The sequence below is a fragment of the Zalophus californianus genome, chromosome 6, assembly GCF_009762305.2.
Source record: "Zalophus californianus isolate mZalCal1 chromosome 6, mZalCal1.pri.v2, whole genome shotgun sequence".
Lineage (NCBI taxonomy): Eukaryota > Metazoa > Chordata > Mammalia > Carnivora > Otariidae > Zalophus > Zalophus californianus.
In genome coordinates, this window is record NC_045600.1 from 86,824,234 (window position 1) to 86,896,322 (window position 72,089).

Here is a 72,089-nt window from a genome sequence, read left to right on the forward strand (position 1 = left end):
TGGAAGTCCAGGAAACTCTAATCTTCACCTCACTCCTTCATGCCCTCACTAGAACCAGTGTCTAAGGGAAATACCCCTGTAATAATTCATGCTGTCAGCAGGATTCCTCTGGGAAGGAAGTACAGGAAGATAACAGAGGATGGGGTCAGATCTGCAATCCTAGGAAAGTCAAGGGAACAGAGGTGGTCTGTCTTGCTCTAGGGTTGGCCTTGTATTCATGGGGTCTCTGAAAATTTCCATTAAAGAAAAAATCCAGGGCGCCTGGGTGGCTCAGTTGGTCAAGCATCTGCCTTCGGCTCAGGTCATGACCCCAGGGTCCTGGGACTGAGCCCCACATCCGGCTCCCTGCTCAGCGGGGAGCCTGCTTCTCCTGCCTGCCACTCTGCCTATCTGTGCTCTCTCTCTCTGTCAAATAAATAAATAAAATCTTAAAAAAAAATCCTACTTTCTTACCAAGACATAGCTCGATATATTTTGTAGAAAAACCAACTCCCACACACTTTTCCATGGCATTTTTTAACTGTTAAAGAGAACAGAAGTGTTAAAAACAAACCAACCAACCCCACAAACCAACATGCAGAAACTGGCAAGTAAAACATTGACAATAGGAGTCTGAAAGTCAAACCAGAATGAATTTTTGAAAAGTTCAGGAAAGGAGACATGGAAGCTATTTGGTAACTTAACAAAGTATCATCTTCATATTTATTGGGTAATAATGCAAAGGCCAGACTTTATAGTTCATGTTCTGTAAAAGTCACAGGAGAGCCTTAACCCAGAATGCTGCTTGAAAATGATGAGATCTTTGGAAATATTTCACTGAGGCTGGATTTTTAAACCTCCCAATTAATCTTAAACAGATGATTTATGTAGAGATGATATTTAGTCATAAAGCTTCATACTTCCTGCTTATGCTTAGGCTATTTCATAGCTTACAGCAATTATAATAGATCACAGTTGGAACTGAATTATAACTGGGCAACCCTCTCAGGTCCCCTCCCTCCTTGGGAGCTTTGTACTATCACTTTGCTATTGCTCAATAAACCCTGCTTTGCTGCCCACCAAAACAAAACAAAAAAGAATTAAAACCAAACATTATTCTAATATATTAAATAAAACTGAAAGTTTGGCATAAATAAGAGTTTGTAAGGATATTACCCCAACTTAGAATTTATTTTAGCATCTGATGTGGACCAAAAAAAAAAAGGACACAACATTTTAGATAGATCTAGTTAGGTAAGTAATCAAATAATATGTAACATCTCACTAGTATAACTTATCTAAAACTATACATCATTACCATTTTCAAAAATAGATGTATCTTTCCCTAAGTGACTGGAAAAATTTTAAAGAACATATTTTAAAAGCCCAATAACCAATTTTCATCTTTTCTTTTTCTAAAGATTTTATTTGAGAAAGAGCGACAGAGATAGAGTGAGCACAAGAAGGGAGGAGAGGGAAAAGCAGACCCCCTGCTGAGCAGGGAGCCCAATGGGGGGCTCGACCACAGGGCCCTGAGATCATGACCTGAGCCCAAGGAAGACACTTCACCGACTGAGCCACCCAGGAACCCCCCCATTTTCATCTTATGTAGCAGATAAAAGGTTATTTTTCACTTGTGAGCTCCCAGTTGGCACAAACTACATAAGAAACTTGACATACATACATTTTAATTTCCTTTATTTTTTTGTCATAACTTAAGTGAAAATTTAAAAATCAAGTAAATCTTTATATTGAAAAGTATTTTGATTCATTTTTTTAGAGAGAGAGAGAGCATGCACATATGCAGGGTGGGGGCAGATGGGAGAGAATCCCAAGCAGACTCCCTGCTGAGCATGGAGCCCCATGAGGGGCTCAATCTCACAACCCCTGAGCTCATGACCTGAGCTGATACCAAGAGTTGGACTCTTAACTGAGCCACTCAGGCGCCCCTTGAAAAATATTCTTAAATGATCCTGGTGTTCGGGGTAGAAAACTGCTTTGCTAGTGAACATTAGGTCATATGGCACATTTGAAATCTTGCCACTCTCTTCCTCTTTCTGCCCCAAACTCCGAGGAGGATATGGAAAATAAAAAAGACAAAGGGAGGGAGAGAAGCTTTGGTGGCTCAGGTGACCTTCAGATTGGCCAGTCTCAAACTTCCACAGGATCTGGACAAGTTTGCTGCACCCATATCTGCTCTTATAGCCTGAAAGGGTACAACAGTGTATACCAGGGGCAGGCAAACTTTTCCTATAAATGGTCAGAGAGCAAATATTTTTATGTGTCCTAACTCCTCTCTACTCTGCCACTGCGGCATGAAAGCAGCCAATCCATGATCAAAGGAGCATGGCTGTGTTTGACAAACACTTTACACTGAAATGTAAAGTTCAACTTAATTTTCATATCATATTTTTTTTAAAGATTTTATTTATTTATTTGAGAGAGAGAGAGAGAATGAGAGAGAGCACGAGAGGGAAGAGGGTCAGAGGGAAAAGCAGACTCCCTGCTGAGCAGGGAGCCCGATGTGGGACTCGATCCCGGGACTCCAGGATCATGACCTGAGCCAAAGGCAGTCACTTAACCAACTGAGCCACCCAGGCGCCCTTCATATCATATTCTTATTCTTGATTTTTTTTAACCATTAAAAAAATATAAACACCATTTTGAGCTCCTTGGGCCCCACAAATCAGGCTGTAGGCGACTTGGCCGGTGAAGCAGTGTATGCTGACCGACCCCTTGTCTACACTCCCGGAGGGTCAGCAGGTCATCATGCCCAGGCTTCACGAAGGCCCTCACCAATCTTACTTGAGCAGGAGCCTCGCTCTTCCCTTTCTGCTGCTGTTGCTGGGGCTGCAGGGATATTAAAAGTGACAGAAAAAGTTACAGATTCTTTTAATATCTTTTTTTTCCTTATCTGGAAGGTTTTTTTCAGGTTTATTTCTTAAACATCTAAGAGGGCATTACCATCTGAGTTGATAAAACTAATTAGGTTATGGGCGCCTGGGTGGCTCAGTTGGTTAAGCGACTGCCTTCGGCTCAGGTCATGATCCTGGAGTGCAGGAATCGAGTCCCACATCAGGCTCCCTGCTCGGCGGGGAGTCTGCTTCTCCCTCTGACCCTCTTCCCTCTCGTGCTATCTCTCATTCTCTCTCTCTCTAATAAATAAAATCCTAAAAAAAAAAACTAATTAGGTTATAATCCACTTTCTCATGCTTTTTAAGATTATTATGTTTTAAGGCCTACTGCCATTATTTAATCAATAAAAAAAAACCCCACAGATTTAAGGGGGGTTGTATATTTTCATTTTTTAACAAACCACACAGCAAAACAATACTTTAATAAATGTATAGGAAATTACAATTTGAAAATTGCAAATACAGTACATATACATACTATACTTTGATCTTAAATTACATGGGCAAGCCCCAGCTTCAAAATCTTCCTAAAATCAATCATATGCAAAATACCTGGTTTCTGAAAGGGCAAATGGAAATGTATATACAATTCTTAAAGGGGATATGGCTTACTTAATAACATATTTTTTTTAGAGAAGCAAAACCTTTCCAAATACACAGTATCTTCCAGGTGCAAAGCTGACATACTACTGGCCATTTCAGTTTTGCATTGCAGTTACTTCAGGATATACTTAATTACATTATTTTGACACTGTCAAAATAGATTTAATTGGGAAAGTCTCCATAAATCTTTTTCAGTCTTACCAAAAATCAGAAAATGTTCATTGGTCCTCACAATATGATTAGAAGAACAGCGTGGACCCTTTGTAAGAGAGAAATCAATGACAGGATGGCCTGCATGCACATACACAATTCCATACTGAGGAACTCCCCCATGACAATTTCTTCTAATTTGCAGGTTCCTACCAACATCACAAAAAATATCCGATTGGTAAGCTGTAAAATAAATCGGATGCCCTGTCTGGCAAGATGCACGTGACAGATCTGTAGTTAGAAATAAAACTTAAATCATTTGGAAGTCAGACTCGTCTCCCCTCGACACAGCATATAGAGCAAGGTGTCACTATTCATTTGTGACTAATACCCAACTGGCTCATGAGCTAAGCTTGGTTCCAAGACAAACTGAGCCAAATGAACTAATCTTATATCTATTAACACGTCCTATAACTTTAAATTTACTATATGTAAGGTAGAGTCAACAGCAAAATTGCCTAAAACTTTATTCTGTTAAAATTCTGTAAGAACACACGATTCATTATGGTGAATCAATTTATATAAATTCATAAAAAAAATTTAGGGGCACCTGGGGGGCTCAGTCGGTTAAGCAACTGACTCTTGATCTCAGGGTCGTGGGTTTAAGCTCAGCATGGAGCCTACTAAAAATAATAAAAAAGAAAAAAAAAGAAAAGAAATTTAGCTAATTGTGCTTGTTTCAGAAGTGAGTATCTTTTCTAAAGTAATGAGAGAGGTTGTTTGAGAAACAAAACCCAGAGTCTTACTAGAAACGATCTTCACTCATGGTTGTACAGTGTAGTCTATTGCTATCATACTTATTCTGTAAAGTTCAGTGTGCAGAGAAATTTGATCAGGAACGAGCAGCTGTTAAAAAAAAAAACCGTTCTTCCTCACCTAGAAATACATTTATAAGTGGTGATTTGCTTCTGAAAGATGGTTTTCCTCACATTAAAATGAACGGGAAGCTCATGTATCTAATCTCGCCTGTGTCTATTCTGGGAAAATTCTACCAAAGACAAACACTGTCAGTGAGGACACCTGAGTTCAAGAGACAGAACCAGAACACTTGAGACTTTTAAGAGCAGGAAACTTAACTTTAGAAAATGCAAATAAAGTACCAAAATCTGAAAAGAAAACAGTAAAATAAGAGATCCTGTGATTTGGCAAACAATACTGATGGGAGCTGCAAGCTGCGAAAATCTGGGCTCACATTACACAAGGCACAGCTAATGGAAAGTGTATGTGGGAATTCCATTTGCTTGTGGTTCTGCATTTCAAGGCCCTCTGAGAGAGGCCTTATTCAACTGTATTCCTCACATTAGATTTCTAAGGCAGCATGATCATTAATGAAAAATAGGTCTTTCCCTAAAATCAAAACGTTGCCCTCTGGCCAGAGTTGTGAAACACAGGTTTTACGTACACAAGTAACTCTGATTATTTGCAAATGTTAATTAAAATACATCACACTGAAGAAACTGCCTAGTTTTTATGCTGTGATCTGTTCTCCCAGTGCAAAATTAACCATGCCAGGTGTTTATCCACAATTCGCCACATCCTTGCACAGGATGGGGAACTCTTCCTGTGAGGGCTGGCTGAGGGGTGTAACTCGGGCTTGCAGCTCTGCAGGTGAGGGACAGACCCAAGGCTCCTTATCAGAGGCAGACCAGTCCCTGGTCCCCTGGTCGTATCTGCTAAATTCACACCCTCCGTTGTGGGTTTTGTCAAGTTACAAAAAGGGAAATCTATCAATTCTCAGTCTCACAGACCCAGTAAAGTACAAAATCTGTAATCCTTGCTACAAAAGACAAAGACAGGAAACTTCATGTGTACCTCACTTTAAATAGAACACAGTCATTAAGATTCACAGAAGTTTTCAGTGTTTCCGCATTTTACAAAAGGCTCCTTTTCAATCCTTGAATGGATTTTAGACTGTTTTATCAAGTAACTTTTCAAGGAATAGGTCAATATGAAAAGTAAGATATACCTATTTAAGATAAAGGGAAGTTTACAAGAAACAAGTTCCGTGGACATGGGAAACAACTACAAATATGGGGAAATCCATTAGCATATAATGGATATTCTTTTCCTTTCTCTTGCTAGGCACCCCAAAGTCCATAAATGCCCAGATGTCCACTGAAATGCTTCTCATTTATTCTTATTTGCCCTCCATATTTATGAGAATTTTGGTTGAAACAGTTTATACCACCCAAATTTTTGAAAAATTCAAATCATTATTTTAAATGGATCCACAGTAAGAATCCCCTAAGTTAATTTTCAGTTCAATTCAACAAATACATACTGGGTTTTATTCAATACCTTTAATCCTCATCAACCCTTTTTTGGGGGATACCATCAACTCATGATCATCTTTCAGGTAAATTCAGGTTTTATCTTCGGTTTACGTACAGTGAGGTACTTGGTAGAAAGATGAAATCTGTTTCCTATCCTTCTTTGATATTGTAAGTCATCTGCATGTTTACGTAGGCTTTCAATTCATAACCTGTCTGTCTGGTACACTGTACTCTACTCTTGAGTCTCTGAGGACCCCAAGAACCATAGCCGTTCTTGGTTAAGAAACTGTCCCTGTGAAAATGGACTCCTAAAGTGCATAAAGATAATCTCAAAACCAACAGTTGTAAAATGGAACATGAATATTCACAGCTGCCTCTTTAACACAACTGTTACCAATTAAGTTGCATTTGGTTTGGAAAGTTTCATGTTTAGCCTCTCCACACCACAGACTGAATGTCCATCCCTATTCCTGTGCTTTAAAAAACACAAACACTAGGTCAAAAACCCTCCACTTTTCTTTTTTCCAGAGTAATGTCTTCTCCCTATCTCTTTGGGCATTTCTGCTGTGGTATTATTGGAAAACCTCAAAATTATATCTTAGGGTTTCTGGAGTCCCTGGAGAATCCCTAACCCATATCATCAAACAGAAAATCTCTCTGGAGGAATGTGGTTAATCCACATGTGAAAGATGGGCATTATACACTGACCCTTAGTCCTCCAGAATTTTACACTGAAAGGGCCCAATCTAACTAACTGGTAAGGAGGCCGGAAGCAAGGTACCAAGCAAACTTCTAGTTCTTAAAAGGACAGAGGACCACTGTTTACATTTTGCAGTCTCCTCCTATTCTTAAGTAAAGATAATTCTATGAACAATAAAAGGGATTTCAGGAAGACTTAAATCTGACATTCCACACTCCATCCTTACTCCTATATTTCGTTTTACATTATATTGTAACTTGAGTTTAAGATGAACTTCTGCCCTTCAGAATAGTATTGAAAATATTTCCTAAATAAACCTAATGACAGTGATCACAATATGTAAAGATTTGGTTCTGATTAAGATTACAAATAACCCAAAATGTTAACTTTGAGATGCAAAACCCCGTAACATCTGGAAAAAACGGTTTATAAAGTATAACTATAATAATAACATTAAGTTATTTGTGAAATAAAACATTTCTGAAACGTGGGAATACATGCTTATTCCACTCTCTGGATAATGTCTAGTACTCTCTGAAATCTGCTGAGAAATAATTTCTGTAAAAAGAGAGCTGGGTGTCAAATTCCAGAAGCCGGATGTCAAGATTACATAATAAAAAAAAATTCAGTTTTCCAGCACTGGCTCGATAAAAAATGGTCTTTAAAAAGGATTTTTAAATGCAAATACTGAATTCTTGATGCTTCCTTTAAGACATGTACTCTGTCATAATTAATGCAGTGTGGTCTTGGATTGTCTTCTTTGAGGTATCCGTGGAGTCACATCTTACTCTGTGAATAGTGTTTTGGAAACACCTTCATCTGACAATCAGGGTGAAGTCTCATTTTACCATTAAACAGAAACTAGGGCTGTCTGGCTGGAGTGACTGTTCTGAGGGACTCTGCTTGATGTGGACACAGCTGGTAGGGAGTCCATTTCCTCAGGCAGATGTGCGCATTTACTGCCCTCAGTTCTGTGACTGCAGGATGAATAAAGCAGTAGTCCCCAAAACGTATCAAGTTAAGGACTGGAACTCTGACAACGTGCACAAGTTCTGTCCACTTCTTGCCTGTAACTCTGAAGCTGAACAGTACATTTATACATGCCAAATGTGTTCAATAATACATGCTTTGCTTTGGACTGTACTTCCTCCCATTTAGATGAACTTCCAGGAACTGCAATGTCAAGAAAATACCATTACTATTCATTGTACCCAGTTACAATGACACAGGGGAGTAACAATATACAGTGAACCTATTCTTATCCCTTTGATTTCTCCCCTCTTGAAGCTACTCTGTTAGAGAAGTACGTCAGTTTCCAAAGCCAGGATGGCTTCTCATTCCAATCCCTCCAGTCCACTCGCAGGTAGAGAAAGAATACTAGACATCAGTTACAAGTCTTTTGCCCGTTTTTTTTTTTAATAAACCCATACACATATTATTTTGATAAATAAAAAGCATCAATCTGTGAAATGACTTTAGGAAATAAAAACAGGCCTAGCTTTTCTTATGTAGAAGAAGCATGGTAAATATACTTCATGCCTTAATCTGAAGGCAAAAATCAATTTGTAATGTCTCATCTTAGGGGCGCCTGGGTGGCTCAGTCGGTTAAGCATCTGCCTTCGGCTCAGGCATGAGCCCGGGGTCCTGGGATTGAGCCCCACGTCAGGCTCCCTGCTCAGTGGGGAGTCTGCTTCTCCCTCTGTCCCTCCCTGCTGTGCTCGCTCACTCTCTCTCAGAAAGATCTCATCTTAGAGATCGAAAATTATTGCTCTGCTGTTACTGATCTGCAACTCACCTTTTGAAAAGCCTGACCCCTCCCTTAAAGCAAATCTTTCCAGCAGAAAAGTCTTCCTACTTAATTATAAGCACAGATGTTTAATTCTAAAGATAAAGTCCATCAACCCCAGCATTTACTATCAGCAACATACTTAGCTGTATGTGTACGATGGCAGTAGGTTTTCCTGAAGTAAGAGACCAGATATTTAAATCTTCCACGGAATATACATCTTCTATTTTCATCAAGGCATCTTTGATATAGTCTACGTTCAAGTGGCTTGGTACACCTATTAGTTCAGAATATATCATTTATAAGTAAAGTTTATTTTGGGGAAGAAAGCTATACATACCTGATAGAACTTTTTTTCCCCCCAAAGAAACCAAATGGTTTTATCAAATTCAGTTTAAATGGACACTTTAAAATATCTTAATACTTTACGATAAACCATGCACACATAAAGCAAGATATGTTTAAGAGATTAATAATTTTTAAAATGTTCACTCTCACTAAAAGAAATATCAAACCTGAATACTTCATTTAACAAATAAGCTAGGATACACAAAAAAAGAAAGGCAAAAAAAGGGGGGGGGGAACATCCAATGATGATGAACCTGCTGTTGAGAACTTACATACTTAGACATAATATCAGTAGGTAGGGATGTTGAAAATATAACAAAGTATCAAGTTAAATGGGAATTAAGGAATTAATAAACCACTAAACATAATTATATCAAGAATCAAAAGAGTTGTATTTTTGTCCCAGCTCCACAGTTTATTAACAGCATTACCTTAAGTAAGCAAGTTATGTTACCCCTCTGAAGCTCAATTTCCTCGTTGGTAAATGGGGATAATGTTCACCTTACCTACTTTTCTTAGCTATTATAAGGATCAAATGGGTAACAGAGGGGAGAGTACATCAATTCTTATATGTTATATACACATAAGTCGTGTAACTATAGCCTAATGAGCATCAGTAAAGAGAAAGACGTGACTCTTACTCTAGGGTGCCCCCCACCCACCAATCTGGTTAAGGGAGGTAATAAACCCACAACGGGGATATTATAGTGAGATCTTACCTTCTAGTATTATAACTATTGTGTCCCATATGATGCGAAATGTTGTAAAAGCCACAAGTAATGAAAATACATATGTACAGATGGGATCAGCAATCTTGTATTCTGGCTGAAAGGTGACAGAACAAAACTGTGTGATTAAATACAGACCAACACAGAACAGACTGTAAAGCAAAGCAAGCCATATTCTGCTCCTGTTCTTTAGCCTTCTATACCAGGACTGAAGAATACCTTTATTTTTGGATACTGCAATTGAGAAACATCTTCAGTCTTTCCTGGATTGTTAAAAAAAAAAAAAATTTTTTTTTTTTTTGCCTTTCCTTGTAAGACCTATTTCCAGAAGTTTAATCGTTTGTTCTATTGTTTTCCTCTATGCCTTCTCTAAATCTTTGACCCAGAACCATAGAATATCAGAGCTGGAAGGACTTTCAGCAGCCACATATCTGGTCTAAGCCTCTCATATAAAAGAGGAGGGACTTGCTCAGAATCAAAGCATTAATGGCACAGCTAAGACTAGAACCCAAATCTCTGGATTTCTAGTCCAGCGTACATTCTGGTACCTAGCAGGTCAGTGACATGGCTTAAAATTGAGTTCTCTAGTGAAGGCAGTCTGGAAGCCCGCTACAGACAAGCTACTCTGAAATGACACTATCATGTTTAGTGCTAGCAAAAGAGCTATACTGATGGCTCAATGAAGCCTACCTAAATGCAAAATGAGTAAGGCTGACTTTGATATCCAGTATACTGATAAAAGACAATTACCTTAATATTTTTAATATTGAAATTAAATATATTTTAAAATAGAAAAACCAGCAATCCTATTACCTTGAATCTTATGATGTATGCAGCTATTAGTACACCAACACTCTGTACCAAGTCCCCCACGGCATGTACAAATGCAGCTCTCACTGCCAGGCTGTCCTGCCCGTGGTCATGTCGACAGCCAGAACCTGTGGTAGGAGAATTTGAAGGCAGGGAGTGGGAATGGGAGTGGTGACCAGACTGGTTCAACAGAAACCCCATTCTGTCAAAAAAAGAAAAGAAAACATTATTATTCTTCCTAGTATTGTTGATAAAAATATTTGTTACAAATCAGACATTAATGAGGCAACAGGGAGCTCATTCATCTAATATATATATGAGCACCTATTATATATCAGGTACTGTTTGAGGTATTGGGGTCAAAACAGTGAATAAGACAGACATATCCCTATCCCCATGGAGCTTATGTTCTAGTAGAGAAGGGAGAGAAGTAAACAAATAAATACATACTATACTGCCAGGCAATGCAAATGGTTTGAAGAGATGTAAAGCACCGCGAGGGGATGGAGAGTGCTGGGGCAGTGTAGTCTGTCAGAGAAGGCCTGAGACTCCTCCTGGGCAGAGACCCGGATCAAGTCAGGAAGCAGCATGTGGTGAAAGGGTGTGCTAGGTAGCAGGAGTACCAGGGCAAAGGCCCTTAGATGAAAATGTGCTCTACGTGTTTCAAAAAAGCAGGACAGTTGTTGTGGTGAGACTAAAGTGAGCAAGAAGGGGCGCCTGGGTGGCTCAGTCGGTTAAGCGACTGCCTTCGGCTCAGGTCATGATCCCAGGGTCCTGGGATGGAGCCCCACATCGGGCTCCCTGCTCAGCAGGGAGCCTGCTTCTCCCTCTGCCTGCTGTTCCCCCTGCTGGTGTTCGCTCTCTCTGACAAATAAATAAATAAAATCTTTAAATAAATAAATAAATAAATAAATAGAGCAAGAATGCTAAGGTATGAGTTAGAGAGGCACACAGGATCTTATTAAAAAGGCTATGGTATGGGGCGCCTGGGTGGCTCAGTCGTTAAGCGTCTGCCTTCGGCTCAGGTCATGATCCCAGGCTCCTGGGATCGAGCCCCGCATTGGGCTCCCTGCTCCGCGGGAAGCCTGCTTCTCCCTCTGCCACTCCCCCTGCTTGTGTTCCCTCTCTCACTGTGTCTCTCTCTGTCAAATAAATAAATAAAATCTTTAAAAAAAAAAAAGGCTATGGTAAAGACTTTGATTTTATTTTAAGTGGGAATAGAAGCCAGTAGGGTAGGGATTGGCAAACCATGGTCTGTAAACCATATGTGACCGACTGCCTGTTTTTGTAAATAAAGTTTTATTGGGACACAGCTGTGCTCATCTGTTTACATACTAAATGTGGCTGCTTTTGTTCTCTAACTGCAGAGTTGAGCAGCTGTGACAGAAACTGCCAGGCTCTCAAAGCCTAAAAGTTATTATCTGGCCCTTTACAGAAAAGTTTTCTGACTGCTGGTCCAAATAAGTATATAACCTAAAAATGTCATAGCTTTCAGGGAAAGTTTGTTTAAAAAAAATCTTGTTAGGGCGCCTGGGTGGCTCAGATGGGTAAGCGTCTGCCTTCGGCTCAAGTCATGATCCCAGGGTCCTGGGATCGAGTCCCACATCAGGCTCCCTGCTCCTCGGGAGCCTGCTTCTCCCTCTGCCTCTCTCTCTCTCTGTCTCTGTCTCTCATGAATAAATAAATAAAAAAAAGTTTAAAAAAAAAATCTTGTTAATATATAAGTTAAAAAAAAACTTTGTCCCACTTAAATTCCAAATTATTTGTCAAATTTCAGTATAACTGAGCAAATGAGAAATTTATAATTCCATCAGTGTTTTATTAACATAAGAAAAATTAAGATACCATATAATTTTAAAATACATATAAATACCACTGCACATTACTGAATGCATGGTATAATAGTCTCTAAGTTCACAGAACTTAAAAATATTAATGTGAAAACAATATAGAGTATATGATACCATAATGGTATATACATGCCATTATAAAATTGTCCAAACCCATAGAATATAGAACACCAAGAGAATGAACCCGTATGTAAACTAGGGATGCTGTGTGGTAATGTGTTAATGCTGGTTCATCAACTGTAACAAACGTACCACTCTGATGGAAGATGTTCTCAATGGGAGAAGCTATGCATATATGAAGGCAGTGGGTATATGGGAAATCTCTGCACCTTCTGCTCAATTTTGCTGTGAACCTATAACTATTCTAAAAAATAAAGCTGTTAAATTTTTTTTTTAAATAGAGCTTACATTACATTAACAGCAACTCCAACTGCTGCAGTGATGAGCATTATATCTCCATTTATTTCGTATTTCATATGGATAGTTCTTTGGACAGCTTCATATAGGAGGAATCCCATAAGTATATACACCAACAGCACACTAATCATAGCTGATAAAACCTCTGGAGGGAAAAATATAAACAACAAATATATCTGTAGCATGGCTATTATACTTCATACAAATTAAATATTGTACAATCTTTTATTTATATCTTTCCTCTGAAGAGATGAAAACACTGTATCATTTCTGTCATATTGTTTTCCTTATTTAACAAGTGTTTAGTAGTTTGCTCTGGATTCTCCACCAATTCATTCTCACCACTCCCCGCTTTCCCCTCATCTCTTTAGGGTCAAACTGTGTATACTTAACAGACCATATACATGGTAAAAATGAAAAACTGAAAAAAATTATTTGTAACATACATGATCACAGACTAATTTCCCAGTAGAAAAGTACACTTACAAATCAATAACAAAGTGAAGAATGCATAACAAAAATGGATAAAGGACACAACTACTAATACACAGAAAATTAACAGAAACAACCAATTCATCAAAATCAATCATAATACAAGAAATTCGAATAAGAATATGATTGTTTTTTATCCCTTACTAAATTGGTAAATATTAAAAAGTCCGATGATAGCCACAGTTAGCAAGGATATACTGGTGGAAGTATCAAGTGGAACTATCTTTTTGGAGAGCAGTTAGTAAAATGAAGCAAAATTTTAAACACATGTATTCCTTGATTCTAGGAATCTATTCAATAGAACACATGATATACATGCAAAGATATACCTACAAGGTTTTTCACTGTAACTTCACTAGTATTAAAAAAATATCTGGAGAGAGCTTAAATGTACACCAATGAGGAACTTAATGGATAAAGTATGATATATACATATGTGGAGTACCATAAAGCCATTTATGTTAAAAAAAAAAAGAAAAAAATCAGGCAAATTGATAATCACAAGAAAGACAAGAAAGTGTTACATCTGGGAAGTGGGACTAGGAGCTTGGGAAACTTAGTTTTCATTTTATTCTTTTTGGTAATGTTTGAAATGTTTTAAGTTTTACCACAAACACATACTACTTTTAGGCTAAAGAAAATAAGGCATGCAAGTATTCATGAATGCACTTTGACCCAGAAATTCTTCTTCTTGGAATGATATACACATTCATGTTAACTGAGCTACACATATGCAAAATGAGGTGTGTTATGAAGTTATTCATCAAGCACTGTATATAATAGCAAACATCTGAAAACAATAAAAAAGTGATTAGTAAGGGCCCTATAACACGGAATACTATGCAGCTGTTAAAAAAAGGATATAGCTTTTTATGTTCTGATAAGGAGTAATCTCCAAGATACAATGTAATGTGAAAAAAGCAAAGTGTGGATGGTATGTTACTATTTGTGAGAAGAAAAAAGAGAATACATAAACAATATCTGTACATGCAATCTTTGAAAGGACATATAAGATACTTATAAAAAACTGGTTATGAAGAAAATGGGTGGCTGGGAGACAGAGACGACTGCACTATATATGCTTTTATATCATATGAACTTTTACCATGTGAGTATACAGTAGAGATAATCTTGTATCTTTTCAAGATAACACAATAGGGCAATGGGGAGTACTTACATTTTTAAATAACTAACATTATAATATAAAACTATTGACACTCAAAATAATAAAAGCAAGAAAATACTTTTAAAGAAAACTTTTCCTTTAGAGAAACCAGACACTAGACACTGATCTTGTTAAAGGTAAAACAATCTGGGAAACTGTTATCTGAGTCAAGTCATTGCTCAAAGGTTCCAGGCAGTTCAAATATACTGAACTTTGATACATTTTTATTCTGATGCATAAATTACAACAAAGGAAAGTTATCTAGCAGTTATAAGCTGTTTCCTGAACACATCTCAGTAATGTAGCTCAACTCCAATAAAATCCTGTGCATTAGCAGAACAAATGTTGGGATAACACAACATACAAAACCATGGTTTTTGTATTCAAAACATAAGACACTATTCAAAACCATGGTACGAAAACAAAACAAAACAAAACCATGGTACGACTATTTCTGACATACTAATCATCACACTTCAAAAGACACATGCGGCTGAAGAAGACCGAGAAAGACACTCTGAAATACACAAAGCTGTGAAGAGACTACCACATCAAGTGCAGACTCCCAGCAGCTTGAGGATAGGACCAGTTCCATTCCACATCACATTTTCTGTGACATTCAGCAGAGTGGTTGTCATGTAGCAAATATTTATGTATGGATTTGCTGAATGAGGTTAGTTAGGTTGAGCAAGGGAAGATGATAAAAGGCTATACAATTAAAGGTAAGCTAAATGTGAATAATAGGTTATTTACTAAATCCCCCAAAACAATAAGTAGATTGGTTAGAAGGGGAGAATTAAGCCAAATACAAGACAGAAAATGCATGGAATTTTCGTCTTAAATTATAACTGCTGATGGTAAAGTACACACATATTAAAAAAATATATTTTTAAACTGTAAATTTCATGTACTAGCGGTGCTTCATTTTACTCACAAAGTAAGAGAACTTTCTCTTTAAAATTGGTATTTAACAGGGGTGCCTGGGTGGCTCAGTCGTTAAGCGTCTGCCTTCGGCTCGGGTCATGATCCCAGGGTCCTGGGATCGAGCCCCACATCGGGCTCCCTGCTCAGCGGGAACCTGCTTCTCCCTCTCCCACTCCCCCCTGCTTGTGTTCCCTCTCTCACTGTATCTCTCTCTGTCAAATAAATAAATAAAATCTTAAAAAATAAATAAATAAAATTGGTATTTAACATATACCAATTCTGGGGTGACTGGCTGACTCAGACAGTAGAGCATGCAACTCTTGATCTGGGGGTTGTGAGTTCGAGCCCTACGTTGGGGGTAGAATTTACTTAAAAAATACCAATTCTTCTCAAACTCTTTCCCGCCACACACCCCGCCGAAAAAGAGAACTTTATCATGTAGTCAAGGTTGAAGCTACCAATTAGGCCATATAGTTTTTAAGATGACTTAATCAAATTGTTAATATAAAATTATAAAGCAATACTCTTTACTTCTAAAAATTCATAACTATACAAGTTAATGACAAAGTTGTGATTGCTTATGAAAATCTAAAACCAATAATTAAAAATTCTTTCAAAACCCCCTAATTATAATTAGGTTGATAATACAGTTTTCCTGGGATAGTCCTAATTTATGTCTGCTATCCTGGCAAAATTATTAAAAGTGCCCCACTTCACTCTCAAAAGTGTCCTGGTTTGGATGCTAAATGGTAAGTTATATTAGTAGGTATGCCAGAGAAAATACTGGATGTCTAGTTAAATTTGCATTTCAGATAAATAATATTTTAGTATAAGTATATCCCAGGCAATATTTCAGACATATTGGGAGTCCTGCAAGAGTGTGTGTGTGCACGTGCAGACCACACACTAAAGCTGGCAACTCCATATCCCAGTGATAATTTTCCTAAACACTTAAAATCACCTTTTTGTGAACTTTTATATAAGGCACAACCAATAAAATAAAATTTATTTTATTTCAAAATAAAGTTAAATGAAAGTCGAACTAAAGCATGAACAGAGATCCTTGGCAGGGAGGATTCCCACACTTAGAAGGCCCACTAGGCTCCTGCAGCCTGCAGAGGAACACTCACTTTTCCACACCAGTTTTCACCCATGTAAGTAGCATAAAAGGGATCCCAACGTCTGCCCACAGTTAAGAGTAATGGAATTCAGCTGATTCCTAGAAATTGCTAAACGACATATTAAGAATGCTACTATCAATGATATCCCTTTTCCAGCAATTAATGAGGAATGTGTCATGTCTCATTCCCTTGGTGAAAAGCAAAGACATTCAACTTTTATTTTTTATTCTAATCACCTGTCAAAATGTCTTGTAGACAGAATACTGATAAATGCAAAAAAAAAATTTAAGATTTTTAGGGCTGAGATTTATAACCAAGAAGTATAAAACACAGATAATACTATATAGCTAAAAATCCTAGTAGTAGTAATACGATCATTTATTTTGATAAAAGCTCTTTCACTGTGAATAAATTCAACTGGTGAAATGTCATGAATAGGACGAATTAGCATTTACAATTTTTTTCATGGTTTTTTTTTTTTTTTAAGAGAGGGAGGGATAAAGGGGGCGGTTCGGGGAGGGACAGAGGGAGAGAGAGAGAATCTTAAGCAGGACCCACACCCAGTGCAGAGCCTGATGCAGGGCTCGATCTCACAGCCCTGAGATCATGACCTGAGCTGAAATCAAGAGTCGGACGCTTAACCAACTGAGCACCCAGGCGCCCCTTTCATAGTATATTTTAACATGATGGAATGTAGATAAACATAGGCAAGATTTTTTCCTCCCAACATTTAAGAGAGAGGGAAGCTTTCCATCAACAACCAAATTATGACTTCTCCAGTCTTCTCATTCTTGCTCCGGGTTAGTCTCCGGTCACAATAAAGTTTTTCAACACAAAGGCGTACATGACATATGGATTTTTCATTTTTGAAAGGAGACCCAGAACTTTCACAATTGAAACCCCAGATTTCCATGAAAGTTACTACCCCGGGAACTTTAGGTAAACTTGACTATAAATGGAAATTTATCATAAATGAAAAATTCTTGAAAGAGATTTTTATGGAAATTCTAGAAAATCTATTATAGTAGTTCCAACACATTTTGCTACTTTACGCACAAATAATTAAATCTTTAAATTCATCTGACTGAACTATCACACTGGAGGAGGGAATAAGATGAGCAAATATGTGTTTTTTATTATAACATCACTTAGGTCTTTTCATTCAGCTGAAATATAAACAAACGTTTATGGTCAATGATCTATTAAGACTGAAATATACCCTGAATTTCACATACAGAGAATAAGCAGTTTTGGTTTGAATGGCTAATAAATGGTAAGAAAAAAAATCAAATGGGAGAAAACACAGATGACTGTCAAGTTTTGATAGTAATATAAAATGTGAAAAATGTTTACTGCATATTTTAACACATCTATAAATTTCCAAAACTAGAAGTTTTCAAGGTTTATATGAAAAACACCGAGTCCTTCTCTGTTCTCCTGTTAATCTTCATTACAGTACCTTCTTTTGCTTCCTAGCATTTACTATAACTTATAACTGTGTTGTGTACATATTTACTGTCTCTCTCTCCAACCTATACTATTAGTCATTCAATCAACAGGTAACCATTGAGCACCTATTCAGTGAATGAGTAACAGTGTGCTTCAATTATGTAAACCACACTCAACCCAAGCATATTTTTTTTCATGAGTGCTGCCTAAATGTACTGGCCTATCATAACTGTTAACTTTGCTAATGCTATGTTGCCAATAATGAGTATATTTCCTTTAAATTCCATAACGCTTGTCTATTGCCTCAAAAAACTATAGCAAACATCCAAAGACAGGTTTCAGAGGTTTAAAAAAATGAACAGGGAAGGAGAGTGGAGACAGTATTCCCTCCTGTACTTCCTTTTATGTTATTTCTCTTTTTTTACCTTCTTCAGTAAAACACAGGAAGGAAAGAGAAGGAAAATCAATGGGCTGTGCTGGATTTGCCTAGGATTTCCAAATTTGTATTTGTATTTCACCTCACACAGACAACCCTACTGCACTCAGGCTAAAGACATCACATAGCATTTTTCAGTGGCCTACTGTTGCCACTGGAATACCAGGCTAAACTGCAAAGCAGTCTTTGGATCCTTTCAGTTCCTATTCTTTTTTTTTTTTTTAAGATTTTATTTATTTATTTGAGAGAGAGCACGAGAGGGAAGAGGGTCAGGGGGAGAAGCAGACTCCCCGCTGAGCAGGGAGCCCGATGCGGGACTTGATCCTGGGACTCCAGGATCATGACCTGAGCCGAAGGCAGTCGCTTAACCAACTGAGCCACCCAGGCGCCCTTTTCAGTTCCTATTCTAAATAATCTATTTCCTGCCTTCTCACCACTCCCTCTACCCCATACCCAAGGTGCCCAGCACTCTCAAACTGACTTTTGGCCCAACATGGACCACCTCACTCACGTCTTCCTTCTGCCTCAGCAAAAACTCCTATTTCTAGGAGGTACCTATTCTTTTCCACATGTTCAGGTGATATGAATTCTTGCTAAGATGTGAATCATTAATTGGCATAGCCCTCGTCAGGGGTGGGAGGACGTTGTTAAAATGAATCACTAACCAGGGAGAAGAGATTTTGTTTTTTTGGCTGCATGTATAGGGAAAGAGATTTTTTAGCTGAATACTTTCTGCTCCTTTAGCATCAGGGAATGAAACAGCAAACGACAGAGAATTAGCACTGCACAGTGGGTAACAAATCACAAATCTACTGTAGTAGAACCATCATCTAGCCACATCTGCCAAGGTCTTTGCTGAGTGGAACTACACTCTGCCATAAGACTCCTGCACTGTACTTTGCCATTAACCTAGGCCGATGATTTGCATTGCCAAAATGTAAATCCTGCTTTTTTATTTCAAATACAAACAACTCTTACTAAGTCCTTTTACATGGTAAGATACAAGATAGAATCTCTATCTTAATCTAATCCTTGCTGCTTCTTCAGCCCAAGAACTCACAGAAAAGCCTTAAAATAAAAGTCAATTAAGCTCATAATCCACAGAGAAGGATAAAAGTAGAAAGCAAGGGGATAGCACTGTTCTCTTGAGAATAGCAATTCCCCTTTGGGAGATAATGCTGTTTTTCCTAAGGATCTGTGGGATTTCTGCTACAGTGTGTTTCATTGAGTTCTGTTTTTTTTTTTTTTTTAAAGATTTTATTTATTTGAGAGAAAGAGAATGAGAGATAGAGAGCACGAGAGGGAAGAGGGTCAGAGGGAGAAGCAGACTCCCTGTTGAGCAGGGAGCCCGATGTGGGACTCGATCCCGGGACTCCGGGATCATGACCTGAGCCCAAGGCAGTCGCTTAACCAACTGAGCCACCCAGGCGCCCCAAGTTCTAAGTTTTATGAACTTCCAGGATAAGAGGACATACCCAGAGTCAAATGAATCCAGGCATTTAAAAATATCTCATATATGGTTCCTAGCCTGCTCCCCCTTTTCCCACATAAGAACTGCCACTGTAGCTCACCGTAAAGTAATAAAGAAAAGAAAAACCTGAATGACTTTACACAATCTGTGAGTTCACACGAAGGAAAGAAATGTACCACCAGAATGGAACAGATCCCTGGGACAGCTATTTGATCCTCCCCTCAAAACTAAAAACACCTTTCTCTCACCCTCACTAAATGATTTTTGCTAAAATAAATTTAGTTACATTGCCAAAAATGTTACCAAAGGGGTACCTGGGTGGCTCAGTTGCTTGTGTCCAGCTCTGGATTTTGGCTCAGGTGAAGAGATCGAGCCCCATGTGGGGCTCCACACTCAGTGGGGAATCTGCTTGAGATTCCCTCTCCTTCTGCCCCTCCCCTGTTCTTTCTCTGGAATGAATAAATAAATCTTTAAAAAAAAAAAATTACCAAAGACCTGAGTTAAAAAGTACAGCTCTAAAAACTGCTGCTTAATCATCAGGGTGAATCACCTTACTTTTCTCCTACTAACTAACTGAGACAGTTATGCTCAGAGAATTCTGATTAGCAGGGAGGGAAGGCAAGTAATTTGGGGGTGTGGAGCATTTGAGAGATATGAGAAGTGTGGGCAGGATGATATACTGGTAGGGAGAAGAGGGAAGGAAAAGAAGATTGGAACTAGCTTTTATTGGGAATTCACTCTGGGCCAGATCTACCAGGTCAGGTACTTAGACCTTACCACCTTACGTATTCTTTACAATTCTGCAATGCAAGTGTTATCATTCATATTTTACAAACAAAACCAAAAACAAACCCTTGTACATAGATTAAATCATCTCTAAAAGGTCGTATAGCTAGTAAAATTGCAGATCTCTGATCTGAACCAAAGACAACTTATTCACAAAACTCTAAAAGTGGAAAGTACCAAATGGACTGCTCCTGCCTGACGTCAGGGGGAAACTCCTCTGACTAATTTCTTACTTAGTTAAAGGGACTGAGAAGTCAGGCTGTACCATCCCGTTATATTATGAATCAAAGAACTTTTTATAGTGTAGTTTGTGAATATAATCACAGTTTCAGAATTACAGATAAATATTTTCAAGTCCCAAATATTTTAGTCCCCAAATTTTAAAAATATCCCATTCCTAGTTTGGAAACTGGTTTAATTTACCCCAAACACAAGTGATTGGAGGTTCATGAGCTGTATTAAATGATCTGTTTCACAGTTTTCATGTCCTTATTTACTCAGCCTGAATAAGCAACAATTCAGCTAATAATCTTGTATACTGCACTTATTACTGCCAGACACACAGAGTTTAATATTATCTATTTCCATCCCTACTTCATTCATGGTCTAGAACAAGATACAATTTCATACAAACAGCTAATAAAAATGTAACAAACGCTATTAGGCATGTATAAACTGTTAGAAGCAAACAAAAAGGAAATAAATTTAAGGAATGGTATCCACAGACACACACTTCCAGGTCTAGAACTGGGTATACAGTATGCTGCCTTCTGCATCAGACAGGGTGGCAGGGAATGGGATATGAACATGTATGAGAAACACATAAGGTAAGGTGGTAAAGCACTGGTGACCCAATCACTTGCTTATCTCTGCTGTTTTTATTTGAATGAACTCTCAGGGGAGAGGAGTCAAATGCTGTATCTAGTCCATAATTGTGAACTTTGTACTTTTAAGGAAAAAGGAATATTTGACTTTCTACAGAAACTTGCAGAGATAAATAGGAACATTCAGTTCTATTCTCTCTCATCTTTTCACAGTGCTTGTTGTCTATGAAGAAATGAAGTGACTAAAGTATTTCTTTGATATCTAATAGAATTTCCATGATTATGGGTTCTTATTATATGTAGGACTTTCTATGTTCTGTTACTACATGTTTCTGAGAGGAGAATTCCACTATTTTCATTAGCGTTCCAAGGGGTCTATAATCTAAAAGGTTAAGAGCCGCAGGATAAAATGAAATGCACTCTTTCAAACAGTGGTAGAAGGTAAAAAACCCCATTCCATAATGCTGGGTTTGAATGTTAGATCTTAAATTGAAGGTGTTTAAATCACAAGAAATTAAAGTTTGAAAATAATCTTGAAGTTGTTTAAAAAGCCCAAGGCAATCAGGTAACAAATGACTGTATAATATGTTGATAAGCAGTGGGTGCACTGCGCAGTGGGTAACAAATCACAGACACACCTCAGGGCATTAGCTCTCTGGTATAGCAAGCAGCGGACAGTGCTGAGGGGTGGGGGTGCCGGAGATTTCCCAACCCGATGATCTGGATAGCTACTTGGGATGTAGCCTTTCAGGTACAATGGAGTTTTACACAGAAGGCCCAGTGACTAAATTTTAGAAGACCTAGATGCTGAGTTAAGATGAAGGTAAAAAGTAACCAAGAAGGGGAAGAACTGACTGATATATTAGCCAAGAAGGTCAGTGTCTCTACAAAATTAAACTGCAAGTTGTTAATTCTGTTAAGACAGGTTTTGCTAAAGCTACCTAAATGTCAGCTTCTGGATTCTAAGCAAATGACATCTGGACATATGGCATTTCACATACTAGTTCACATAATTGTTTTATACATATTTTTAAAATAAGTAAAAAAATCTAAAAACACAGTAACACAGAAAGAGTTGTATGGATAACAATGTATGATTTTAACCTCTCAAATATTTGTTCAAAATAGGAAAATAAAAATATGTATACTGTTAAAGAAAAAAACTTAATGACACTTGTCAACACCTGCTAAAGAAGACTTTATTCAAAGGGGGAAGCTACCAAGAAAGGTAGAGGACCACTGCAATAGAACTCTGCACTGGGCGGGGTGGGGGAGGAGAGATTGGGTTCAGCTCTGAATACTGTATGGGCAAGTGGGAATTTAGAGCCAAGGAGCAGTGTGGGAGTCAGTGAATGGAAAATTCCTAAGAGGAAACATCAGGGGTGAGGGAGATTCTGGCTAAACTGACTTAAGAGAATTTTCGCTAGAGACAGGCCAGTGCAATGAGACATTACCTAGGGGATAACCCATCAGATACTGAGTGGGGGGGTTCTGTTAAACTGGCTTAGCAGGGTTCTTGCTAAAACAGAATTTTATAAGGAAGTACACAGATGGGCTTGGGAGAAGGTTCAGGAGACTGACTAAAATTTGGTCAAGCAAAGAATCTTTATCAGCATTTACAGAATTATGATGATACAATGGCAGCAACAAAGGTCAGCCACACAGTATATGTGAAACATATTACTGTATCGCTTAAGATCTGGGCTAAGCAGCCTTTGGCTGGAATACCTGAAGTGTGAGAAAGAAGCTAATACCCATTAGCATAAACTCATGTGGTTTTGCCTGGTTGAGTAAACTGAAGGTAAACTTTTTTCTGATAACATCTTCAGGAAATAGAGATAAATAACATTTAAAGATTAATGATTACCATATAATTTTATATGTGTAAACTGTTTAAAGCTGACTAGGCTGAATGTATCCTGGACTATATTTATCTGAATAAATCTTGTTCATCTATTTCCATTTGCTTTATTCAAATAGGTTATCACCAGAAAGATTTCAGTTACTCAGAGGTTAGTTATAGTTCATTGTGGTTTTACTATGAAATTTTATAAACCAGAAGAAATTACCAATTACCTACCTAAGCGATGGAATCCAAAGGTGAATCTTTTGGTTGGTGATTTTGAAGATAGCCACAAAGCAAGCAGGGTCAGTATGATAGCGCTTAGGTCAGTTAACATATGAAGTGCATCTGTCATGATTGCTAGGCTGTTTGCAATGTATCCACCTTGGAGTAAGGGTGAGAGGGAAGAAGGAATAAGTTAATTAAAATAATAAACATAAGCAAACCAAAAATATGTAACATCCTACAAAACATCAAATTTGAGCTAAATCTTTATCCTATTGCAATTAAATCAAGATATCCTGAAATTTTATGCAAAACATTAAATATGTGTATTTTTGTGGTGAAAATGTCCATTTCTATGGACAGATTCTCTGAGGAGTCAATGACCTTAAAAACATTAAGAACTGGGGTGCCTGGGTGGCTCAGTTGGCTAAGCGTCTGCCTTTGGCTCAGGTCATGATCTCAGGGTCCTGGGATCCAGCCCTGCTGTTGGGCTCCCTGCTACTTCTCCTGCTTCAGCTCATGCTCTCTCTCTCTCTCTCAAATATATAAAATCTTAAAAAAAAAAAAATTAAGAACCACTAAACTGGGCTCTAACACATAGAAATTTTGTGTTTTAGCACTGCAGCTTTTACTCAACCTACTAATCCTACTATTAGTGAAATTAATAACCACAATATCTAAATATTACAAGAAAGCTGAAGATAGGTACTCACTTGTTTGAGAGGGTTTGACCACAAAATTAAACTGAAGAAATTTTTTAAATGTACATTAGTTCAAAATGAAGGATACAGATAACTGATTCCCTTGGGTATAGATAACAGTGTCTCAGAGAGATTAAAGGTGGTATTTAGAATAAAATTTTTCCAGGCATTATATGTATATGTGATATATAAAATTAATTTTGTATACGTGTGTGTGTGTGTGTGTGTATATATATGTATGTTGTTCTATTATGGTTAACCAATTGTCCTAGCGCCATTCATTGAATAAGCTTTTTATACACAATATTCAAACCTTTATGTGTATCAGAATCACCTGGAAGATTTGTTAAACTACAGATTGCTTGCTCCACTCCCAGAATTTCTAATTCCAGAGGGCTGGATGAGGCCTGAGAGTTTCCATTTTTAACATGTTCCCAAGGTGATGTCGATGCTTCTAGTCTTGGTATCTTTGAGAATCACTGTTAAAATGATCAGGGTGTTATGACATATAAGTGTGCTGAGCCGTTGTTCCCCTCTTTCTGGGATGAGTGCAGAGCCAAGAGCAGCAGGCGACTGAGCTGGTGATCTTGTAATCACATCCATTTATTCCAGTGTGGTCTATACAAATACCACTTTTAATATTCCCTTGACATTAAAGAGCTGGAAATCACTGAGAAAAATACAAGTTGGTGGCTAAGAGGGTTTTGGACTCTCTGAGACTCTCTCAGCAAGTTACTTAATACTTTTGAGCCTCAGTTTCCTTATCTGTAAGGGTAATACCTTAAAGCTGTACTGTCCAGTAAGTCTCCGAGATGATGGAAATGTTCTATCTGTGCTGTCCAGTAGAGTAGCTACTAGTCACATGTAGCTTTTGAGCATTTGAAATATGGATAATGCAACTGAGGGATTTATTTTATTTAATATTAGTTAACCTAAAGAGCCATGTGTTGATAATCATCAGCAAAAAAATAAAGTAAGGACCTCTGAAAATCATCTCCTCTATGAAAGTAATGAGAACATGGGCAAAAATGGTCCAAATCAGTTTTTTAGAACTCTGGAAATTAACCAAAGACTGATACAGGTAGTATTCATTCAAGGAAAACAATTGAATCTTTATAAGAACATCGAAAATTCTGTAGCCTTGGACCCATCTCTCTCTCTCCTGTTCTATGGCAGCCCTGAAAACCAATAGGCAACAATCGTAGTGAAAACCAGCCTGGGGGCACCTGGATGGCTCAGTTGGTTAAGCGACTGCCTTCGGTTCAGGTCATGATCCTTGAGTCCCCAGATCGAGTCCCGCATCAGGCTCCCTGCTCTGCAGGGAGTCTGCTTCTCCCTCTGACCCTACCCCCTCTCATGTGCTCTCTTTCTTTCTCTCTCAAATAAATAAATAAAATCTTTAAAGAAAAAAAAAAAAAAAAAAACAGCCTGGCAGCCACTGCAAGAGATGAAATGGGGGTTAGAGATACTTACAAGCCCCATTCCCAAAGAACTATCATTATTTGATCCGCCTGGTAGTTCCCTGGGGAAAAGCACAGTAGCAAGGCCGTTTTGACTTGACTTAGGATCTATCTGCCTTAGGCAAACCCTAAGGAATGTTTGTCAAAAAACAATCCAAGGGAATTGTTTAATACTGCAGCTGCCTGAAACAATAGGTGACAATGTGCTCCCTGTATTCTGAAATTTCACAATCATATACCTTGGTATGGGTTTATTTTCACCCAATTTGCTGGGTTTTTGTTGACTCTTTTTATCTGGAAAGGTATACACTTCAATTCTCGGCAAATTTCTTAAACTATATTGTTGACAGTTTCTTTTCTTCTGTTTTCTCTATTCCCCAAATTCCTATTATTTGGAGTTTGGATTGATACACTAATTTTCTTATGTTTTTCCTCCTATTATATATTTCTATCTTTTTGCTCTACTCTGAGATATCTTAGTTCATCTTGTAACTTTTTTATGGAGTTCAAAATTTTTTTGTTTTTATTGTTCAAAAGCTCTTTACCTTGAATTTGTCTATTCTTGTAGGTACATATCTCTTATTTCTGTGGATACTAACTATGTCTGTTTAACTAGTTTCCTTATTTTAGTCTTCCTCTTGACCCACACTTCTAGGGGTACCAGGTGCAACCAATTCTGGGCCTACTTAGGATTCTGAAGAACAGCAGTTCTCAGTATGGTCCCCAGTATCAGGATCTCCTGTGAACTTGTAAGAAATGCAAATTCTCAGGCCCTATCCCAGACCTACTTAATTAGAAGCTCTCACCCAGCAATTTGTGTTTTAATAAATTCTCTAGGTGTTTCTGATGAATTAGTGTAAACTGGGTTGATTCTTGGCTTTCCCCAACTGCTGCATAGGAGGTGGCTTTCTTGGGTCTATTAACTCAGTTATTTCTTTTATCTATCTCCTTTCTAGTTTCCCAAAGTTATGTTGTTATTATCTTGTCTCCAGTTTTCCCCATCTATGTGGACACATACACACACAGACCCATATGTGGATGGATATATGGCTATACACATATATATACATTTAAAAATCCCTTTATTTTAGTTTGAGAGGCTTCAGGAGAAAGTACATTTAGATACATGAGTTCATTTGCCATCTTTACTGGGAAGTCTGCATTCATCCTTCAAGCTTTTTCACTCCCAATAAAAATGCAGTTGTTAATCAACGACTATTACTAAATTCAAAGGATAGTTTAGTTCTCATCTCATTAGACCTCTCAGCAGCTTTAACTTATTTATTTCCACTTGGAAATACTCTATTTTCTTAGATTCTGAAATACCTGTTTGTCTTTTGCCTGACGTCTAAAGTTGAGTTCCTCAAAACAGACTCTGTAGGTGGTTTTTTCCATTCTGATAGTACTACACACTGTATCTCTTAACTTGACCTCTCTTCTGAACTATGGACTCACATCTAACAGCTCACTAGACATCTTTACTGGCTATTTTACATACATGTGATAATGAACACTGTCTAAAACAACCCTTGAGCCCATGCCTAAATCCTGTTCTGTATTTTCTCCCTGCCTAATTAAAAGACATAAAATTCCATACACTCAGTTGCTTAGGTGAGAAACTTCAGAATCAACCCCCACATCTAAACCATTAGTCAATTTTGTTAATGTTACCTCTAGAGTATTTCTCAATCTCCCTCCACACCAGTCCAAGCCATAATTGTTTCTTTTCTGGACCTCTGCAATAGTTTACTTGCTTCCATTCTTGCACCCTCCAATCCATCTCCACATAAGGGCCAGAATAATCTTTTAAAAACATAAATCCCATCATATCACTCTCCACTTAAAAGCCCTAACTGGTTTTTCATTGTACTTAGAATTAAAAACGACATTCATAATATGGTCTATCAGAACCGGCCTGATCTGGTCCTCTGGCCTCTTTCTTATTATATTCCAGTGAAACTTGCCTTCTTTTTAGGTCCTTTTAAAGAATTGAAGGTTTTTAGGACCTTTGTACATGCTGTTCTCTTCACTTGGAAAACTCCTCCACTCCTTTTGCTTGAATAACTTTTTTTTGGTTTAACTGTAGCTGGCTCATACATAAACTATGTCCCACTGGTTACTATGTCTTATAGTACCTTGTTCTTTTGCTTCATAACACTTCAGGCCATACGGACTTTAAATTTATTTATTTGTTTAACATCTGTGCCCTCCATTAGACTGCTTCAGATAGTAGGTTTTATTATTTTTTTAAAAGTTTATTTATTTGAGAGAGAGAATGAGAGAGAGAGAGAGAGAGCATGAGAGGTGGGAGGGTCAGAGGGAGACGCAGACTCCTCACGGAGCAGGGAGCCCAATGCAGGACGCGATCCTGGCACTCCAGGATCATGACCTGAGCCAAAGGCAGTCGCTTAACCAACTGAGCCACCCAGGTGCCCCAGATAGTAGGTTCTGTAAAAGTACTCAAAAAATGCTTGCTGAATGATCTAAAGTTTCAAAGCAAGTTAGTGGCAAAGCCAAGATTCAAAATCAAGTCTTCTCTTTCAGATCTTTAAATTACTTCATTTTTTAAATTACTCCATACTTTCTATATAAGACGCCTTATTTCTAAGTGCTTTTGATACACTTTAATAAATGCTCTACTATATACAATTTAATTCTATGTAATATTCTGAATATATTTTTTAAAGATTTTATTTATTTATTCATAAGAGACAGAGAGAGAGAGAAGCAGAGGGAGAAGCAGACTCCCCACTGAGCAGGGAGCCCGATGCAGAACTCGATCCCAGAACCTTGGGATCATGACCTAAGCCGAAGGCAGACACTTAACCATCTGAGCCACCCAAGCACCCCTGAATATTTGTTAATGCTTATCCTAAGTATTAATATTTTTGTATTATTTAACATAAGATTTTTATCTGTGAAAATAAAGTCAGTATTTAAAAAAAATACTTATTGCGGCTTTCACAAAACCACATTTATCAAATAAGAGGTTTCAAAAATGGTATGTCAGGACAATTTTATCTTAATAATTTTTACTTAGGTAAAATAAACTCTAATTTTAAGGGGGAAAATTGTGATTAATATGATTTTAACTTGAAATACAAAATATTAACTTCAAGAATTACTAAGTCTGGAGCGCCTGCATAGCTCAGTCAGTTAAGCGTCTGCCTTTAGCTTAGGTCATGATCCCAGGGTCCTGGGATGGAGCTGGGAAGCGTAGGGCTTCCTGCTCAGTGGGGAGTCTTGCTTTTCTTCCTCTCCCTCCGCTCCCCCCGTGTGTGCATGAGCACGCACTCTCTCAAATAAATAAATAAATCTTAAAAAAAAAAAAAGAATCACTAAGTCTTACTGACTCGATAATCTAGCTGTGTGAATTTGGGCAAGTCACTGAATCTTAGTCTGTAGAGGCCATGCCTTCTTACCTGGACACAACTTCACTTTTACTTTCTTTACAGCTTAAGCATTTATAATTCTCTATCACAATAAAAATTAATTCAACATAAGTTTATTGAATGTCTATTCTGTACCAGTCACTGTTGTAGATGCTGGGAATGCAGCTTGTATTTCAGTGGAAGACGACAGATATTAAACAAGTGAATATACAAACAAGATAATCTCAAGATGCTGAGGGCTTTTAAAGTTAGGGAGAGAACAGGGGAGATGAGATATTTAGTCAGTCAGAAAAGGTCTCTCAGAGTTATCTTTTGGGGTAAGATACGAATGTCAAGAAACTAGCCCAGAGAAGACTGGGGAAAAGGCACTCCAGGTTAAGCAGTGTTTTTCAACTGCAGGCCCTGATCTGTGGAACACGAAATCAATTAAGTGGGCTGGGGCCATAACTGAAAAAAAAATACTAGAACACATCTCAAGAAATGAGACTTTTGTTTCAGTTATACATATATTTACACATACATGTGTGTGTGTGTGTGTGTGTGTACTTTACATATGTATGCATGCATGCCTACCCAGGTCACAATGTTAAGTGTAGTTTTTAATATAGTGAGATCAAGAAAGTTTGAAAGCCACTGAGGTAGAGGGACCAGCCAGTTTGAAGGCCTTATGGACAGGAAAGAGCTTTGTGAGACATAGGGAGAAAGAAGGACAGCATGTCTGAAGTGTGCACTGGGGAGAAGAGGTATAAAATGAGGTACAAAATGGATGTAATTTTCCTACATATAACCTCTGGCCAGCATCTTAATCTGGACTGCCACCTGTTCTCTTAATGGTTAATCATTAAGAAACAACATGGCAGATTTATCTCCCTGCTTTAATGTCACTTTGTAAACTGTCACTAAGAGAAGTTAGCAGTTACACTAATGTGACTGAAATTAATCTCTAAGAATATATTTTATAGTGAGAATGTACTATTGAATTATCAAAAAGTGAAAAAACGGGATGCCTGGGTGGCTCAGTCCGTTAAACGTCTGCCTTCCGTTCAGGTCATGATCTCAGGGTCCTGGGATGAGTCCTGCATCGGGCTCCTTGCTCATCGGTGAGCCTGCTTCTCTCCCTGCCTCTGCCCCTCCCCCAGCTTGTGCTCTCTCTCTCTCTCTCTCTCTCTGGCAAATAAATAAATAAATCTTTAAAAAAAATACTATAAAATGTGAAAAAAACCAAGTTCATAAACCCTGGGGGAGCCCTCTGGTTCCTTTCAGATCCTTACTATAATGAAAAACTTTAAACGTCAGTTGGTAGTATTTAATTTTGCAAATCTCTTGGATATAAATACAAAAAGAAATACTAACAAAGAAGAGACCGCTTAAGTCAAATGTAGAGAAAAAAGTAAGGAGCCTGGGACTGTAGATGTGCCTCTTCCACTAACCAGCCAAGTGTCCTCACAACTTGTTTCACTCTCGGGGCCCTCAGATTCCTTATGTGTGAAAAAGAAGGAAGAGCAGGTGTTCAGTAGGTCATTTCATACTGTAAAATTTTATGATTCTACGTTTAGATCACTTACTATTTTAAATGATGCAAAAACTAACCTGGTGTTTTATCAGAATTTTTTAAAGAGGAAGTTACATGATATACGATGAAGCTAATGTACTTAACTTTACAGTAGGTGTCACAGTGTTTGGAGAAGAGAAGAAAAAGTCAAAAGTTATCTCTGAAAGTTTATGTCGTACTTGGGTTGATCTGCACTTTGGAACCGTGTGGACTTTTCCTATCGAGATCAGTATCTTGATAAATAACACATTTCCTGAAAAGAAAGTTTAAACCTCAAATCATGTGTAACTAAAGCTTGACAATAACCCTCGGGACAAGGTAAATGGAAAGTGAGTTGGCAACACAACTCACCTACAAGTTCTCCAATCATGAAAAGCAAGTAAAGAACGGCAGCAATGGTCAATCTGGTTTTCACCTTTCTCTGCTTCAGTAACTCTCGCTGTCTGCTGCAGTTGTCACAGGGGTCCACCTTCAAACTCAGCTGACTGTTGGTCAAAGCTAAGTCCTGGTCCAGTAAGGAATCGTCGTCGGCCTGCAGGGCCGGGTGCGCCCCGTTAATAGGCCTTTCTGGGATTTCAGAACCATCATCGGCCACCACAACTCGAAGTTTGTTAAACCGAGAAAGCCCCTCGTCCCCCACCTCGTCCGAGAAGTCAAAGGCGCTGGTGTCATTTAAAAACAGCGGCGCATCATCCTTCCTTAGCAGAGATTTGAGGCGCTTCCACGCGCCGGATCCGGCCATGGCAGAGGCTGAGCCGCCGCGGCACGGAAAGGCTCGGTGCAGGCGGCCGGCCGGCGGCTCCTACTTCACCGGAGCGCCAGTTCCCGATGGCACCGCCGCGCGTCCCTCCCCATCCTGTGGAAAACGAAACACGTTAACACGTTATAAATTAAAGGCGCCCCAACACTGCCCACAAGTTCCGAAGCCCCGGGCGGCGGGGGCGCCAGGCCGGCCCGGAGGCGCCCGGGCTCCGCGAAGGGGCGGCGCGTCTACCTGGGGCGCTGCCGCGGGGCCGCCGCTCATCTCCCCGCCCCCGGCCGGCTCGGCGGGGCCGACTCGCACAGCTCGGGCCGGGGCTGCGCGGGGAGTCGGGCAGTCCTCGCCCCTGCCGCGCCCGCAGCTCCAGGCCGGCTCCCCTAGTCTGACAGGTTCGGGGCCGGGCGCCGGGGGCCGCCGTCTCTCCCCGCCCTGCGCGAGGCTGCGCGCGTGCGCCGGCGCGGCCGCAGGCCAGGAGCGCGAAGGAGGGGTCGGCACGAGCACACGCAGGCCCGCTGCGCAGGGCTGCGGCGCCCACGAGGGGCGGGGCAGGGGCGCGCGCCGCATCCCCCGCCCGTCGCCCCAGTCCCGGCTGCGGAGCCCGGCGCGCCTACCTCTGGCCGAGGGGCGCTCACAGGGATGCCCGCGTCTCCGGCGCAGCGCTGCCACCTCCCCAGGCGGAGAGGCATGAGCGGATGGAGCCGGGGCCTGCGGACTAAGTGGGTAGATTCGAACGGTCCGGCCCGCCGGGCGTTGCTGCCCGAGCTCGCTCCACCCAACGAGGGCCTCAGGAATCTTGGGTCAGGATCTTGGTTGCAGATCCGCGGCAGAAAACCATTTTAGCGCTTTCTTGCTAAGTGAGAAACCCAGCAGCTTTCTTTCCTCGAGTTGCTGCTTCTCTGGCAAGTTGGCAAAATTTGATGCACCGTCAGGTCAACTTCGAGAGGGCAAGGCTTATGGTCGTGAGCAGTTCTAAGTCCTGCTTTGGATTTACTATTGCTTTTCATCAAATATGTGTTGTCCTGTGTGTGTTCGCTGCCATGTTCCTGTTGCTTCCATTTATAACATGGACTAAACCCAAGCACAAAATCTAGTAGGGGTTTCCGTTTGGGCCTTTGGTTCTGTTAACCAAATTTAGAATAATTAAGTTCTGAATAGTAGTTTCTGATTTAGATCTAAGTTGTAATGGTAAAATGGAATGGCAATAAGCCTCCCCATTCCCCTTATCCCTTGAAGTCTTAAAAGATTCTTAATCCAGATTCCTTGGATGGGTTTTAGGGGCTTCTGGAGGCCTTAAACTCATGTGCAAAATACTGTGGCTTATATGTATTTTCTTGAGTTAAGTCCCTTAGCTTTTATCATATTCTCAAAAGGGTTTAAGACTCACATTTTAAGATTTAAAACAGCAACACTATCAGGGGAGCTAACACTTGGAGTTGAACTGTAGTGAAACTCCTAGTTATCCTGTGTTAATGGATGTTGTATTTTGACGATACCAAATTTCAAGTCACAAAATATACAATAAAAAGTCACATGGAGCATCATTTTCCTCTGAAGATTCAGATGGCACTTTAGAATTTCGCATGCCTCAGGTGCCAGAGCACCAGCTGCTTTTGGATTCCCCAGCAATCCCTCACTTTTGAATGTGCACCATATTCCTACAGAGCTGCCACCATGGGAGTCAGGTTAGGAAACCTGGATCAGAGATCCCATGGTTCCCAAGACTGAGGAGAGCAGACTTGCCTAGAATATTCAATAACCAGAGCACTCAGGTCATTATCAGCTGAAGGCAGAGTGCTTACTGAGCCTTGCTCTCCTAACCCCAAATATCTTAATCCATTCAACTCAGGAGTAAGTTATTTGTTGTTTTTCATTTCAGTTTGTTATATTGCCTGAAATTCTGCTAATGAGAAATACAAATGAACAAAGCAAATATGTCAGGAATGTGATTGTTCTTTCTTTGGTATAAATTCTTCAAATAAGATTCCATTCAAGGAAAGGGGATAGATGTTCTCAAGAAAAGTTGAGGCAGAACATGGATTATTTTGGGTACTTACAGTAAGCTTTGTTGGGAAGGGCTGCAGTTCTGGCATCCCAATTTATTTTTACTATTTTATATCGCTGGGTATCTGGACAGAGTGATAGGAGGATAACAAAAAACTATATAGTGATTTTAATGTATGTCCACAAATTCTGATATTCATCGCATGCTGAGGTAGAGCTTAATCTCCCTCCCATTGAATGTGAGCGTCTCTTGATGAATACCATATGGCCTACAATGAATAGAATATGACAATAGTGACAGTGTATGACTTAAAAGACTAGGTCATAAAAGGCACTGCAGCTGCCTGCTTGTTCTCTCTTGGATCACTTGTGCTGAGGAAGCCAGAGTTACCATGTCACGAGGAACTCAAGCAGCCCCAAAGAAAAGCCCATGTGATAAGAAATGGACACCTCCTGCCAATAGCCATGTGAATGAGCCATATTGGAAGCAGATGCTCCAGCCCCAGTTAAACCTTCAGATGATTGTAGCCGAGGAGATGTTGACTGAAATCCCAGGAGAGATCCTGAAAAGCACCACCCAACTAAGCTACTCCCAGATGACGCACAGAGACTGTGAGAGAATAATGTTTATTGTTTTAATATGGTAAGTTTGGGGATAATTTGTTACAAAGCAATAGATAACTAATACACTTAATCTCAACTTGCCTCTGTACCAGGAAATACAGTTTTTATTTTATCACATGGGCCCTTGTTCCTAGGCCTGTCCTTGGGCTAGTGGCGTGATTTCTATCGTTGAACTTTAAAATGGGCCGAATAGGGGCACCTAGGTGGCTCAGTCATTAAGTGTCTGCCTTCGGCTCAGACCCTGATCCCAGGACCCTGGGATCGAGCCCCACATAGGGCTCCTACTCGGCAGGAAGGCTGCTTCTCCGTCTCCCACTCCCCCTGCCTGTGTTCCCTCTCTCACTGTCTCCCTCTCTGTCAAATAGATAAATAAAATCTTTAAAAAATAAATAAAATGGGCTGAATAGACTTCTGTGAATAGTCTTGGCATGTAACCACCATTTGCAACCTTGTTTCTATGCATTCAGAATTTATAACAATAGACAAGTGAACTTTTGAAACATAATCCATTTATAATCTGGGTACTGCCTGCAATTCAGCTAGCTATTGCTCAGCATGCCATTCTTTTATGAGACTTCATACTTCTCCAGTATGAAGAACTTTTCTGCATAGGCAAATAGATAAAGTTGCTAACCATTTATCCCATCTCTTAACCAGGTAACTCATAATACAAAAATTGTTTAGGTAATAGTAGATGTCTGACATTTGCAAGACACGTATCTCTGGCAGTCAACTGGAATAGCCCCACAATATCCTATGTCAAAACCTGTTTTCTGGCCCAGACGTTTTTGGGAACAAATGACAATGCTGAAAATAATACCACAGCTAACATTTACTTGAGGCTTTTTTATGTGCCAAGCACTTCCACGGGGGACCTGATTTATATCAGCTCACTTAATCCTTATAGCATCACTGTGAGGAAGTTAATTATTCAAAGCATGGGTTTTGAAGTCTGTGTGTGTGTGTGTGTGTGTGTGTGTGTGTGTGTGTGTGTGTGTGTCCTGGTTTCACCATTTAGTCCTATCATCTCTGGCAAACCATTTGACCAATTTGTGCTTCAATTTTCTTACCTATAAAAGGGGCTTGATGAGAGTACCCACTTCCCAGGGCTATGGTAAGGATTCAATAAACTCATGTATGTAAAGCATAGCATATATAGCTCCTAGCACATGGTAAGTACTCCATCAATGCCAACTATTAATATTTTTTAAGTAGAGGGACACCTGGGTGGCTCAGTTGGTTAAATGTCTGCCTTTGGCTCAGGTCATGATACCAGGGAGCCTGCTTCTCCCTCTCCTCCCCGCTCATGCTCTCAGCCATTAGCCTACCTTATCCTCTCAGTCTGTTTCCACACACAAATGGAATGATCTACAGAAAAGTACTTAGATTCCTTGAGTGTGCTAGAAGAAATTCCTATTCCATACGCCAAAGATTTGCCAGCACCTCATGAGACTTCAGCATCATGCTGTGAAATCCTTCTTGGAAAGGAAGGGGGAAAAGTGGAAAAGTTTTTAAAAATGGAAATATGGGGGGCACCTGGGTGGCTCAGTTGGTTAAGCATCTGCCTTCGGCTCAGGTCATGATCCCGGAGTCCCGGGATCAAGCTCTGCCTTGGGCTCCCTGTTCAGCGGAGAGCCTGCTTCTCTCTCTGCCCCTCCTTCCTGCTCTGCTCTCTCTCACTATCTCTCTCTCAAATAAATAAAATCTTTAAAAATTTTTTTTAAAAAAATGAAAATATGGGAGAAGGTGCCACTTAACTGACAGGCTCAAATGTTGCATATTCCCCGTCCCGAGAATTCCTTTCGTCATTGAAATAGGTGATTGTAGGATTCCCAAAGAATGTTTTTGGAATGTGACCCCCTTATCTTTTTCAGGAAGGGATGAAAGCTGTCAGATACATATGGACAAGGGTCGGTGATGTGATACACAACTAAAGAGTGTAATAATTTCTTCTTTTTATGGATTGCTCTGGTAACATAGAGGCTGGAAATTCAGTTTAACCCCTCTTCCAGGGGAAGAGCAGAAGGACACAGAGTAGTTAAGAGATTGCCCAAGGACAGGCAAGTTTCCTTCTTGGACAGGGAGGAGATAAAGGAGAGGGTCTCTGGGCCAAGTCCATGTATCCTGCCTGGCAAACCAACCTGTGAGCCAAAACCTACACTAAACAAGTTCATTGTTTTCACACTTTTGTTTTTATCTTCCCTTATTTTTTAAAGTAAATGTACCGATGAAATTCTCTAACCATGTCTGGCTAAAATTAGAGGGAATAGGAGCTGGGAAGGGTTTAAAGTACAAGCACACCAGCCCTGCAGTCTGGAGGTGGCAGCTGGGCTCGGGAAGCTTGAAGGTGAGGGTGGAAGGGCGACTTTGGTCATGCTTTGGGAATCCTTCATCACAGACAAGAGAAGCTCGTTTGGCTTCTAATTTTGCCATCCTTTCGCTATGACCCCTAGCAGCATACTGTTGCTGAACTCATTTTCTGTCTGTAAAGTGGAAAATAGTATCTGTCCTACCTATTTCGTAAGAACACTGTAAGAATCCAATGAGATTTTGCATGTGAAAACATTCCCTTACCTACACTACAGCTTTATTAAAGACCACGCCATCTGAACCAAAATGCAAAACATGGGTACAGACAAATGCTGATTGTTAAGAATCCTCCACTTGTACCTGTCCCTTCCCAGGAGAGTTAAACTCCAGTCCTTGGTTTGTTAAGGGCATATTCTGACTTCATTAGATCTCTAGATCACAACCACACACATTACCATTACTATTACTTCATTTGTATCCTAAATTGCTTTTGTGTCCAGGGCACCTAACATTGTACTCAGAGCAGAAGCACTGTAAACTGAATTCACACGGATTTATATGCAAAAATATTTTAATCATAGTTCATTTATAACATTAAATTCCCCTCAAACAAATGTTTGTATTTCTTGAAGGAGGTGTGTAGTTTCCAAGAAATCCTTAGTGGTGAGATTGATCTGTCTCATACTGATTGGAGATGATTAATACACTAACAGTTGATATTTATACAAGACTTATTTCAAAGAACACTCTAATGTTTATGAATTAAAGCAAGACAGAGAAGCAACTGCAGACAAAGTGACTCTTCTGTGGCCTCTAACAAGTGGTGGCTTCAAACAATGAAGGCCATTGTATAAGAACTCCCTCCTGGGGTTATTGTGAGGATTAATTAGATTAAAATCTGCAAAGTGTTTTTTGAGTTTTTCCCAGAATTCCTTTATAAATAAAGATGGCATTAATTTTTTTTAAGTATCATTATATGGGTCCTCCCAGAATCAAATGTAGCAAGTTCACCTGCTATTTAACTCCCTGTATTCCCTGAAGCAAAAAAACCCACGACTAAGGCAACCTAAATGATCCTCTCTAATGGTTTTGAACTATGGCAGCACACGAGAGCGAGCAGAATTTAGTACCCTAATCACAAAGATCTTGGTGTATGATTTACATGACACAATAATGCCTCCTAATCACTATGCCACATGGTAATGAGATATAAATTACTGCAATTATTACAGGTGTTTTATACTGACCCACAAAGTTTTACCCTCCTTTTTGTGATTTACATTTTACTAACTCACATTCTGCTCACTTACAAATAGGGTTTAAGGCAGCCTTCACTTTAGTAGGTGTTCCTCACCTCCAAACACTGGAAATGATGAGGGTTTTTCCTGATAGTAGGTACTGTCTAATCTTCCTTGTATGTACAGAAACACATAGACACAGATGAAAGACAGGAGTTTTACTGACCAACTCTCCAGCAGCCGATGATGTAGTGTTGGAATGCAAGTTAAGGTCTGGAGCCGACGGCCAAGAAAGAATTTTGTTTTTTTTTCCAAGAAAATATTCTTGAAACGTCTTTGGTGCAAAAGAAGTGATTTCATTAAAGCACAGGGTCAGGGCCCGCGGCGGAAAGAGCAGCAGCCGCCGCCTGGCTCCCTGGGATTGTGATTATATACTTTGGGATTGGAGGAAGTAAAAGTAAGGGAGGTGTCCAAAAGGACTTTCATATGCTAAAGAAGACTCCTGGATACCCCAGGCCTGGCTATTGTCAAACTAAGGTTGTTTTCTCCTCAAGCACGGCATTAACAGGAAGACAATTGGGAGCTTCCTGGAGGAGCATTGTACTCTGCCTGCCTCAACTATTTGTCAATGCGCTGCAGGTTATAAGGACATTTAATTTTACCTACATTTCCTTCTGCCTTTGTTTCCCGCATCACTGAGGTTCCTTGGGAACCCCTTCTGCTCTGTCACCTGGTCTCTGATCTTAATCCTGTTCCCAGCGCCCCAACCCAGCCCATGCTGTCCCTTCCCCTGACCCAGAAGGAGCCCCTCTGAAATGTTGAGTGGTGGGTGTGGGGCGACCCAGTTGGGTGGAGGCGACCAACTGGGTGAGGGCAGTGAAAGAATTCACCCGTGGCAGAACAAAGGAGATAGAAGTTTATTGAATACAAATGGGCAGGGCAGCAAAGGAGAGACCGTCTGCCCCGGGGTGCTGTGGTGGGGAACTGTAGTGAAGCGGGGAAGGTTAGGAGGTATGGGAACATAGAATTCTCCTTTTTCGGTACCCGTGCCCTGTTGTAAGCAGCCCCTTGGTCAGCTAGGGCTTATGGCTATTTGGAGGTGGGTCACCTGATGGACCTGTTTGCATTCAGCCTGGTGGTCCCTGTGGGCCCTCTTACCTGACTCAGGTTTCCATTGCTCAAGCCTGTTACCTAACAGTGGACTTTACAGTGGGTTTATGGTAGCAGAAACTCTGGAGCCGGCCCAGGTGGAGTCTGGAGAACAGCAGGATGAGAAGGCCATTGTAAATGCGGAACCCGTCTGGCAGGTGACCAACTGTCCTGGTTTACTTGGGATGGAGGGGAGTCCCAAGACCTGGGACTTTCCGTGTACTGGGATGAGTTTACCTTGTAGCAAGAATAGATGTCTGTAACCATGATATTGCTGGGCAGGGAGAGTATCTTCCCTGGGAAAGATACCTTGTTCCTTTCGGGCTCCGCAGCACACCGGGCTGGGTGTTCTCGGGAATTCTCTGGCTGTGATTCCTGTCACGATGAAATGGAAGAGCTCAAAGGTGTCCAAGAGGGAGGCCAGCCACACGTAGGTAGGGCCCCCAAGACACCATGACCTGTTAGAGCCACCGAGGTCCCAAATCAGTTCTGTAGCTTTGCAGGCATGGACACTATGCCTGAGGATGAGGCTGGGGAAATCAGTGTATACGAGCTACCCCCAGAGACTGATGAAATTACTGTGAGGTTGATTGCTTAATTCTCCTGGCGCTACAACTCTCTCAGTGCCCTGGTGATGCCCTCTTCACAAGACCAATGAACCCGAGAAACCAAGTTACCTTACAGCTAGAATGAAGATGACTGGGGGGGGGGGGGGTGGTTCATGACATTATTTACAGGCCTCATGACCTCTCCTGGCTTTTTGTGCTCCTGGTCCCCTCCTGGGGTGTTCTTCCTCATTCTTGGTGTCTGGCTAACCGCTGTTCAGCTTTCAAACCCTGTAGACTCTCTCCAATTTTCCTCCTTCTTGCCCTCCCCCCCCTCCCCTTCCCTTCTCTCTTCCTTTCCCGCCTTCCTGCCTTCCACAAGTATTATTGAGTGTTTATCATACGCCAGTCACTACAGTAGGCACTGGAACTATAGAATTGAACAAGATAAAGTCTAGCTGATAGCCCATCCCAGATTAGTCCTGTATACATAGCATAAATTTTAATACTTCATTACTAATTTCCCCTAGATTACGACTGTTGATATCTGATGCGGTTTTGGAATATAGGTAAGGTTTGTTGGGGTGAGTCCGGAGCTGATGGCCAAGAAAGAATTCTTGAGGCGTCTTTGGTGTAAAAAGGTTTTATTAAAGCACGGGACAGGACCCGTGGGCAGAAAGAGCTGCCGCACTGGGGTTGTGAGCCGGGGCTGATTATATACTATGGGATTGGGGGAGCTAAGGAAAAGGAAGAGTTTCAAAAGAACTTTCATATGCTAAAGAGGACCTACAGGATACTGGGAGGCCTTGCCATTGTCAAGTTAAGGTTGTTTTTCCCTTCTAGTAAGGCATTAACATTAAGGTAGTTGGGAGCTTCTTGGAGGAACATGACACTCTGCCCGCTTCAAGTAGCTGTTCAATGGGCTGCAGGTTATAAGGACATTTAATTGTATCTACATTTCCTTCCGGAACCTAGGTTATTGATAGAAATGCTTTGTTCTTGTAAATTGCTAAGACATTTGTAAACTGAGGAAGGCTCTTGTCTTGCAGGATTGTGATCTCTGTAAGTTAACTATTTGTTTTTCCTTTAGGAAAGCCAGGAGTGCCTGAGGAATGTCACATCTATCCCATTTGGGGGGGGGGCGCAGTTGTGGGGGTGTCAGCTTCTGCTTTGTCCTCAGCTCGCCTTCTGTTCCCTCGTCAATATCTATATGTAATTTTTAAATGAAAGTGAAAAGTAACATAAGCTTTCTTCTCAGCTGAATTTTAGTTTAGTCTTTCTGAAATCATTCCCCAGGTCCCCGTCTGTTAAAGTCTTCAGATAACCCACTCTATCCATTGTGTTGATTTTTATCACCTAGGGCAGGAAATTCACTTAATATTACTGTTGCTGCCCTTAGTCCTCCCACTTGTGCTTAGTTCTGAGTTGTGGCCTCATAGCTCAGAGCCCTGTCTTCATTTTATAAATAGTTTGGATATTTTTATCCCAAAGTGCATTACTTTGCACTTGTTCCCACTAGAGCTCATTTGTTAGTTGTCTGACCATGTGGTCAGATTTATGGGCTCTTTTGACTAACCCGGGGATTGGCAAACTACTATAAAGGGCCAGATAATAAATAATTTCAGCTTTGCTGCAGTACCTTGTTGCTGGCCACGTTTGCTCAACTCTGCTCTTGTGAAAGCAGCCATAGATAATAATAAATGAATGAGCATGACTATATTCCCATAAGACTTTATTTAGGACACTGAAATGTGAATTTCATATACTTTTCACATGTCACAAAATATTAGTTGTCTTTTCCTTTTTTTAAACCATTTAAAAATGTAGAAACCATTCTTAGCTAAAAGAGCTGCACAGAAATAGGCTCAGGCTGGATTTGGCTTGTGCGCTGTAGTTTGCTGACCCTGATCTAGACCCATCACTAGTTCGAAGTGTTAGATATTTTACTGCTCGCTGCCTGCTCCTGATCACTTACACATATCTTAGAGAGCCCTTTGCTAGCAAAGGTGCTTGAGGGTTCAGTCTCTCTACTTGGGTCCATCAATCTCTGCTTCCCAATGTACTATTAAGGCAGCAACGTTTGGACAGCCCGAGTGTCTTCATACAGGTAGAGTGTAGCTGGGGTCCTAGAAACCCACTGGAAGTGCTCGGCTTGGGGCTGACCAAGTGTGCCAGATGGCTCTTGTTTAAATACCTTGGGACTTCTCAGGATGGAAATCTGATTGCGTGCCCACCCTTCCCCACACCCTCAGTTCAGCCACTTTGAGCTGTAGGCACCCTGAACTTGCATTGTTTGGGGCTCGGACCACAGCTATTATAAGTGCAATAGCCTTAAATGGAATGCTTTTCTTCACCACTCCTTTACCTCATTAGTTCTAGATAAAGTCTAGAACTACTGTTCCCCATGGCACCCATCCCATCCCAGGCCTAGACATGTCTATTAATTACATGTCTTCCTGTCTCACTTTGTAATTCTATCTTCATTAGTGGGCACTAGTTGAACTAAATCTCTTATTAGACTCTGCTCCATGAGACGGGGGTGGGGGGGTGGGAGGTTTCTTATCTCCTGCACCTGACCCTGTGCCGGGCACATAGTAGGTGCTCAACAAGCATTTGTTGAGGAACCAGACCCACAGCAGACCTCAGCTTATTGGCTGGGCACTGTTCTCCATAACAGCCCTCCCCACCCCCCCCAACACACCTTACTAACAGAGAGACCTTGGGTTACGGGATCTCCTTGAGCTGCAGTTTCCTCCTCTGTAAAATGGAGACAGTAGTTACTCTCACTGGGTTGTGGTGACTTAAATGAGATAGTGTGACTGGCACAGGGCTTGCTTCAGTTACTGTTAGGTTAATGTTAGGCCCCTTTCCCACTTCCTCTCATGGATGTCAACCCCATGGTTGTCTGATGCCCATACGTCAGACTCCCCCAGTGCACAGGACTCCAGCTTCCTGAGGAAGACTGCACTGTCTCCTTTGAGAAATCCAGAATTAGAATTGTGACTACTCCGCCCTTCATACATCTGCTGCCTTCCCAGCATTTGTCACTTGGGCCCTCTAGTTCCCTCCCCTGGCTGGAATCACCAGGCCCCACCCATTGTCTTTGTTTCTGAGCTAGTTCCTCATTGCCTCACAAAACATTCCAATCTTCTGGGAGTTCTGTTTCAGCTTCTCCTTTGGAAATCTGTCAGAGGTTTTCTTAAGGTGTTCAGGTAGATAATATTAAGCAGTTCTCTTTTACCTACATGTGATTTACTTCCTCAAAAATTAAGTAAATTAATTTGTTAAGTTTTCTCTTTAAAGATACTATTTTGTCGGGTGCGCCTGGGTGGCTCAGTCGGTTGTCTGCCTTCGGCTCAGGTCATGATCCCAGAGTCCCTAGATCAAGTCCCCATGGCATAGGGCTCCCTGCTCAGTGGGGAGTCTGCTTCTCCCTCTGCCCCTCCTCCCACTCCTTCTCTCAATCTCTCTCTCAAATTAAAAAAAAAAAGATACCATTTTGTCATCTTTCTCTGAAGTTAATTGTAAGTGTTTAGTCTGCCTATTTCACAAGGAAACCATAACTTCCTAAGTTCTCTCCAGAGATTTCTTAATGATAATGAATATTATCATACAATAAAAATTATAATATGTTGAGCCCAGTATGTATCAAGCACTGTGGTAGGACCCTTAATTAAATATGTTACTTAATTTAATCCTTATAACAACCTTGTGTAGTAGACACTATTATCCCCATTTTATACATGGGATAAATGAAATTTTTGAAATACTTTGTTCAAAGTCACACATTTGGAAGATGGTGGAGTCAAGGTTTGCATTCAGGTTTGTCGCAGCCCAGTGCCCATCATCTTTCCATTCTGACATTTTCTTCCTTTTCTGTGCTTGGTGGTTGGTGGTGGTGCTGGGAGGGCATGTGTATCACATTCCCACTTTTCTAACCTTCTGGGTGAGCAGCTGGCTGTTATGACTGGCACCCATTTTGGCTAATGGTTCTTCAATGTCATAGTGATGTTCTAGCAGAACTCATGTAGGTTTTAAAGTGGTACCGTCTCACTTAAAACCACTCATCCATCCATCCATCCAACCAGCATTTCTTAACAGGCTATCTTAGTCTGTTTGGGCTGCTATACCAAAATACCACAGGCTGGGTGGCATATCAACAGCAGAGATCTACTTCTCGCAGTTCCGGAGGTTTAGATGTCCAAGTTCAAGGCACTAGCAGGGTCATGTTCTGGCGAGGACCCTCTTCCTCGTTCATAGCCAGTGACTTTTCACTGCATCCTCACAGAGTGGAAAGGGGTAGGGAGCTCTGTGGGATCTCCTTTGGAAGAACAAGAATCCCATTCATGAGGGTGGAGCCCTCATGACCTAATAACCCCCCAAAGGCTCCATCTTCTAAGATCATCACACTGGGCATTAGGACTCCAACATGTGGATTTGGGGAGGACACAAACATTGAGATCATAGCAGAGGTTGTATACCAGACACAGTGCTATGTGCTGAACATGTCTTAGGCCAGAGAAATGTGTGCCTAGTATTTAAAATTAAGACATTGGGGAGTTAATGGAAGAGGCACTTAGGGAGGAGGCTGTGGAGGTAGGAAAGACAGAGAGAAAGAGAAGTCACGGCCTTGGAGGCCCACGGGTCAGGAGGAGGCCATTGGGTATGATGAGGAAGGCAAGGGAAGATGAATGAGAGAGATTCTTTTACACCAAGATAGACGCAATGAGGTGGAACGAGCAGAATTTTGCCCTGGCACGACATACTGTCTCTGTTGGTAAGCCTTATGGTTTTCAGTTCCCTTTCCAATAGCCAGTACTTTCCTAGCTTTCTGGTGTTCTTGTTTACTCTTTTCCAAGCCAGCAGAGATGATACCTTTGCATTTGTGTTCTCTGTATAGGTAGCATCCCCATTTATCTTGATAGCCTACCAGAATTGCTGCAGTGACCGACTGTTTTACTGTGTGGAAGGGGTTTACTTCATTTTCCCCTTAGTTGTGTGTGTGTGTGTGTGTGTGTGTGTGTGTGTGTATGCACAATGTGTGCATGTATAACACAAATGAGATCCATACTGAAGTGAGTAGGGATGCAATGACATGGGTCTATCATTTGCTTTAAACTATTTTAGTTTTTTGGGGCGCCTGGATAGCTCAGTCGTTAAGCGTCTGCCTTCAGCTCAGGTCATGGTCCCAGGGTCCTGGGATCGAGCCCCACATCGGGCTCCCTGCTCTGTAGGAAGCCTACTTCTCCCTCTCCCATTCCCTCTGCTTGTATTCCCTCTCTTGCTGTGTCTCTTTCTGTCAAATAAATAATTAAAATCTTTAAAAGAAAATAAATAAACTGTTTTAGTTTGTCAAAGTGCAAGAAAGTGAAGCAAGTGTGGGAAAATCTTGATAATGATTGAATCTGGGTAATGGGTATTTTATACTATTTGTACATTATGTATGTTATATACTCATTATACTGTATCCCTTCTGTGTGTTTGAGATTTTTCTTTCTTTTTTTTAAATTTTATTTATTTATTTCAGAGAGAGAGAGAATGAGAGATAGAAAGCACGAGAGGGAAGAGGGTCAGAGCGAGAAGCAGACTCCCCGCCGAGCAGGGAGCCCGATGTGGGACTCAATCCCGGGACTCCAGGATCATGACCTGAGCCGAAGGCAGTCGCTTAACCAACTGAGCCACCCAGGCGCCCGAGATTTTTCTTAATATAAAAATTAAACATATAAAGAAAATGACAATAATTTACAGAAAGAAGTTAAAAAGTCAGGTTCGCTTGATGTTCAAGTGACCTTAACCAGGAATACAATGTGGAAAGCTCGTTCAATTTAAGACTGCTGGGTCACCCAGGACGGTGACATATTCCTGTCTGCAGCCAGGAGCTCACTCTCGCCTTCTGTTCTACCGCGGGATCTAGGTCCAGGGTCTGTCTCAGAGACTTACACGTCTGATTCCTACATTCATGGGCTTCTCCCATCGTACTCCCTGTCCTGGGTCAGACACTTAAATCCTGCTCCAGGTTGAATGGGTTGGTGCCTCTTTTGCCACCACGACTGGCAACAGGCATCTGTTTCTCCTGCTTCCAGCTTCTAGGTCTGCTTTAGGACTTCTCATTCTTGGGATACATGAGAGACCCTGCTAACTCAAGTGCTGGCTCAGCCTCCGCTCCTGCTGACACCCCCATCCTATCAGATCTCTTAGGGGCTTGAAACCCAAGAAGCAGCAAAAGGCATGGCACAGTAAGGATGCCTGACCTTGCAGCTTGACGTATCTGCCCACTCTCTGTCTTGTTTGCCCCGCACCGGCTCCAGGAATGACACCAATGGCTAAAGGGAAAGGCACTAAGGATACTCTGTGTTTTACAAATCGTGTTCAGAGGCATGATTTTTTTAAATTCACCCTCATTCAGATCTGTGAGATAGTTATCATTCCTATTTGAAGAGATAGGAAACTAGGACACTGCGAGGTGACGTATGTGTTTAGAGCCACAGAGTTAATTAGCAGCAGGACCCTGATGGGAACTTAGGTATTCCTGTCCCCTAGAGGAGTTTATCTGTATCTGAATCCAAGTTATTACTAAACTACTATAATTCCCTAATTAAACTACTACCAAGTTGTGTTACCACAAACTATGAGTCGTTATTAGAGCAGGCTGAAGTTGTTCAATAGCGAAACGCCATAATTCCTTTTCATCCGTGCGTTGAATTTACTAATTTATTTATTTATTTTTGTTTTTTGAAAGATTTTATTTTTTTTAAAGATTTTATTTATTTATTTAAAAGAGAGAGAATGAGAGAGAGAGAAAGCACAAGAGGGGGGAGGGTCAGAGGAAGAAGCAGACTCCCCGCTGAGCAGGGAGCCCGATGTGGGACTCCATCCCGGGACTCCAGGATCATGACCCAAGCTGAAGGCAGTCGCTCAACCAACTGAACCACCCAGGCGCCCTTTTTTGAAAGATTTTATTTATTTATTTATTTGACAGAGAGAGAAAGCACGTACAAGCAGGGGAGCGGCAGAGGAGAGGGAGAAGCAGGCTCCCTGCTGAGCAGGGATCCCGATGTGGGGCTCAGTCCCAGAATCCTGGGATCATGATCTGAGCTCAAGGCAGATGCTTAACCGACTCAGCCACCCAGGCACCCCTGAATTTACTAATTTAAACAAGACGTTCCTAATTTTTCATTATGAGGAGTTGATGAATAATATCTATAGTTGATAAGTCAAGAAAAAGGGGTGTAAATATATTACATACAGTTTCAGTGGTAATCAAAAGTAGAACTTAAAACAAACTTGATAGAACCTGAGTAATGGGTGTGGTAGTGATGTGGTTGGTGGGGATGAGAGGAGGGAGATTTTTTGTTTTTCATTTTAGACACGTCTATACAGTCTGATTTTTTTTTTTTTTTGAGAGAGGGTGTGAGTGGGTTGGGGGGAGGGCAGAGGGAGAGGGAGAGAATCTTAAGCAGACTCCCTGCTGAGTGTGGAGCCCAATGTGGGGTTCTGTGTCATGACCGCAAGATCACGACCTGAGTCAAAATTAGGAGTTGGATGCTTAACCAACAGCCACCCAGGTGCCCCAATACAGTCTGAATTTTTAAAAATATGGGCAAGTTTTACTTCTATAAATTAAAAAAATCATTTAAAAATAGAAAAGAGAAATGAAATAGGATAAAAAGTATCCCCTTAATGAGTGATTTTTTAAGTAGTCCTATGTAATAGTAGGCAGCCAACAGAAAAAAATGAGGTTCACCCATACAGACTTTAAGTAGAAAAGGCAGATCGCAGCATGATATGGTTAATATAATACCTAACCATAAATATATTGTGTGAGGTATATGTGCACACCAAACTGGGAGAACACATATCAAAGTGATACTGAAGTGTAGGGATGAGGGGTGGGGAGGAAAGAGAGATTTTGATGATTAACTTTCTTCACTTCTGTGTACAGTTTGATTTTTTTCGAGGGGCAGCTGTTGAACGTGAACGTGCATGGAATATTTTGCACCTTCAAAGCTACAGTAGTTCTGAGTGTTCCCCATTTTCCTTTTTGCCACCGGAGAGCCCAGTGTGATCACACTGTGTTACATATAAGGGTCAAAATCTTACACTGACTTGTAGTGAAGAAATTCACTGTTCCTTAATATTGTTAGAAAAGGGGGCGCCTGGGTGGCTCAGTTGGTTAAGCGACTGCCTTCGGCTCAGGTCATGATCCTGGAGTCCCGGGATCGAGTCCCGCATCGGGCTCCCTGCTCAGTGGGGAGTCTGCTTCTCCCTCTGACCCTCTTCCCTCTCTCTATCTCTCATTCTCTCTCTCTCTCTCAAATAAATAAATAAAATCTTTAAAAAAAATATTGTTAGAAAAGGGAAGTTTGTGAATGGAATCGTTCCACTCTCATGCCTTAATGTCACCGCAGAGCTGACCAAGTCTGATTCATGTTTTTTTTTTGTATTGTTAGATTTCCTTCCTTTGCTTTTTTTTTTTGACCAAGGGGGTTTGGGATTTAAAATCCCCAAATCCAGTATCTCGTGAACAAGGTATCCACCCCGCACTTTAGAATCCTGGACTTGGAGTCTTGACTAACCTTGATACTTGATTGAATCCTTTTGGTAAGAGGAAGCACGGTAAGAAGAAGCAGTATGTCTGTGGAAGTCCCCTGAGGCAGCCTCCTCGGAGGAGCAGAAGGAAATAGGAGGTAGAATAACTAGTGTAGAGAAAGCTGAAGAAGCAAAATTAAAAACAAGGTGTCCTCATCTGGGACAAAAGCCTGGAGGTTCAGATTTCTTAAGGAAACAATTGCAGAAAGGGAAAAAATATTTTGATTCTGGGGATTATAACATGGCTAAAGCAGAAATGAATCAAGGTTGTTAGTTTAAGCCCCACACTGGGCATGGAGCCTACCCAAACACACACGCGCGCGCGCGCGCACACACACACACACACACACACACAAAACAACAATAAACATGAAGAACAAGCAGCTTCCTACTGCAGTTCTAGATAAGACAGAAGTCACTGGTGACTACATTCCCACTCCACAGCACCTTCCTCAGCAGAAACCGTCTCTTGTTGCTAGCAAGCTGGCTGGCTGATTAAAAGAGCTGAACTGCATGAATCTTCTAATTCTCATTATTTCTCCATAATATGTTACTTCTCTGCTTTTTATTTCCTTTCATTCACTAAGTCATTTGAGAATGACAGCTTTGCAGGTAGCGGTCGTGTGTGCTGCTGTTGCAAGGGAATATACGTGTGTAGAGCTTTTGATTAGTTTTAACAGTGCACTGATAAAGAGAACATGTTAGAGCAACATAAGTAATCTACTTGAAAATAATTGTATATATTACCTAACTCCTAGTGTAGGACTGATTCACAAGTAACAAGCAAGTTTTACAATTGTAATGTTTTTGCTTTCTTTAATTCATCATAATTATAGCTTTGTATGTTACTCTTATTTAGTATAACCTCACTTGTATTGATTTCGTCTGTATTTTCCTTTTGGATTTCATAAAACAGAAGTTTAAGACCACAAGTTGGAAGACAGTTTACATTCTTCAAACAAAAATAGCTGGGGCTCTGAAAGATTTGTTTCTCTGTGCTTGAACTTGAATGGCCTTAAACCTGTTTTAGCTCTAAGAATAGAATTTTACTTGGGCAATATTTGCCCATTCGGGTGTAACTTACGTGACTCTAGTGCTTAACAGCTGCTGTTGAAGCTAGTATTCTTACTTAGTTACACAGTGTTAGAATATCTTTTGTTGAAGATGTGAATGAAGTGTGCATGTGCATTGACTGTTGAATTCACTTTTGTACCATTTTTGTAAATACAATAGTTTTGCACACACACACAAAATTATCCTTTTGGCGATTCATTTTCTTGTATTTTATTTTACTGTGAAAAGAACAGTTAACATAAGATTTACCCTCTTAACAAATTTTTAAGTGTTGATATATTATTGTTCACTACGGGTACAATGTTGTACAGTCCTTCTCTAGAACTTACTCAACTTTTTTCCTTAATAAAGTTAAATTTATAAATACCCTAAGATAACTTGGAAAACTATATAGTAAAAAATAATGAATCCCACAAATTACAGAGGTTTTACTAAAATGCAAACAGCCAGCTAACTGCTAACCTTGGCATATCCAACCCTATTTAACTAATTTGAGTGCTAATTTTTCTAATCAAACTCAGTTGGAGGGCAACCGATATTATCTATGCTCTTGACAGAGATGACAAGTGTGGTATTGTTGGGGCTAAGAATGGAGAATATGAGTTGATGCATGTTTTCACCATTCAAATCTGGTTGTTCCTCTTTATCTCCATCAGGAAAATATATAGGGAATGGTAGATTTTTACAGAAATTCTTAGATGCAGACAGTTTATAGTTTGGCTTTTTTTTTTCATCCTAAAATACTTTATAATTAATATTGATAGGAAGACTGATATACAACGCAATTATTTACTTTACAAGGAGATTCTGTACATCAGGGAAGCATCTTGCAGTACAAAACATCAGACCAGAGGCAGAGAGTTTAGAACCTCTGATAGTTACTGAACAACTTTTATGTCCCGGTACAGAATCATTTACTTAGATTATACTGTACTCTGTGTCCACACTTACAGTCCATATGCTGTCCATCTAATACTTCCCATTTGTCTAGGCATTTTCGTTCTAGGCCAGACTGGCAGCATCCCTTGGTTGAAATAGCTCCAGGTCTCCTGTGGGTTTTCATTTAATGATGAGTAGCAGGCTGGCCTTCAAATCCCCATTTTTTCATGATGCCTTGAAACCTTTACCGATAGTGTTTACTGTGACATTCACATGCTGTCCTGGGCGGAAGTGAGCAGCATGAAGACGGATGCCTGGCTTAATTACAGCTGATTGTGGTGGTTAGGACTTCCAGTACTCTGTTGAATGAAAGTGGTGAGAGCGGACATCCTTGTATCTGTGCTCATCAGGGATATTGGCCTATAGTTCTCTTTTTTGGTAGTGTCTTTATCTGGTTTTGTTATCAGGGTAATGTTGGCCTCATAGAATGGATTAGGAGGCTTTCCTTTGTCTTCTATTTTTTTGAGAAGAATAGGTATTAACTCTTTTTTTTTAAAAAAAGATTTTATTTATTTGAAATAGGGGGGACGGGCATAGAGAGAGGGAGAAAGAAAGTGGTTGTTTTTTTTTTAAAGATTTTATTTAATTTGACAGAGAGAGACACAGCGAGAGAGGGAACACAAGCAGGGCGAGTGGGAGAGGGAGAAGAAGCAGGCTTCCTGCTGAGCAGGGAGCCCTATGCGGGGCTTGATCCCAGGACCCTGGGACCATGACCTGAACCGTAGGCAGACGCCTAACAACTGAGCCACCCAGGCACCCCAAGAGTGTGCTTTTTTTTTTAAGATATATTTATTTATTTGAGAGAGAGAGGAGGAGGGGGGTGGGGGAGAAGCAGAGGGAGAGGGAGAGAGAAACATAAGCAGACTCCATGCTGAGCACAAAGCTGACTGGGGCTCGACTCAGGGCTCGACCTCATGACCCAAGATCACAACCTGAGCTGAAACCAAGAGTTGGATGCTCAACCAACTGCACCATCCAGTCACCCCTTGAGAGAGAGAGTCTTAAGGAAACTCCGTGCTGAGTGTGGAGCCTGATGTGGGACTCAATCTCACAACCCTGAGATCATGACCTGAGCTGAAACCAAGAGTTGGAAGCTTAACGGACTGTGCCACCTAGGCACCCCAATAAATTCTTCTTTAAATGTTTGGTAGAATCCACCTGTGAAGCCATCTGATCCTGGACTTTTGTTTGTTGAGAGTTTTTTTTTTTTATTACTGATTCAATTTCATTGCTAGTAATTGGATCTGTTCAAATTTTCTATTTCTTTCTGATTCAGTTTTGGGAGGTTATATGTTTCTAGGAATTTATCCATTTATTCTAAGTAGTCTAATTTGTTGGCATATAGTTTTTCATAATAGTTTCTTAAAATCTTTTGTATTTCTGTGGTGTGAGCTGTTATTTCTCCTCTTCTCATTTCTGATTTTTGAGTCTTTTTACCTTATTTAGTCTAAGGGTTTGTCAATTTTGTTTATCTTTTCAAAAAATCTACTCTTTGTTGATTTTTTTATATTTCTTTCTATTTTTTATTTATTTCTGCTCTAATTTTTTTTTTAAGATTTTATTTATTTATTTGACAGAGAGAGACACAGCGAGAGAGGGAACACAAGCAGGGAGAGTGGGAGAGGCAGAAGCAGGCTTCCCGCCGAGCAGGGAGCCCTATGCGGGGCTCGATCCCAGCACCCTGGGATCATGACCTGAGCTGAAGGCAGACGTTTAATGACTGAGCCACCCAGGTGCCCCTCTGCTCTAATTTTTGTTGTTTCCAGCCTTTTGCTAACTTTGGACTTAGTTTGTTTTTCTTTTTCTAGCTCTTTGAGGTATAAAATTAGATTATTTATTTGAGATCTTTTTTAATGTAGACATTTATTGTTATGAACTTCCCTCTTAGTACTGCTTTTGCTGCATCCCATAAGTTTTGGTATGTTGGGTTTTTATTTTTGTTTGTCTTGATTTCTAATTTCTTTTTTGACTTATTCTTTGACCCAGTGGTTGTTCAAGAGTGTGTTTAATTTCTATCCATTTATGAATTTTCCGGTTTTCCTTTTGCTGATGATTTCCAGTGTGGAAATATTCCATTGTGGTTAGAAAAGATACTTGGTAAGATTTCAGTCTTCCTAATTTATTAAGACTTGTTCTGTGACCCAACATGTGATCTAACCTGGAGAAGGATCCATGTGCCCTTGAGAAGAATATGTATTTTTTAAAATATTTTATTTATTTGAGAGGGAGAGAACATGAACAGGGGGAGAGGGAAAGGAAGAAGCAGACTCCCCACTGAGCAGGAAGCCTGAAGTGGGGCTTGATCCCAGGACCCTGAGTTCATGACCCAAGCTGAAAGCAACTGCTTAACCAACTGAGCCACCCAGGCGCCCCAAGAAGAATGTGTATTTTTCTGCTGTTGGGTGGAATGTTCTGCATGTATCTATTAGGTCCACTTTGTGTATGTAGTGTTATTCCCTCATAGTGATCCTCTCTCCAGATATACTGTTCATTATTGAAAATGGGGTCTTGAAGTCTCCTACTTTTATTGTATTGCTATTTTTCTCTTCAGTTTTGTCAGTTTGCTTGATATTTTTGGGTCCTTTGATGTTGGGTGCATTTATACTTATAATACTGTCTTCCTGGTGTATTGACCCTTTCCTCATTATATAATGTCTTTCTTTGTCTGTTGTGGTAATTTTTTTTTTCAAGATTTTATCTATTTATTAGAGAGAGAGAGAGAGAGAGAGCACGAGCTGGGGGGAGGAACAGAGGGAGAGGGAGAAGCAGACTCCCCACCAAGCAAGGAGCCAGACACAAGGCTCGATCCCAGGACCCTGAGATCATGACCTGAGCCAAAGACAGACACCTAACTGACAGAGCTACCTAGGGCCCTTGTTGTGGCAATTTTTGATTTAAAGTCTATTTTGTTGGGGTGCCTGGGTGGCTCAGTCAGTTGAGCATCCAACTCTTGGTTTTGGCTCAGGTTGTGATCTCAGGGTCGTGAGATCAAGCCCTACATTGGGCTCCACACTCAGGACAGAGTCTGCTTGAGATTCTCTCTCTCCTCCCTCTGCCCCTCCTCACACTCGCATTCTCACTCTTTCCCTCTTTCTCTAAATAAATAAATAAAATCTTAAAAAAAAAGTCTAGGGGCGCCTGGGTGGCTCAGTCATTGGGCATCTGCCTCCAGCTCAGGTCATGATCCCAGGGTCCTGGGATCGAGCCCCACATTGGGCTCCCTGCTCAGCGGGAAGCCTGCTTCTCCCTCTGCCACTCCTGCTTGTGTTCCTGCTCTCACTGTCTCTCTTTCTATCAAATAAATGAATAAAAACCTTTAAAAAAAAGAATAATTATCTTAAAAAAAGTCTACTTTGTCTGGGGTGCCTGGCTGGCTCAATTGGTGAGCATGTGACTCTTTTTTTTTTTTTTAAGATTTTATTTATTTTTGACACAGAGAGAGAGTGTACAAGCAGGGGAAGAAGCAGGCAGAGGGAGAGGGAGAAACAGGTTCCGCACTGAGCAGGGAGCCTGATGTGGGGCTCAATCCCAGGACCCTGGGATCACGACCTGAGCCGAAGACAGACGCTCAACCGTCTGAGCCATCCAGGCGCCCCTGGAGCATGCAACTCTTGACCTTGGAATTGTAGGTTCAAAGCCCCATGTTGGATGTAGAAATTACTTAGAAGTAAAATCTTAAAAAAAAAAGTCTATTTTGTCTGATGTAAGTATAGTTACTCCCATTCCCCAGGAATCCTGCTGTTATGTAAGAAATCCAATTACCCTGAGTCCACTGTGCTAGAGAAGCCAGGTATAAATGCTCTAGTCAACAGTCCCCACTTAGCCTGCTTTTCTAACCAAAATATTAGACATGTATGTGAAGCCATCTTGGACTCCCCAGACCACTCCATCTGCCAGATGAATGCCAAATTGTTCTCCACGATACTTCATGGAACAGATTTCTCTAGCTGAGTCATGCTTAAATTCATGACCCTTAAATTTGTTTTGCAGTAGTTTGTAACACAGCAATCACTAGCCAGAACAGAAACCAATGATCTCTGTTGTCTCCATTTTAGCGCAGCTTTTGGACAGATTAAGCACAATTATGGAGTAATTTATCTTCCTTTACTTCTTTTTTTTTATTCCTTTGGGCTGAACTTTAGAGATAAAAAAATTCTGATCCTTTTGATTATCAATAAATATACATATATTTTTACCTAGTTGTGATCCCTTTATGCTTATTATTTTCTTCTCCTTTATAATTTAATTTTAGCTGATATTTTCATTAAGTCAATAGTTACTGGTCTGTTTTAAAGAAGTCAGTAGTTACTGGTCTGTTTCTAGGTATTATAGTAGGCTTAACACCCATTTTTTTGTTGGGTTTTGAGCGGTCCTTACCCTCCCCCTCCTGGGTTGGTATGTTTCCCCACAGACTGCTCATTCTTGTTAGTATCAATGTCAGTATGTGTCCTCTTCTTCCTTGGAGCATACAGCTTGCAGTTAGGTGAGGCCTTCTCGCTGAGTTCTGGCCAATACAATGATTTAAACAAAGTAATATAGTATGTGCCCTTCCATGCCTGCCCCATAAGAAGTATAAGTAAGAGAGAAAGGCACAGCCATTCAATGGAAGGAGCGTAGGTCCCTGATTGACTATGTAGGGCAGAGCCCCCACAACCAGCTGACCTCCACAGGACTGTATGATGAAGGAGAGATGCACTTTATTTGGTTAATACTGGGAGATTCTAGGGTGCATCTGTTATAGCAGCTAGTATTATTAACTTTTTTTTTTAAGAGTTTATTTTTGGGAGGGAGGGAGGAAGGGAGAGAGAGAGAGAGAGAGAGAGGGAGCACGAGCGGGGCAGAGGGAGTAGCAGATTCCCCGCCAAGGCAGGGAGCCCGATGTGGGACTTGATCCCAGGACCCTGGGATCATGACCCAAGCCGAAGGCAAAGGCTTAACTGAATGAGCCACCCAGGCGCCCTAGTATTAGCTACTTTAACTAATATGGGTGTTTTAAATGCCTCTTATCATCATGTACATTAACCCAGCTGATAGAGTGAGACAGTAATTACTATTAACTCCTTCAAGTAGTAACTACATTTTGTTTATTTTCAGTAAGTTAACTTTAAGGGTCCTGCTAGCATTTAGAATTATTTATTTATTTATTTTTAAAGATTTTATTTATTCATTTGAGACACAGAGATACAGAGAGAGAGAGATATCATGAGCAGGGAGAGAGGCAGAGGGAGAGGGAGAAGCAAGCTCCCCACTGAGCCAGGAGCCCGATGGGGGGCTCAATCCCAGGACCCTGGGATCATGACCTGAGCCAAAGCCAGACGCTTAACCATCTGAGCCACCCAGGCACCCCTAGAATTTTTTTTTTAAAGATTTTATTTATTTGACAGAGAGAGACACAGCGAAAGAGGGAACACAAGCAGAGGGTATGGGAGAGGGAGAAGCAGGCTTCCTGCCTAGCAGGGAGCCCGACAGCAGGACTCGATCCCAGGACCCCAGGATCATGACCTGAGCCGAAGGCAGACGCTTAATGACTGAGCCACCCAGGTGCCCCTAGCATTTAGAATTTTGAAAGAAAACTTTCCACTGGTTTGTCAAAGCTAAAGCTCCATAGTATTTATATGTAAAACAAAAGAAAACCTTGAATTATAAATTTGTTTCTTAAAAATAGGGCTGTTAGTGTAGAATAGAGACACTGGTGTGTATCCTCTCAGGTCAAGCAATCAAGTGTTTCTACCGTTCATTAGTTCATTCATTCAATCATTTATAGAATCAATTTGTGCTAGATATTGGTAACCCAAAGATAAATGAGACAGATTGACTTCTTTTAACCATGATATGTATAATTATGAATTTACCTGGGTGACCATGGGCAGACTCTCTTTGGATACTCCATTTGTAAAATGAAGGCAATATCAATCACTGTTATATGCACTACCTGGGTTCTGGTGGAACCTAAATGAGCTTAACCATGTAACACAGTGCCTGTCATATACTAAGTGCTCAATAAATATCAGTTTGTCTTTTTTTTTTTTTTTTTTTTTGAAGCTTACGAACTCATCTTGGTAGTTTGAATAGTTAAAGACAGTGATTTCCAAGGAGGGACCCTTAGTTTAACTCTGCCCCCAAATAGTATGAGAACTTTCCTTGCTGTCATCTTTCTGAGGGCTTTCCGTGTGTTGGGGCTCAACAACATTCTCCACAAAAAGAATTTCATAATATTCATAGATATCCATCATTTCTTTTAGGTAAATACCTAACAGTAGAATTTCTGGGTTATGTGACAGATATATATATATCTTGAAAAGAAACTGCTAGTTTTCCAAAGAGCTTATACCATTTTATACCTCCATTAGGAAAGTATGAGAAATTACTGCTGATCCTCACCAACATGTGGTATTGTCAGTTTTTTTCATTTAATTTTGATGAATTCTAATTTATCTATTTCTCTTTTTTTGCTTGTGTTTTTGGTGTGATAGCTAAGAAGTGATTGCCTAATCCAAAGTTACAAATATTTAGATTTATATTTCCTTCTAGGAGTTTTGTAGCTTTAGCTTTTACATATAAATCTTTAATCCACTTTGAGTAAATTTTTGTGTATCATGTGAAGAAAGGGTCCAAACTGATTCTTTTGCATGTGGATATCCAGATGTCCCAGCGTCGTTTGTTGAAAAGGCTGTTCCCTTTTCATTGAATTGTCTTGGTCATTTTGTAGAAAAACAATTGACCACAAATGTATGGGTTTATTTCTGGACTCTCAGTTCTAGTCCATTGATTTATATGCCTACCCTTGTGCATCATTTTCATTGGAGTAATTCATTGTAGTTCTAACTTGCATTTAATATGTATTTTCCTGATGACTAATAATTGCCCTGGAAAGTTTCTGCTTGCTCATTCCAGTTGATTCCTTTCTTTATCCCCTAGAATTAACCATTGCTTTGATTAGTTTATATCACAAATCAGTACTTCCAGTTCTAGAACTTTATGTAAAAGGAATCACATAGTATATATTGTTTAGTGTAGGCTTCTTTCATTAAACATGATGTTTTTGAGGGACGCCTGGGTGCCTCAGTCAGTTAAACGGCTGCCTTGATCTCAGGTCATGATCTAAGGGTCCTGGGATCGAGCCCCATATGATTGAGCCTAATATCGGGCTCCCTGCTCAGTGGGGAGTCTGTCTCCCTCTCCCTCTGCTGCTCCCCCTGCTTGTGCTCCCTTGCTTGTGTGCTCTCTCTCTCAAATAAATGAGTAAAATCTTAAAAAAAAACATATTTTTGAGATTTATCCATGTTACTGTGTTTACCAATAGTTTGTTCCTATTTTAGAAGAAATATTTTTTACTCTTCTTTTAATACAAAGATTTTCTAATTTATTTTAACTTACTTCTTTTTCATGTAATTTCTATGTGAAAAACTCTAGCCTGCTGGCTGATTTTTTATATTCCTCATCCAATTGCTAATTCCTTTAATATTGGTACAATTTTAAGTCTGTCCAGTTTCGGATCTCTGACTTTTCGCTTATTCCTTTTTTATCATGCCCATGTAGTTGCCTTTTTAAAGTCCCTTGAAGATTGTACTATAGTCAAAGGTTATTTTCTTCTTTCTTTCAAAGCTCATATACATTGTTATCTTTTTACTAACTTGCTTATTTAAATATATTTATCCAAACATCCTATGTGAGGTTATATTCTTGCTATTGAGTTATTCAAAGATGCACCTAGTTTCTGGAAACTTTCCCAGAATTATTCATGATATTTAGGGAAACACTCTAGATATAGAAGGAACTCAATTTCCTCTCTGCTCTCTCTCTCTTTTTCTTTCTTTCTTTTTTTTTTTTCCAGGTGTATTTGACTTTGCAGATGAGTCTGGAAGCATTAGCTGCAAAGGTGTGCACTATCCTCTCTTGTTACAGGAAAGATTAGAAATGCACAGAGTAGCAAAAGTGAGGAGTAACTGAGGAATAACTTTTATGCAATCTGCAGATACTAGGTTCCATTAGAAAGTCAATACTCCCTCTCCACCCCCACTGCTACCAATAATTAGAGCTGCCAAAGAAGAGTGAGTTTGTGGTGTAATGTCCCTACCTTTCTTATCTTTCTTTACTATGAACTCACAGTGTCCTCTGGCTCCTGTCTTTTTTTGGCCTTTTATTTTCCCTGAATACACACCGTCTTGGGTAGAATTGTCAAATCAACTACCGTGTCAGCACTCCCTTTGCTGCTCCTCTTTATTCCTTGTGCAAGCCTCTCCCTGCCTTGCCCCCAACCCCCAGTCAGGGTACAGCCAGAAAAACAACCAACAGGCAATACGTATTAAGACCTTTATTGTGTAAGACTGTTGAACCACACACCTGTACCTCTGAAACAAATAATACATTATATGTTAAAAAAAAGAAGAAGAAGAAGATAGCAGGAACGGAAGAATGAAGGGGGGGGAAATTGGAGTGGGAGACGAACCATGAGAGACTATGGACTCTGAGAAACAAACTGAGGGTTCTAGAGGGGAGGGGGTGGGGGGATGGGTTAGCCTCGTGATGGGTATTAAAGAGGGCACGTTCTGCGTGGAGCACTGGGTGTTATACGCAAACGATGAATCATGGAACACTACATCAAAAACTAATGATGTAATATATGGTGATTAACATAATATATATAAAAAAAGATCTTTTTGCCTGTAATTAGCTTACAGGACTGTGGTGGCTGGCCAGGCACGCTGGTAGGGCAAGACTGGGACTCCTGGTCACAGGCTGAAGCTGTTCTGTACAGAGAAATTTCTTCCTCTTCAGAGAAACCTCTGTTCTGCTCTTAAAACCCTTCAACTGATTGAATCAAGCCCATTCAGATTATCTAGAATAATCTCTTACTTAAAATCTACTAATTATGAATTTAATTCATATCTATAAAATGCCTTCACTGTAACACCTAAATTAGTGTTTGAGTGAGTAATTGGGGAACTATTGTCTAACCAAGTCAACTTATAAAACTGACCACCACACGCTATTGCTTTTACCTACTGGTTTATTTTTTTTTATTTTTTTTATTTTTTTAAAGATTTTATTTATTTATTTGAGACAGAGAGAATGAGAGAGAGAGAGCGAGAGAGCGAAAGAGAGCACATGAGAGGGGGGAGGGTCAGAGGGAGAAGCAGACTCTCCACCGAGCAGGGAGCCTGATGCGGGGACTCGATCCAGGGACTCCTGGATCATGACCTGAGCCGAAGGCAGTCACCTAACCAACTGAGCCACCCAGGCGCCCTACCTACTGGTTTAATTGGTAACTAAAATGTTAACTGATGGAAGCTGAATGCTGCCCTGGGCTACTTTCAAGAACCGAAGGAGTAGGGGGCGCCTGGGTGGCTCAGTCGTTGAGCGCCTGCCTTCGGCTCGGGTCATGGTCCCAGGGTCCTGGGTTCGAGCCCCGCATCGGGCTTCCTGATCGGCAGAAGCCTGCTTCTCCCTCTCCAACTCCCCCTGCTTGTGTTCCCTCTCTCGCTGTGTCTTTCTCTGTCAAATAAATAAATAAATAAAAATCTTAAAAAAAAAAAGAACCGAAGGAGTAAAACAATAATAAAACAAAAATAGCCAAGTATGTGTGAGGTGAAGTTGGGGAGTCAAAAGGCCAAGACTGCCCACAGGTACCGTCGTCACTGCTTCTCATTTTCCCAAATCTGCCCTTCCATCTCCTGGTATATCAACCATTTCAAATCTTTTATTTTACCTCCACATTTTCCTCCACCACCTCACCAACATACCTACCCCAAACCTCCCCCCAGCACCTCAGAGTTTCCTTCCATGAACATATCTTGATATCTACACCTAACATACCTACATTTGGGCTTCCCCTACCCCCACAGCTATGTGTACATATTTATAGACCACACTTCTCTCCCATATTTAATCTGTCCCCTAGAAGTTATAGGAGCTTTATAAAGGTATACGAGTCCTATAAATTATAGGAGTCTTCTGTAATTTGAAGACCCAATTATTCATTCATTCATCCATCATATTTATCTAGGGTATTGGCAGGTGGCACATCTAAAATAAGCAGATTCAATTCCCAGGTCAAAGGACCTTGGCGTCTACTGCAGAGGTCAGAATGAAACAATCCCAGAACAGAGGGAAGAGCAGCTGTTCTGATTGGGAGATCTGGGAAAGCCTAACGGGGCCCTTCGGCTGGGACTTGAAGGTCAGGAAGGGTTTGATGAATGAAGAAGTGTATTTCAGGTTGAGTGAGCTATATGAGCAAATGCAAGGATGCCTGACGGTGCAGGAATAATTTAGAGCTTCCTTGTGGGTTGGATAGTCACATTTGGGGCATGAGGTTATTACTTTTATTTAAGTGAGGCTGAAGCCTACTGATAATTAGGAGAAGCTAATAAGGCTTAGGACAGGCTTAGGTAACTGAAAAGGCAGAAGAAGGTGAGAGAATACAATATCCAAGAAAATTAAAGATACAAGATACAGAATATGTTGGTTCTATAGGGAGGGACTTAATGGCTTATGACCCAGTGTTCAGCCTTCTGTTAGTCCACTTCTTTCCAGATCCTTTGGCTAGAGAGAGAACAGGCTTTTCTTGGGGCCCTTTCCTTTTTTTCTTTCTGTGCCTATTAGCACAGGTTTCTTCAGCACCCAGTCTATGGTATTTTTTTAAAGTTTTTAATCAATTTCTCGAGGTATAATTTTAAGATTTAATTTAATTAAAAAATTTTTAATATATTTATTTTAGAGAGACAGAGAGAGAGAGAAGCAGACTCCCCACTGAGCAGGGAACCTGATGCGGGGCTCTATCTCACAACCCTGAGTTCATGACCTGAGCCAAAATCAAGAGTTGGATGCTTAATCGACTGAGCCACCCAGGCGCCCCTATTGAGGTATAACTGACATGCAGTATAGTATACTTATTTTAAGCGTACAGTTCTAGGGGGTGCCTGGGTGGCTCAGTTGGTTAAGCGTCTGCCTTCAGCTCAGGTCATGATCTCAGGGTCCTGAGATCCAGCCCCGCATAGGGCTCCCTGCTCAGCAGGGAGTCTGCTTCTCCCTCTCCCTCTGCAGCTCCCCCTGCCTGTGCTCTCTTGCTCGCTCTCTCTTAAATAAATAAATAAAATATTTTTCAAAAGTGTACAGTTTTGGATGCCTGGGTGGCTCAGCTGTTAAGGTCTACCTTCGGCTCAGGTCATGATCCCAGTATCCTGGAATTGAGACCCGCTTCAGGCTCCCTGCTCCACGGGAAGCCTGTTCTCCCTCTCCCACTCCCCTTGCTTGTGTTCCCTCTCTTACTGTGTCTCTCTGTCAAATAAATAAAATCTTTAAAAAAAGTGTACAGTTCTATGAATTTTGAAAAATGATGTACTCATGTATCATCATAATCAAGGTATAGAACTTTTTCATCATCAAAATTTTCCTTGTTTAATATATTATGACCCAAAGTAGTGTACAGATTCAATGTGATCCCTATCAAAATTTCAACATTTTTTAAAAAGAGTTATTTATTTGAGAGAGAGAGAGAGTATACTCATGCTCCAGCAGGGGGAGGAGCAGAGGGAGAGGGCGAGTCTCCAGCAGACTCATTGCCAAGCAAAGAGACTGACTTGGGGGCTTGATCTCACAGCCTGAGATCATGACCTCAGCCAAAATCATGAGTTAGATGCTCAACTGATTGAGCCACCCAGGTGCCCTAAAATTTCAGCATTTTTTTGCAGATACAGAAAAATCCATCCTAAAATTCATATGGAACCTCAAGGGCATTGATTAGGCAAAACAGTCTTAAAAAAGAACAACATTGGAGGTCTCACAGTTCCCAATTTCAAAACTTACTACAAAGCTATAGTAATCTGGGGCGCCTGGGTGGCTCAGTCATTAAGCATCTGCCTTGCCTCAGGTCATGATCCCAGGGTCCTGGGATTGAGCCCCACATTGGGCTCCCTGCTCAGCGGGAAGCCTGCTTCTCCCTCCCCCACTCCCCCTGCTTGTGTTCCCTCTCTCACTGTGTCTCTCTCTGTCAAATAAATAAAATCTTTAAGAAAAAAAAAGCTATAGTAATCTAAACTGTGATTCTGGCATAAAGACAGACATATGTACTAATGGAATAGAATAGAGAGCCCATAAATGAGCCCCCGTATATATGGCCAAATGATTTTCAAGGGCATGAAGACCATTTAATGGAGAAAAGGCAGTCTTTTTAACGAGCAGTATTGGGAAAACTGGATATCCAAATGCAAAAAAATAAAATTGTGCTTTATTTTACACCATATACAGAAATCAAGTCAATATGGATCAAAAACCTAAATGTAAGAGCTAAAACTATAAAACTCATAAATAAAAACATAGGGGGAAAACTTCATGATATTGGATTTGTCAATGATTTCTTGGATATCACACCAAAAGCATAGGCAATAAGAGAAAAAAATACATAACTTCTACTTGCTCAAAATTTACAACTTTCGTGCCTCAAAGCACACTATCAACAGAGTGAAAAAGCAACTCATGGAACGGGAGAAAATATTTACAAATTATATCTGATGAGGGATTGATATCCAGAATATATAAACATCTCCTACAGCTCAAGAACAACAACAGAAAGCAAACAAACTGATTAAAAATTGGACAAAGGACTTGAATAAACATTTCTCTGAAGATCTACAAATAGCTAATAAACAAATGAAAACATGTTCAACATGGTTAATCATTAGGGAAATTCAAATAAAAAATGTAATGAAATACCACTTCACATACATTAGGATGGCTATTATCAAAAAAACAGACAACAAGTGTTGGCAAGGATGTGGAGAAATTGGAACCCTTATGCATTAGTGGTGGGAATGTAAAATGGCGCAGCTGTTGTGGAAAATTCTATGGCAATTCCTCAAAATGTTAAACTTAAAATTAACATATGATCCAGCTATTCCACTTCTGAGTATATACCCAAAAGAAGTGAAAGCAGGGAATTCAACAAATATTTGTACACCGGTGTTCATAACAACATTATTCACGTAGCCAAAAGGTGGAAGCAACCCAAGTGCCCATCAACAGATGACGAGTGGATAAACAAAATGTGGAATACACATGCAATGGAATATTATTTAGCCTTAAAAGTGAAGGGAATTCTGACATGTGCTACAACACCAATGGGCTTTAAAGACATTATGCTAAGTGAAATAGGCCAATCACAAGTATACAAATATTGTATGATTCTACTTGTATTAGGTACCTGGGATAGTCAAATTCATAGAGAATAGAAAGTAGAATGGTAGTTATCAGGGGCTGGGAGGGGGATGGGGAGTTAGTATTCTTTTTTTTTTAAGATTTTATTTATTTGACAGAGAGAGCATACAAACAGGGGAGTGGCAGGAAGAGGGAGAAGCAGGCTCCTGCTGAGTAGGGAGCCCAGTGCGGGGCTCAATCCCAGGACCCTGGGATCATGACCTGAGGCAAGGCAGACGCTTAACCAACTAAGCCACCCAGGTGCCCCGGGAGTTAGTATTTAATGGGTATGGAATTTCAGTTGGGGAAGATGAAGATAGTGATGGTTGCACAACAATGTGGATGTATTTAATGCCACAGAACTGTACACTTACAAATGGTTTAAATGGGGGCACCTGGGCGTCTCAGTTGGTTAAGTGTCCAACTCTTGATTTTGGCTCAGCTGGTGATCTCAGGGTTGTGAGATCAAGCCTGCATCAGGCTCCATGCTCAGTGTGGAGTCTGCTTGAGCTTCTCTCTCTCCCTCATCCTCTGCCCCTCCTCCCTGCTCTCTCTCTCAAATAAATAAATACATAAAACCTTTAAAATAAAAAAAATGGTTTAGATGGTAAATTTTATGTTATATGTATTTTGCCATAATAAAAAAAAATAAAAGCCAAAAGTTTCCTCATGCCTCTGATTAGTCAGTCCCCTTCCTTTCAGGCCCATGCAACCACTTTTCTGCTTTCTATCACTATGGGTTAGTTCTGCCAGTTCTACAGCTTATTGCAAATGGGATCATACAAAATGTACCCTTTTGTGTCTATCTGCTTTTGTGCAGCATAATGAATTTGAGATTTTTCCTTGTTGTGTGTACCAGTAATTTGATCCTTTCTCTGTTGCCTAGGATTCCACTGTGTGAATAGACCAGTTTGTTTATTTGTTCTCTTCTGGTGGATATTTGGGTTGGTTCCAATTTTGGGGTATGCTTCATTTTAAGAAATATGCAAAACTTTTATAATAATTAGGGCTAGCAGGTTTTCATTTTTTTTTATTAATTAGCACAAGAGAGGGAGAAGGAGGGAGAGAGACAGGGAAGGGGACATGAATGAATTACGGAGGGGACACTGGACATCCTCTAGTCCCACTAATAAATCTAGTCTTTAAATTTGGTTAATACAGAGAATATAGTATAAGCAGGAAGGACCACAGTTTTCCCTTAAGTCTTTTCTGTGAGTCCTTTTTCCAATTCTCCGTCTTCTTTTTCCCTTAAATAGAAGGGAAAACACAGCTACTCTAGAAGTTTTGGGCAAATAACTTGAAAGAGAGAAAACCCTTAATAGATGGGGTGCCTAGTTACTTGGAATTATTATTGGCTGTGATAGTCCTGAGTTGTTTCTTATTTCTGTCACAAAGAGGACATGTGAATCCCACTGTATGGCCAAAGTGACTTTGAAGAAGTCCTTGCTGAGGGAGGAAAGGCCATCTTATTGACAGAGAAATTGACCCCAGTCAGCTGGGGCATCTAGCGATAATGCCAACTTAAAAGGAGTCTCTGATTCTCTACCTTCTCTCTCATGCTCTCCCTTCTCTTTCTCACTCAGCAGCTATCTTGTGGGGCTCTCTAGTACATACAGATGAGGCCAACACTCAAGTGGTGACAGAGTTATAAGCTACAAGGAACCCTATGTCCCTGTCTGAGAGAGATAGAAATAGACTTTTTTTCTATCTTATTTGAGCCAGTATTACCTTGGTCTTTGTTACAGCAACTGAATATCTACCCTAGCTAATAAAAATCCTACCACAGGCAAGAGACTGAGCTAGACAGTGAATGTCTAAAGATGAGTGAAACTACTTGACAGAGCAAATCCTGAGAGAGTTCACAACTTAGGGAGAAAGAAAGATACAAATTCAATAACCGTAATACAGGGCAGACTATGGTAACTGTTTTGTTGGAGGTATAAACAAAGCCTGGTGGAAGAGATTAATTCTGACGGTAGCGTCAGGAGAGATTTCTTTTTTTTAAGATTTTTTTATTTATTTATTTATTCATTTGACAGAGAGACACAGTGAGAGAGGGAACACAAGCAGGGGGAGTGAGAGAGGGAGAAGCAGGTTTCCCGCCGAGCAGAGAGCCTGATGCGGGGCTCAATGCGGGGCTAGAGCCCACGACCCTGGGACCATGACCTGAGCCGAAGGCAGACGCTTAACGACTGAGCCACCCAGGTGCCCCGGAAAGATTTCTTAGATAAAGAGATACGCAAGTTGTGATTTGGACAATGACTTGATACTGGTAAACGGAGAAGGCTAAACAGAGCATCCCAATCAGAGAGAAGAGTATGTGTGTCTAGAAAATAACCAGTGGAAAAGGCAGAATGTCAGTGAATGTAGAGGGGCAATGGCCCAATTAGATAGGGGCCAGATTGTGATGGTGCTTGAATGTTATATTAAGGAATTTTGTTTTGGGTTGCCTGGGTGGCTGAGTCAGAAGAACATGTGACGCTTGATCTTGGGCTTGTGAGTTCAAGCCCCCATGTTGGGTAAAAGATTACTTAAATAAATGAATAAGTAAAAACTTAAAAAAAAAAAGGAATCTTGTTTTGGACATGTTGGATTTGAGGCGAGATGGAAGGAATGGCCAGCAGTGAATTCTTTTACTTCCTGACAGACATTGTTCCTGAAGGTATGCTCCAATAAGCCTCCTGCATACAAATCTCTGCCTCAGAATCTATTTCCTACGCAGTCCCATCTAGGAAAGTTGGTGCCCAAGTTTTCCTAGCAACGATGCCCACTGGCTGGCCAGCAACAAGGATCCCATCATTGGTAGTAGGTGGAATTTGGATAGCGCCTGGCATGCTGCACTGGTAACGAACTGGGATAGGGCTCTAGGGGAAGGGACACAAGGCGTAATAACTCAGTTCTTTGAGATGTTTGGGCAAAGTAGTACTTATAAGGACCATGGAATCAAATGGCGCTTGCTGTCTGCTACTGAAGCATTGGAGAAAAAAAACCTAATGAAATATTGAGGGCAATTAACCTCCAATTCGAGATGAAATGTGAAAGCCAGAGGACCTTCTTGGCAGCATATAAGCAGACTCTCACATCCCGCAGCAAGATGGAAGGAAAAGTTGAAGATTGGGTCCAGGACTTTATAAATAGTAGCAAAACTCCATAGAAGAGTGAATTCTCAGCCATGCCAAATCGGTTACACCAAGGTTAGGGTCATGAATGGGAAGGAGTGGGACCCTGAAACTTGAGATGGGGATATCTCATCTGGGTTGATGAACTTGAAAATCTGGAATCCTCAGATTCCCCTGGACCCTCTGGGCCTGAGGAAGGAACCCTTTCCTTCCTCTGAAAGGCTACTTACCCTCCTCTTCTTGAAGATGATGCATAGACCTTTACCTTATTAGACAACATGAACTTACTCCCCATAATCAACCCCCATCTTGCCTTCTGGCCATCAAACTAATTACTGGGGTCAAGTAACAATATAGCCTAGCACTTTCCATAGCTGCTCAGGGAGGAAATGGACCATATGCCAAAGAGCTGCAGGATCTAGCCAACATGTATTGGCAGGAGCTGGGAGAATATATATGGGACTGGATCCTAAGGACGTGAAATTAATGGGGGTGAGATAAAATGTTGGATAAAGAAGAATTTATGGTTATGAGAACATTCTCTATAACAAGATTTAACACTCTGGGGAATAGTGTTAATTTGCTGTAGGAATGGTTTTTGAGGAAGCTTTGAAAAAGTGAAATAGAAAATTCAGACTGCTTTGGGAGAGAGTAAAGGATTAAAAGGCTCAGAGATATGCGTATTCTAGAGTGGATGTTTTATATAAGTCTGAAAAGCCCACTTGCTGACTATGCTCTGCAGAAGAATCTATTTTCTAAAGTGGTAAGGAATGTGCTGGTAAAAGCAGCACCAGAATCATTGAGAAACTCCGTGGTGACTATCCTCTGCAGGCCGGGGCTTCAGCAGTAAGCTCTGTCATTATAAGACTTCGCTACCTGATATCCAGGGGGATGATAGGATCCGAAAGTAATAGAGGCCAGGTGATAGGACTGCAGTCATCAGAAGCAAAGTGCGTGCAATTATCATAAAGGAAAGGGCAAAGTGGCCCTCAGGGGAGTCTAACACGTAGCGAGTTATGAAGATGGTTAAGAGATGTGTGTCTAGGGCAAGATAAATTGAATATTGCTTAATCTGTAAATTAAGAAATCAAGCATGGATGATCAGGAGGCTGAGAGCAGACACCCCCAAAAAGTCATGATTCTTTGCCCACTTTCTGTATCAGAGTCCGTTTCAGATCAGAGCTCAGTGGGTGAAGTCGGTGCAAGTCCTTGCCAGAGAAGATTAATATGGTCTCAGGTACAGACTGTTGATATCATGAATGCGTTCTTTTCCATCCTGGTAAGAAAAGACAATAAGAAGCAGTTTGCATTCCTGTGAGATGGACACAGCTGTACACATTTATGTTGTTGTCCTAGGGCCATGCTAACTTTTCATCTTCTGACATAGTACAAAGGGACCTGGACCACCTGGAGATGCAGAATATCACGTGGTCTCTCACATTTGTGGATGACTTCATCAGACTGGATGAGCCAGAAGGCACAAGTATGCTGGTGAACTTGGAAAGACACCTGTGCACCAGTCAGTGAGCTATAAACCCTATGAAGGTAAAATCACCATGTAGACTCTAGGTTCTGGAACAAGGTCCATGATCTGCACAGAACCTAAAACTCTTTTGAAAATCAGCTCTTATTGTGCTACTGGGCCTTGATAGCAATGGAGCATCTGATTATGCAACATCATGTATCCACGTGGCCAGAACTGCTATGAGCTGGATTCTGTAAGACCCACCAAGTCATAAAGCCAAATGGGTCTACCAGCAAGCCACTGTAATGTGGAAATGGTCCATCTGAATTAGGTGCAAGCAGGGTCAGAGGGCACGAGGGCACAAGTAAACTGCATAAGCAGATAATCCAGACCCCAGTTCTATTTATAAACCTTGGCACTTTTATGGTTTTACCCAAAGTTGCCTGACTGGAAAGACACCTACAAAACTTTGTCTTAATAGGGGTCTAACTAGAGAAAAAGAACTATTCTGAGTATTTGACACAAAGAATTTTGTATAGGAAGTCGTAATATATGAGTGATGGAATAACCAAAAAAAAAAAAAAAAAACAACAGGGCATGGTGAGGCAACCTAGAGATTAGCAATGGTGGACAGTTGCTTTGTTCCTGGCTGGAGAGGAGGTGATGTCTCTGGGACCCAGGATTTAGGGTTATTCCACCCCAAATCTACCATTCATTCTAAGATGGCCCCCAAGATCCTTACCTCTCTGGTATACATGTTGTGTAATCCCTTCCTCTTAAGTGTGCGTGAGACTGTGATTAGGATGGATTTTCACACGCATGATTGGATTACACCAGATGACAAAGGTGAAGGACTTTTGCAAGTGTAGTTGATGTCTTAAATGAGTTCATCAAAAAGGCGATTTTCCCGGGTGGGCATGGCACTTGGGTGATCCCTAAAAAGGGACTGTACTCTTCCTAAGAGAAGAGATTCAAAGTTTAAGAGGGCCTATAGAGGGGGCCACATGGCAAGAGAGTCTTCCAGTTGTTGAGAGTGGTCCCCAGGCAACAGCCAACAAGAAAACAGAGACTTTAGTCCTACACCTGTCAGGAACTGGATTCTACTAGCAACCTGAATGCACTTGGAAGTGGATCATTTCCTCACTGAGCCTCTAGATGAGGTTGCCGCAGCTAACACTTTAATTTCAGGCTTGTGAGATTTTAAGCAGAGGACGCAGACAAAATGTGCCAGACTCCTAATCCACAGAAAGAGTGAGATAATAAATCTGTATTGTTTAAGTTACTGAGTTTGTGGTAATATATGATGCAGCAGTAGTAAACTAATACAGGTCCTGTAAATATTACTGTAAGTACTTCTCCTTTGTCAGTTGGCATAATATTAAGCTTTGTCAGTAAGAGACGCTGGAGAAACATTTCAGGGGGAATTTTGGGTTTTCTTTTCCTCCCTCTTTCTGATCTCCCTGTGCTTCTCTTACATGTGCTCCCATAGTCTGTTCTGTCTCTGCAATGCCCAGCTTCTGCTGCATGCACGGTTTCTGCAATGCCCAGCTTCTTCAGGTTCCCCTAGCCAGTAGCACATGGTACCTCCCTGCAGGCAGCTTGTCTCAGCATTCCCTAGAGTGGCTTTGCAGTGAGTTGCAAGGTGAAGCATCTGCCTGGACCTGGGGGTCCTCAGTACTTCAGCAAGTTCTGCTGGCATGGCACTTTAGGAAACTTCACCACCATCCAGTGAGCCATGGCAATTCTGTCTCCAGGAAGATCTAGATCTTAGTTTGGTGAGGTTGGGAAGGATTGTACTTGGATTCACTATCTTAGCGCCAGGTTGTGACTGTTCTTTATATTTGCTATTTTATTTATTTTTTATTTTTATGTTTTTAATTTATTTATTTGACAGAGAGAGAGACAGCTAGAGAGGGAACACAAGCAGGGGGAGTGGGAGAGGGAGAAGCAGGTCTCCAGAGCCCGATGAGGGGCCTGGGATCATGACCTGAGCCGAAGGCACACACTTAACCGACTGAGCCACCCAGGTGCCCCAATATATCTGCTATTTTAAAATTCTTTAGAGTTCTTTTTATTTCTTACTGGCTGCTCCTGCATTACTCCAGTGTCTGTTATAGTGAATAATTCTTTATACTAAACTTTCCCCATTCACATTACTGGATGGGTTCTCTCTCCTGTGTTTGGACCCTTGGTTGAATTGTGTTATTTAACAGATTTGGTGGTGGTGACAAAGCTGGAATCCGTGGTGGGACTCCCCGGCTGGAAGCCAGGGCCAGCCAAGGGAGCCAGTCACTGCTCCCGCTGAGTTGCTTCCTGAGGCTGAGAGGAAGGAGGGACAAAGACCCTGATTTCTCTTTTACTCTCCCCTTCCAATCTCCCAGTCTCCAGTCCCTACCAGTGCCCCCCACTGGCCAAACCCAGCTGGAAGCCATATGACACAGGGACCAGGGAACACAGACCACTTTGATACAGAGCAGAGACGGGAAAGGTAAGGAATGGGTCTGTTAAAAAAAAGAAAATCGCAGGCCCCAAATGGTGTCACTTAGACAGAGTTCCCAAACCAGAGCGTAAGACCCAATCTACTTGCATTTCAACCTCCCCAAGAAATGTGACCTTCACCGGTCAGTCAGGAAATGTTTCCTTTCATCAGTGCCAAGGAGTCTGTCAACAGGGCCCTCTCCATTCCCCCAAAGAAAGATGAGGTAATCTGCATGAGAAGACCCCTTGCTTTTCTCCTAGCAAACAGCTTCCTCTGGAACAATCCTTTTGTTTTGTTAGTAACTTTCTTGTCCCTGCCCTCGGTCTATAAAGACCTTCCATTTTGTACAGCTCCTCAGAGTGCCTCTCTGCTTGCTAGATGGGGTGTTATCAGACCCATGATTGTTTAATAAAGCCAATTAGATCTTCAAAATCACTTGGTTGAATTGTGTTATTTAATAGATTTGGTGGCAGTGGTGGGATCCAAAGCACACTTCTAGCAGCATTTGGAGACAGTGAGAATCACAAGTGTGGTGTCTGCAAATCCCTTTGAGTTCACTGTATTTCTTGTGTTTTCCAAGGGTAAGCTCCTCTTGATCTCAGTTTTGCTCTGTTTTGTGTTTGAGCTCTTCGTCTCATCAGCTTTTCTTTGCAGGGTGGGTCAGCTTGAGCTGGTAGACAGTTATGCCCAGAGCCAGTTGAGCTGGCATGTTTGCGTGGAACCCTACTGAGCTGGCAGAAGAGTCTGCTCAGAGCCAAGCCTCTAGACTCTCAGACCGCAATTCCCCAGGTGGAAAACCCCAGCAAGATTCCATGGAAATTGGTGGTGGTATGCACAGGGCCTTCTTTTGGCCAGGACCCAGTACTACTATTATATTAAAGTGAAGATTTGTCTGTCTTATCTTGTGTAAGTAAAGGCTATTGATAGCAGGATCTCAGAGGCTATAAAGCTGTAAAAATTGGTGTACACGTGTTGAGCATTCAAAGGCTGTTAGAGGGGTACCTGTGTGGCTCATTTGGTTAAGCGTCTGCCTTCAGCTCAGGTCATGATCCCAGGGTCCTGGTATTGAGCCCCACATCAGGATACCTGCTCAGAGGGGAGTCTGCTTCTCCCTCTGCCTCTGCCTTTCTCTCTGTCTCTCATGAATTAAAAAAAAAAAATCTTTAAAGGCTGTTAGAGAGTTGATCACCTGAAGAAGATTCTTGTGGTAGAATAAGTTGGTCACAGAATGGGTTAGATTGACACCACCAACCTCAAGAAAACTTCCATGCCACGAGGTACACTGTAAACCACACACAATCTACAACCCTGCCACACACCACTTTTAGGTACTAGTCTGGCTCCGAGAAACCCCAAGTTTTAGCTAATGAAATCCTTAAATTCTGAAGAGTCAAGCACAGTACCTTCTGGCATGCCTGTTTATTTTATGTCTAAGAACCATAGTCCCAGAAGTTGTAGATATCTAGCAAGATAAAACAATTTTATTAAAAATAACCTAGAATTACAGAGGCCACTATAGGGAACGTTCAGTTAGACAAACTTATTCATTTAAGAAGTGCACTTGAAAGCAAGGGTTCCCAAATTAAACAGAATGGGATGCCTATTTTTTTTATTTTTTAAAAATTTTATTTATTCACTTGAGAGAGAGAGAGAGCACGAGTGGGGGAGGGAGAAGCTAGACAGGGAGGGAGAAGCAGGCTCACTGCTGAGCAGGGAGCCCAAAGTTGGTCATGATTCTAGGACCCCTGGATCATGACCTGAGCTGAAGGCAGACACTTAACCAACTGAGCCACCCAGGCATCCCCTGATAAAAAAAAAATTTTTTTTAAGGCCTTCTCCCCTAAGTTAAATGTACTCAGAGGAAAAGAAGACTTTCTTATAGGTAGATGGATGTGTCAGTCCTTTGATATTATTTAGGCAACAGTCCAGTTCTTTGAGAAATGAAAAATGGCTCTCTGTGTTTTACAAATCTAGTTGGTACAGGACCAGAGGTGTGGTTCCAAAAACAATTCAAAGACCAATCTTTTTTACCAATCCCAAAACTTCTCTTATTTATCTCAAAAGCCTTATAAGTATTGTAAAACTTCTGGCCTTAAGAGAAGGAAAGTCCTTCCAGAAAGTGTTTGCATTTTCCTACTGTACCTTC

General features: G+C 40.8%; 1 protein-coding gene across 1 annotated transcript; it reads right to left on the minus strand.

The window, feature by feature from the left end:
- Positions 1 to 3,264: 3,264 nt before the first annotated feature.
- On the minus strand, positions 3,265 to 31,664 carry SLC30A4 (solute carrier family 30 member 4). The gene is made up of 8 exons (XM_027572794.2): positions 31,455 to 31,664; positions 30,812 to 31,316; positions 23,368 to 23,514; positions 12,611 to 12,764; positions 10,356 to 10,554; positions 9,534 to 9,639; positions 8,609 to 8,743; positions 3,265 to 7,853 (listed from the first exon to the last, which is right to left on the minus strand). Exons 2-8 carry the CDS (start codon positions 31,200 to 31,202, stop codon positions 7,699 to 7,701), a joined length of 1,287 nt encoding a protein of 428 aa, XP_027428595.1. The 5' UTR covers positions 31,203 to 31,316; positions 31,455 to 31,664; the 3' UTR covers positions 3,265 to 7,698.
- Between the last annotated feature and the right edge of the window lie 40,425 nt (positions 31,665 to 72,089).

Coding starts and splice junctions, on each gene's coding strand:
- SLC30A4 (XM_027572794.2), bottom strand. CDS start 31,202: ATGGCCGGATCCGGCGCGTGGAAGCGCCTCAAATCTCTGCTAAGGAAG. Junction 12,765..23,367: donor CTTTGGATTCCATCGCTTAG/GTAGGTAATTGG, acceptor TTTTCCCTCCAG/AGGTTTTATCAGCTATGATT. Junction 10,555..12,610: donor GGAGTTGCTGTTAATGTAAT/GTAAGCTCTATT, acceptor TTTTTTTGACAG/AATGGGGTTTCTGTTGAACC.